The following is a 72,089-nucleotide window of genomic DNA, read 5'->3' as shown; positions in this document are numbered from 1 at the left end:
ACGACTAGACCCTAAAATGCAAGTTATATATTTACACGATGTAATACCTTGGTTGGTGTTGTAATGGTCTGGAATACGTGTTTGATATTCTATGTCGTATTGAACATAATAACTACCTCCAGATTAAAACGTGTTTGCCAATCGGCATGTTTACTTCTATATTCTCCCACTAGAATGAAAGTTCCAAAATCAGCGCTAAAATGTATGATTTTTGCGACAACCGCACCGGCTCTACTGGGGGAATTTCCTCGCCTGGCTGTGAAAGTCCGAAGAGGAGATATATTTCTAAGGTAAGTCAGTATGCACTCTCTCCATGCATCTGGTTGGTTTTTTTGGTCAATTCCTTTGTGGTCCAAGTGTGACTTGTGGGTGTTGAATTCTGTATGTCATGCTCCGCGCTCAGCCGAACCGCACTGTCCCGCGTAGCTGCACTGGCCACACCCTTGTTTTAGTGTGTTAAAGGAGCCATGAAGAGAAAATACAACTTCATTTAATTTGAAAGAACTGGGATTCAGTATCTCACTCAGCTCCATTACAGCCACAAAAGATTTTTTTTAACAAAAAAAAGCAAGAAGTATTTAAAAACTTTCACATTTTGCGCCACAGTGACGTGTTATGAGCAAGAATGACGTCACACGGGCCAACAATAAAAAATAATTTTCAGTGCGATAACGGCACGTTCGCATTCAAGTGATGCGGTCAAATGGAAGTAGAGGCCCCATTACAGACGTCCAGTCATGTGTCGTCGCAATAGGTCAGTTAGGCGGCCGCCAATTGCACAAACAAGGTTCCGTGACGTCATAGAAAAGTTGCGGGAAATTGGCTAGGGGGTCGCGACTGCTTCACACGTTTTCTTTAATATCTCCGCTATTTGTTCGAAGATTGTGATGATATTGGTATCATTGTTATCGGGACTAAGCAGTCATTCTAATAAACCCAACTTATATTTTGTCTTCATGGCTCCTTTAAGCAACCTTACACCCCTTTTAGGATGTTCGCAATAGCACCCTTTTGTCATCCTTACTCCCTTTTGAATCAGTTCGCCATGGCACAAGATTTTTACACCCTTTTCTGGGGAAAAGGGTTAAAGAATTCAGTGCACGGGTAGGAACGTTCCGTGCTTGTCTTTGGCATGGGTCACGGCTCATCACTAGGGTTAAAAGTTGTCTGTGGTTGCAAGCAAAGAAATTATTATTTTAGAAGATATTTTAAAATTCTTCCTTTTATGACTCTTCCAAGTATACACCTACATTAAATTGATACCTACCGAGCATTTTACACTAACTGCGGAGTGAGCACGCGCATTGCTTTGTCAACGTGACCCGACAGACGCAAGTTTGGTCAGAACCTTTATAGCGCAAGACATGCACGCTGTAAAAATCACTTCATTGTCCCTTCAACGTACTGTTGTCCCGTATAGATAGGGAGTCTAGGTGAGTGTGTGGGATTAATTCATTAACGGCTCAAACCCGCCGAACAGCCACTGAAATTGTGGTGCACTGAGTGCATATAAATGGCAAGAATTAGCACGATGGGGCAGCAACGAAGTTACCTAGTCCGACGCCGATACCCCTCCTTCCCAATGCTTACGCAGCCGGCGGAGTAGGCAAGGAACATTTCGTCGAGAAGCGGGCAGGTGTTACGCTTATCGCGAGCAAGCACCACACGCTGCACGCGCGTCTCTGCTTTTTATCGGCACACCTGGACCGTTTCTTGCATCGGCGCCGAGAGGCCAGCACTCGAGAGAGCTGAAAAGGACGCCGTTCTTGTAGTCTCCGTGTCACCGGCGATCGTCGGGGTGTCCACTTCACTTCGAAGCATCTGCTCCCATTCAATGCTCTGGATGCTTAGGAGTCTTCGGGTATGAAGATTCCAAGTTAGCGCCGTCGGCGAAGCTTTCCCACTTTCACTTTCAGTCCATGCGTGGCAGGTGTCTGACTTCGCGATAGGCGAAGACATTACAAATAGCCACTCCCGTTGTAAAGCCCAGCGCTCTATGCCTCAAAGACGGCGTCGCTCGTCTGATGAAAACCCACTACAGGGAAGCCAAGCTTATTCAACGGGTTTCACAAAACTGTGAAGATGATGGTAATCGAACGCACATCAAGCGCCTAAAAAGAAAAAAAAACGCGTTCTCGTTGTCGGAGTTAAACCTGGGTTACCCACATTATGAAGGCGAGGTATATCTAATTGCACCATTCGGATATGGTCGAAATAGTTCGCCTTTTAGATTTTGACTTTGACTCAATTTTCATAGGAGAAAGCATCGTGTTTAACCCATCTTTATCTTCCGAAAGGTGACTTGATTTTTTCCCCCGTTCTTTTGGCTGCTGCGTGCTGCTTCTTTTCGGGATTGTGGTGGATCTAGTCGCTTCGAGACTGCACAATGAATAAAATCTGCAGACCGTGAAACGGCGAGCACTCGATCCCCGGTAGGCAAGTCAAGGTAACCGGCAAAGTGTGGAGCGTGCGGGTGTGCTATCCCAGAACGGCACCAAAATATAAGATGGCCGCAACAAAGCTCCCCCGCCAGAAAAAATAAGAAACGGAATGCACTTAGACCTAGCATTTTGCCAAGGGTATTAGTTATCGCCCTCAAAACCATCGAAAGAATTCTCTGAGTAGTTCGACCGAAATATTTCGCAGCACTTCCACTGGAATTCCGCCCCAGTCTTCTGGCGCCACGGCTCCAACATCTGTCAATCCATCATGCCGGACCATGCCACAGTATTTCCGGCTACAGCAACCCAAGCCCCTTCAACAAAATCGACACATGCTGCCGTCAACAGAAACCGACACCGACGAAAGGAAAACGGAAAAATTGGCCGCGTATCTGCTCCTTTCGTTGCAAACGTCGTCAAAAGACGATGGTCTTTATCGACTTTTGCGAAGTAAATGCCTCCCTTCGCTTTCCCGCTCACCTCTCATGTTGTTCCTCTTGCGTCGCGCTCCTCCCAAGGTAAACAAGCCAAAGGTTTGCTTAAATCATTTTAAATTTCCCACGTTCTACTGCTCCAAACCGGGTGTCTCAATGCCAACGCGGCCGTACGGCGAAGACGCGCGTGAATCGAGGCGGCCTACTTCAACGTTGATAGAACCGCGTTTCCCTACTCCACGTGCGTTGCAAGCAGAACGTGGAACCTATCTAGTGGAACTTTTCGTAACTGTTGCCGGTTGATTTCTTAAAATGGCGCCAGAAGCTATAGTGGCGCGGGCGCAAGCAGGCGACAGAGGAGTGAATTTTTTTCCGGAGTTGATGAAGTATTTAATTTCGCAAAAGTCAAGCATGTATGGTTTTTTTATAAAGGAACACTGCAAATATCACTTCTGTATTAATTTCTTGTCTTATATTTGCGTAATGTCTGGTTCTTCTTCAACAACGTTGACAAGTATGAACATTACACCGGACTTAGACGGGTAAATTTAGCTGTGACTGTATAAGACTATTGCTCATGAGTTGTTTTTGCTGGGTGGCTGAATCGAGTCACATATATACAGATAGACAGACAGACAGTCATACAGACCGACAGACAGACAGACCAAAATTACTGGGTTTAAGTAGCCCAAGAAAGACGATCGTCTTTAAAAATCACGCGTAGAGGTCGGGCTATATATATCCTATCGGGTTGCTAACCAGGATTGGATTGATTTGGATTATGCACGGGCCGTGGCACGCCAGTGTTGCCTGGGAGCGGTGGATCTCTGGGCGCGGAAGGAAGGGAAATGGAGAGGCACTTTCCGGGAACGGCGCGGAAATTTGAAATTAACGGTGGATTTACCGGCACGCGGGGGGGGGGGGGGGGGGGGGAAGGAGGTTAAGGGGGTGCTTACACGGGTGATGTTGCTGGTTCTGAATTTTACAGTAGGTACGCGAGATCCCATCGCCCCTTCACACACAGCAGCACTGTTCTCGCTGATCCAGATGCGGCTGCTTTACTCCGTTTGGCTGCTGCTCGAAGTGCCAAGCTGCTTAGCGCATGTATCGTCGTCGCTCTTTAACTATGTAGTAAGTGAAACGAAGTGGACGCTGTTAAGCCTTAATCCCGTCCGGAGAAGATTTGAAAAAAGCTTCAGTGTAGACCTCTTAAAAGGAACGCAAGTTGGTTCGTTCTGTAATTATTTATTCGTGGCTTTTAAAGGACACAAAAAAGAAAAGATAGCAACTGTCGGCTTGAGCAAATTTAACAACAGCCTTTCCATGTCTGGGAAAAATGACCGCCTTAAGCGGTCCTAAGTTACTAATGCCAAAGTATTGAATGGTCTATTGAGTCAGAAGTCAGTCGCCGCCATCGCGATGTCGGTGTCGGTGGAGGAGTGCCCTATATTCGCATACATTCCCTATATCCTACATTCACATGTCATGACGCGCACCGAAGAAATGAAGATCCGAGAAAAGGCGCTCGCGGGCATGCGCAGAGTATAGATTTTCATACTAATGTACACTAGACGGAAACCGGACGTCAGTGTTAGGCGAGCCGTGCTTCAACGAGCGTGCCTTATATACCGGGTAGGACCGTTCCACCTGTTCTTGGCATGGCTCATCGACAGGCTGAAACGTTTCCTATGGCTGCAAAACAAAATACGGTATATTATAAAATATAACTTTAAGTTGTTTCATTAACACAAAAGCGTAGATAGAGACAGAGAGCTCTTTATTAGAAGAGAGCAGAGAGGTCTGCTGGCAAGTATTCGCCTACATGGTACTGGACGGCCGCTAGGGGGCTACCGAGTTCGAACGCTCTTCACATCGGTTCCCCGATATTTCGCCTTCAACGTCGGACCAGCTGGTTCCTCCGCCTTCATCCTGGCTCCAGCAGAACCGGCAAGTTCCCCGACACGTGTGGATGCCACATTTTAGCTATTTACCTCGTCTGGACATTACCTATGATGATAAATTCTGCGACCACGTTAAAAGTGTCTGCTAGGCCTACTCAGGCCTAGCAACCCGAAGTGAGCGCACGCCGCGCGCCCAGCCAGCCAGCAACATCTCACATGTAGAGCACCGTTGAAGGTGTCGACAACTACCCAGCGGAGCTACAGCAACCGGGATGGGCTAATATACGACGCAAGCAACAAGCTCGAGCCGGCCCAGGCGGAATCACCAACGGCAGTTACGCGGCGGCCACTTCCACCGAAGACAAGCCACAGCGCAAGCGCCGCAAGCAAAGACCAAGTAAGCCCCCTATTAGTCCGCTGCCGGACTCAGACATTAAGATCGTGCTTAGGCCACGAGGCGGGCTAACCCTAGTATCGGTTTCAATCGCCACGCTTGCGGACTTGATTACGAAGTTTGCAGGCCTGAACGCCAACGATCAGGATCAAGTACGCATCCACCCTAGGGCAAACTTCATCGTCGTCAGCACTCCCGATGAAGATCGAGCCAAGAAATACACCAGTATTTCCTACCTGGAGCTCAACGGGCAGCAATACCCAGTGGCAACTCATGTTTCCGCACCGGCGAATACCGCACTCGGAGTGATATTCGATGTCCCCAGCACTGACACAGCAGAACAGATTGTGCACAGCCTAACGCATTACAACCCAGACCTTGGAATACTAGACGCGAGGAGGCTCAACACATCTAATATCGTGCAGATCCTGTTTGACGGAACAAGAGTGTCATTTTGGGTTCGCAACCGAGCGGCAACGTACCGCTTCAAACCGTTCAAAAGGAAGACAGAAGCTTGCACCAAATGCTGGCGCCCCGGCCATCGCCAGGACGTCTGCCCAACAACGCAAGCGCCTCCACGATGCGCGCTGTGCGGACTACCGAATCCAACGGACAATCACCCATGAGTCCCTAAATGCATAGTATGCGAGGGTGGCCACAACACCGGATCACCGGAATGCCCGCGCCGCTTCCAGCCTCAACGCAAGCCCCTCAGCTATGCCCAAGCAACCATCAATGCTGCGCTCTCCTCGGTTGGCAGTCTCCTCGGAAAACGATACAATTCGACGCCACCCTTCCACAACTTAGAGGAGCCAGGCAAGCACAGCGTCCAAAAGACAAAGCAAGATCAAGAACAGCGACCTGTCAACCAAACAGCCAAGGTGAGCTCCCCATGCTTCTCCTCAAACTGCTCGTTGCAAACACCCACTTCTTCCCCAACACGAATAGTCCCAGACTCCTTCTTGCGAGAGCTGCAAACTATACGTAGAGAGCTGTCCCAGTTACGCCCAGAAAACGAAAAACTTAGACAGGAGAACAAGGCTCTTAAGCAAGCTACGCATCAGTCATCGGAACCCTCCCTACTCTCGCTTCCCAGCCATCCTCCCCTGCTCCCAAACGTAGGGCCATTCAGACAGCAGTGCCGTCGGACGAGGGACCAGAGCCCACAGAGGACAGACTGGTCGCGGTTGAAAGAGCATGTCAAAGCGCTCTAGCCGAGCAAAAGGGCGAATACATTCACCTTCATCAGACACTTCTGACGAACCAGGCCACCATGCAGGCCACGATAGAGTCGATACGTGCTGAATTGCACAAAACCATCGCGGACCTGGCAACAGCCTTGGGCGTCTCGGTAGCCCCTGAAGCAATACCACAACCCATGTTTGATTTAACGCATGACCCAAACCAAAGCCAATAATACGCTACGTGTGTGGCAGTGGAACTGCCGGGGATACAAGCGCAAGCGAGATGCCCTAATGCTACATATTCAATGTCAAACTAGAGCTCCCGACATAATCGTCATACAAGAAGTGGGGACAGAAGTTAAATTGCCAAGCTATAAAGGCCTTCAGGGCTCTAAATCATCCCCTACAGCCATGCTCGTGCAACGGAATCTTACGGCAGAGCTTATCCAGCTCGATGAACTTGAGATCCCACACGATCTGGTTAGGATATTTCCCCGCTGCAAGACAGACCCCAGTTATTTCATCCTAAATATCTACAGCAGCCCGCGAGCCCATCATCACAGATTCGGTTCTCTTTTTGCAGCAGTTAAAAGGAACGCAAACGGCAATCCAATAATTGTAGTAGGTGACTTCAATGCCCCCCATACTGCCTGGGGATACTCGTACACTACAAAAATGGGCAGACTGCTGTGGGAACAAATTCAAAAGTGCCACTTCACAACTGAATCCGACCCATACACGGCCACTAGAATAGGACTAGTGTTCAGCGTGACACTACACCAGATCTCACGCTTACAGCCGGGATCACACACGCACACTGGTTATGCACGGAGCACACATTAGGCAGTGATCACTTCATCATTCAGACCGAGATTACTACCGCGCAGCAGCTAGTAACACCACCCAAACACACCTACATTACAGACTGGGATAAATTCCGCAAAATTAGAACACAGCAAGCTAACGATGATGTGTCCTCAGCAGCAAACCTAGAGACTTGGACCCAAAAGATAATCCAAGACACCCATGCAGCCAGCAACAGAGTAGACCCAGAAATACCATCCTGCCGGGTTGATTCACGACTCCAGCACCTCTGGCAAGCCTACCGCAGCATGCAAAAACGGTGGAGGCGAAACAAGGACAACAGAACCCTTCGCCGAAAGATTGCGGATTTACAAATCACGATACAGCAATACACGAAGCAACTAGGTCGAGAACAATGGCATGATATCTGTGATAAACTAAAAGGAGCACTCAGTATGAAGAAAACATGGATTCTTCTTCGACACCTTCTTAATCCTCTACAAAATAAGAGAGATCAATTTCATCACATCCAGAAGCTCATTCACAAAACTGAAGGCTCCGTGACAAATATCATTATTAAGCTTCGTAAAATTTATATTCAGGAGGGCGAACAAACAACTTTCCCAGACTATCGAGGCCCAGAAAATCCATCACTAGATGAGGACATCACCCAGGCAGAAGTTAGGAATGCTATCCAGAACATCAGACGTGGCTCAGCACCGGGCCCGGATTCCATAACTAACAAGATGCTCCGCAATCTGGATGATTCATCTATCGCAGATTCAACAGCTTACTACAATTACTATTGGCGTAAGGGTGAACACCTAAGGAATGGAAATCAGCAAAAATCTCTTTTATCCCGAAGCCAGGCAAGCCCATCGCCTTAGAAAACCTTAGACCGATTTCATTAACGTCCTGTGTTGGCAAAGTGCTCGATCATATCATATTGTCACGAGAACACGAAGAACACGCTTTTACTCTCCTTACTGGAGCTCATCGCTACATAAGTGGTGGAGGAGCTGGGTACATGATACCCCATCCGTCAAGGACGCACAGCTTCTGAAGTCGCCAAATTCTTCGTTGAACACATTGTTCTACGCCACGGCGCGCCGACGATTGTAATAACAGACAGGGGCACCGCTTTTACTGCCACCTTCCTACAGGACATCTTCAAGCTAACCAATAGCACTCACCGGAAATCCACTGCCTACCACCCTCAAACCAACGGCCTTACCGAACGCCTTAATAGAACCCTAACTGACATGCTATCCATGTACGTGGACCTGCAGCACAAAAACTGGGACGAAATTCTTCCCTACGCAACGTTTGCCTACAACACTGCTATGCAAGAAACAACGCGACGTGCACCGTTTGAACTTGTTTACGGACGCTCTGTAACGACAACCTTACATGCAATGTTGCCTGTCGATTCAACTGACGTGACCAGCACTGATGCCGAGGCTTTTACCCAATGGGCGGAGGAAGCACGCCAGCTAGCCCGCGTTCGCATTCGACATCAACAAGAAATCGACGCCGAGAAATACAACAAGGGACGCCGTAACGTCGACTATCGACCAGGCGACCTTGTGTGGGTGTGGACGCCGATTCGCCGCAGAGGACTTTCGGAGAAGCTGCTTCGGCGATACTTTGGGCCTTACCGCGTTCTTCGCCGTCTGTCCGACGTTACCTACGAGGTCGTACCCGAGGACACAACAGCCCGTTCTTCACGACGGAGGTCCGATCCAGAAGCTGTCCATGTGGTACGCATCAAGCCGTACTACACCCGGTCTTGCGTACCCGAAGCATGATGCTATGCGAGCTTACGTACCCTGACTCTCGCCCATCACTGAACACATCTACGTGCCTATTTTGGGTTTTGCTACCCTGGCATCGGGCCGATGCCAACTTGGAGGGGGGAGCAATGCCGCGACTTTATTATTGTGGGAGCAATCCCCGACCGGCTAACGGGGCTGTTCCTAGTAATGGGTATGTGCTGACTGGTGGACGGAGGAGAAAGAAGTCCAAGCTCGCTTGCTCTAGCTTGCTTGTGGATCGCCAGTGTTTGCCGGCACAAGTTCGCCCTGTTAATAAACGCTTTTACTCTCCTTACTGGAGCTCATCGCTACAATATTAGCTCGCATTACTCAACATATAAATTAAACCAATGCGCTGCCGTGTGAAATGGTAGGGTTTCGCCCAAAACTGTCCACTCAAGATATCTTGCTGCAGTTATCGAACGAGGTCATCCAGTCGACTAGCAAGGTAGACACTACAGCACTGCTTGCCTTAGACGTAAAAAAGGCCTTCGACACAGTGACACACGTTGATATCCTTATTGGATATCAACGGATATCAATATCCTTATTGGATATTGGAAATGTTGGCACGTCATTAATCCACCCACTGATGATGACATTGGTCTTTAGGACACCTGCTACTATCCTGTGCCTTTCCTGGGTGCCTATCTTAAACGACACCTTTGTAAAAGACTTTTCTAACACTACTGTGGATAAGCTTCCGGTCGTGCAACATTTAGGATATATTGTCACGTCTCAAGTGATTGTAGATTTTCTTGGCATTTCCAAATTAACTGACGGTTTACAGAATCATTCATTCCCAGGCTTTTAGCTAATTAATGAAAAGTTGTTGAAACATACAAATGATTGTTTTTCTGTACTACTAACTACAATTTTCGAGCCACCATGGTTATATTTGCGCCCCCCGCTGCATGGAAAATCGGGAAGGTGGTTCCTCTGTTCAAAGCTGGAAGTAAATGTGATTCCGCCAATTACAGCCCAATATCACTCATCATCACAAGCCTATCTACGCCCACTGCAGGGCAAAGGCCTCTCCCATTAATCTGGAGTTACCCCGGTCATCTGCTAACTGCGACCAATTTATCCTCGCAAACTTCTTGATCTCATCCGCCCATCTAACTTTCTGCCGCCCCCTGCAGCGCTTGCCTTCTTCTTAATTTCTACTAATATGTACTTAATCCGCGTTTGTTCCCTGACCCACTGGGCTCTCTTCTTGTCCCTTAATGTTACACCTATCATCTTCCGTTCCATTCCCGCTGAGTCGTTCTCAATATAAGTTGAACCCTCTTGGTGAGCCTCCAAGTTTCTGCCCCGTAGGTAAGTACCGGTAAGATGCAGCTGTCACACACTTTCTTTTTTCAGGGACAATGGTAGGCTGCACTTCAGATGTATGCACTTAAGGATAAGCAAGGCAATGTCATCACAAATAGGGATAAAATAGTCACAGTGGCCGAGGAGTTCTATAGGGATCTGTACAGTAGCCGGGATATACAGGATAATGCCGAACGAGAGAGTAGTTCAGAGGAGATAGACATCCCACCAGTAACGACCGAAGAAGTAAGGAAGGCCTTGAAAGAAATGAAAGGGGGCAAAGCACCTGGTGAGGATCTGATAACAGCAGACCTCTTGAAGGATGGCGGAGAAATTGTACTTGAAAAACTGGCAAACCTGTATACGCAATGCCTAATGACCGCGAGTGTACCGGAATCTTGGAAGAACGCGAACATCATCCTACTCCATAAGAAAGGCGACATGAAGGACTTGAAAAATTACAGGCCGATCAGCTTACTGTCAGTCGTCTACAAGGTATTTACCAAGGTAATCGCTAACCGAATCTCTGCAACCTTAGATTTCAGTCAACCTAAATAACAAGCAGGGTTCCGTAAAGGTTATTCAACAATGGACCACATTCACACGATCAATCAGGTGATAGAGAAGTACGCTGAGTATACTGAACCCCTATATATAGCCTTCATAGATTATGAGAAAGCATTTGACTCGGTCGAAACCCTAGCAGTCATTCAGGCACTACGGAACCAGGGGGTAGATGAGCATTATGTAAGAATATTAGAGGATATCTATAATGGGTCTACAGCTACCATCATCCTCCATAGGGAGAGCAGTAAAATACCTATAAGGAAGGGTGTCAGACAAGGAGACACAATCTCTCCGATGTTATTCACAGCATGCTTACAAGAAGTATTCAGAACGTTGGATTGGGAACAGGTGGGAGTAAGGGTTAATGGAGAATACCTCAGTAACCTCAGATTTGCTGATGACCTTGCCTTGCTAAGTAACTCGGGGGACGAATTGCAAAGCATGCTTTCCGCACTGGGCGAACAGAGTAGAACCGTGGGCCTGAAAATTAATATGCAGAAAACTAAAGTAATGATCAATAACCTCGGGACAGCACAGCAGTTTGAGATAGGTGGCGAGGCAGTGGATGTGGTAAGCGAATATATCTACTTTGCCAAGTTGTCACCCCAGATCCCAACCATGAGGCAGAGATAATTAGAAGGATCAGATTGGGGTGGGGTGCATATGGCAGACATTCTCAGATAATGAATAGCAGCCTACCATTGTCGCTGAAGAAGAAAGTGTATGACAGCTGCATCTTACCGGTAATCACCTACGGGGCAGAAACTTGGAGGCTCACTAAGAGGGCTCAACTTAAATTGAGAACGACTCAGCGGGTAATGGAGCGGAAAATGATAGGTGTGACATTAAGGGACAAGAAGAGAGCGGAGTGGGTCAGGGAGCAAACTGGTGTTAAAGTCATATTAGTAGAAATTAAGAAGAAGAAATGGACGTGGGCAGGGCATGTAATTCGAAGGCAAGATAACCGCTGGTCATTAAGGGTAACAGAGTGGATCCCTAGAGAAGGCAAGCGTTGCAGGGGGCGGCAGAAAGTTAGATGGGCAGATGAGATCAAGAAGTTTGCGGGGATAAATTGGTCACAGTTGGCACAGGACCGAGGTAATTGGAGAATAATGGGAGAGGCCTTTGCCCTGCAGTGGGCGTAGATAGGGTGGTGATGATGATGATGATGGTAGGCTGCCATTCATTATCTGAGAATGTCTGCCCTATGCACTCCACCCCATCCTTATCCTTCTAATTGTCTCTGCTTCGTGGTTGGGGTCCGGGGCCCCAACTTGGCCTAAGTAGATATATTCGCTTACCACTTCCACTGCCTCGCCACCTATCTCAAACCGCTGTGCCGACCCGGGGTTATTGATCAATACTTTGGTTTTCTGCCTATTAATTTTCAGGCCCATGGTTCTACTCTGTTTGTCCATTGCAAAAAGCATGCTTTGCAATTAGTCCCCCGAGTTACTTAGCAAGGCAACGTCATCCGCAAATCTGAGGTTGCTGAGGTATTCTCCATTAGCCCTTGCTCCCACCTGTTCCCAATCCCACGTTCTGAATACTTCTTGTAAACATGCTGTGAGTAACATTGGAGAGATTGTGTCTCCTTGTGTGACGCCCTTTCTTATAGGTATTTTACTGCTCTCCTTACGAAGGATGATAGTAGCTGTGAACCCATTGTAGATATCCTCTAGTATTCTTACATAATCCTCATCTACCCCCTGGTTACGTAATGCTTTCTCATAATCTATGAAAACTATATATAGGAGTTCCGTATACTCAGCGCACTTCTCTATCACCTGATTGATCGCGTGAATATGGTCCATTGTTGAATAGCCTTTACGGTACCCTGCTTGTTCTTTAGGTTGACTGAAATCTAAGGTTACAGAAATTCTGTTAGGGATTAACTTGGTAAGTACCTTCTATACGACTGACAGTAAGCTGATCGGCCTGTAATTTTTCAAGTCCTTCATCTCACCTTTCTAATAGATTAGGATGATGTTCGCGTTCTTCCAAGATTCCGGTACACAGGCGGTCATTACGCATTTCGTAAACAGGTTTGCCAGTTTTTCAAGTACAATTTCTCCGCCATCCTTCAAGAGGTCTGCTGTTATCTGATCCTCACCAGGTGCTTTGCCCCCTTTCATTTCTTTCAAAGCCTTCCTTAATTCTTCGGTCGGTACTGGTGGGATGTCTATCTCCTCTGAACTACTGTCTCGTTCGACATTATCCTGTATGTCCCGGCTACTGTACAGATGCCTATAGAACTCCTCGGCTACTGTAACTATTTTATCCCTATTTGTGACGCCATTGCCTTGCCACGCCATGACGCCTCTTTACTGCTTTCAGGCTACCTCCGTTCTTTTGAGCGTATTGGATCATCTCCATACTATACTTCCGTATGTCAGCTGTCTTACGCTTATTGATTAACTTCGAAAGCTGCGCTAGTTGTATTGTTTCAACTGGGGTGGAGATCGTCATGGTTTGCCATTTCCTAATAAGATCTTTCGTCTCCTGGGAAAGTTTTCCAGTATGCTGTCTAGCCATCGTGCCCCTGACTTCTACTGCACACTCCGTGATAATGCATGTAATGTTATCGGTGGCTACCTGTGTCGTAACCTCTGCTTCCTCGGTAAGAGCTGAATATCGGTTCTGCAACGCGATCCTGAACTCTTCTACTTTACGCTCATTAATATGCTTCTTTCGCACTAGCTTGTTACGGACCCTCCTCAAATCTAGCCTAATTCGAGATCTTACCATATGGTGGTCACTACATCTTACCCTTCAGAGCACTTCCAAACCCTTCTCGACGCCAGGGTTATCGCATAATATGAAGCCTATTTCATTTTTATGCTCCTCATTCGGGCTCCTCCACGTCCACTTCCGGCTCTCCCGTTTGCAGAAGGTATTCATTACGCGTAGGTTATTCCGTTCTGCGAACTCGACTAGTAGGTCCCCCCTGCTATTTCTACAGCCCCGTCCATAGTTCCCTACTTCGTTGTCTCCAGCCTTATTCTTGCCTAGTTTAGCATTGAAGTCCCCCATAACTACGGCATACTGTGTTTTTACTTGAGCCATTGCCGATACCAGATCTGCATAGAAGCGTTCCACTACCTGGTCGTCGTGGCTGGATGTTGGTGCGTAGCCGTGTATCACCTCGAGTTTTTTACCTCTTATTGAGCCTAATTACAAGACCTGCTGCCCTTTCGTTAATGCTATAGTATTCTTCTGTTGCCAGCTATGCTTTTATTGACTAGAAATCCCACTCCCAGTTTTCTTCTGTCCGCTAGAACACGGTAACATAGTACGTGTCCATTTTTCAGGACCGTAAAGGCTTCATTTGTCCGTAAGCCCTATGACATCCCATTTAATGCCCTTTAATTGCTCGAACAACACCTCTAGACTTGCTTCACTAGATAAGGTTCTCGTGTTGAACGTTGCCAGGATCAGATTGCAATGGCGGGCTCTCCGGGTCCAGGTATTCTTAGCACCCTCTGCTGCGTCATAGGTGTTACCGCCGCCGTGGTCAGTTGCTTCGCATCCACTGGAGGCTGAGGGCCGTGGGTTAATTGGCGTATTCACGGGAGGTTGTGGCCGTTACTACACCAGGGTGGCGAATCCTGCTCTGGTGATGAGGCCGACCACAGCTAGGAGACCGACATAATAGCAAACAAAGCCACGGCGCCGGGTAAAATGGCACTTATGCCGTGCCATGCCAGCGTAAACCACGCAAGCTGCGCAACAAAATGAGCTTTTTGTATAGATAAAATTAGAAATTCAGCGAAAGTTATATCGCTAGGGTTTTTTCATGTCTGTGAACAAAAGCTCCCGAGGCTGCACGTGCCTTGGAAGCGCGAAACGTCCTATATATAGCGTGAATCGTTGAAAACGAATCTCCACGCGGTCATTAACAACGTCACACACCATCGAATAGCCTATTTGTATCTCCAACTTACGTCTCATCATTTCAATACACATTTTGAGAAGGCTAGTTATTAACAGGCCCCATTTTCAAGTTTTAGGACCTAAACGTGACTTGGTCTTCAAGCATGGACGCCTCACGGCTTGGATGTGCATTTTGAGTAGATTACCTCTCAATAAGCCCCATTTTCAAGGTCTGTGAACGTGTGGGCGTGGATATACAGTCATGGCACATGAAATGTGAACACGGAAATGTGAACGAGGACACGCAATATTGAAAAATACTGTTCGTCGAGGTCCAGTAATGGCACCCTGTTGGCTTATTTATAAAGCCACATTTCTCAACTTCGTTTGTGTAACTAAGCCGCGCGTCATTTTGACTGTTATAGAAAGAAATGGCGCTTTTTGTGTTTTCTGGTCACATATTTTCGGGTTCACATTTCATGTATCCATGCCTGTACGCGTTTTTTTACGTATGACCACTGTCAACGCTTAAGAGAAAATAAGCCCGCTCATACCTTTCTTCCAAATTCTGCGTCATCTCTATGTCGTGAGCTAAAAAGCTTTGCTGGTCATCCACTTTCACAGGATGCAATAGCTTATTATTTTTAATTGATACGTTCGTGATTTTCTCGGTACTTGCTGATCTGTATGTTGGCAATTTGTGTCGTAACTCGAGTAATCAGGCAGCACAATGGGTTCAAGCAAAAATATTTTATTTGACCACGTTCAAAATCACGTCGAAGACTTTCCGTTTCAGTGAGCAACTATCAGGCATGTCACAAAACAATCACAACCTCGGTTCGGGTCAATATGACGCCCTCAAAGGCATCCGTGTATCAAACAATCCCAAGTTCTTGCGTAACAAGTCTGCATCGATTCCTGTACAAGCTGCGGATTTCAAGGTATCCTATAGAGGGGCTGGCACAACGCTTCCTCTTTTTCCTTCAAAACGCTGGGCAACGGCGGAAGCCGTAATTAACCCCAGTGGTGAACTAAACTCGATGTTTTGCTCTCCCGAGTAGACACCATTTTATTATTCCTGTGGTTTTTGTTGCGATTTTCGTAAAAGGAACTGTCGAATGCTTTTCTGCAACTAAAAGAAAGTCGACAAGTCGTGGCGATATTGCTTTTCTGACGTCACGTGAATAAGTCAAGTATTCACGGGCTATCAATAACGCGGGAAAGAGGAAAATTTCCCGAGCGCGCTTACAAGTCTTGAGCGACTTGAGCAAGAATACTATTTGGCAGCGATATGTCGTCACCTTCCGAGGAGAGGACTAGACATGCTTATTAACCATGTTATAAAAACGTTTCAGGTGTCTAAAAAGAAGAAAACAGTTTAAGTAGGCCTTCAGCCCCTGTTCTTAAAGGATACAGGGCGAGAAAATACTTGAAAATGATCTCGACAAATGCCGAAGAAGGATGCTCGAATGAGGAATATTCGCACGAGGACCTGACCCCAATGGGAAACTGGCAGCTAATACTTTTTCATAATACCACGGCACTGCTTAGCGCACTGCTTAGAAAGCCTTCAAAATTCGACGAACCACTACAGAAGACTATCTAGCTTCATTTCATGAGAATTCAAACAACATCCCGAGATCAAACATTCAAACAACATCCCATGAGCACAACTGAAGCGCGATTTGAACGCGCATGTCTAGTAAAAAGGGACCTGTATGCTTTTTAAAACATGAAGTGAATGTACAGGTTTTGCATTGACTGTTTTAGTTGCAGTCATTTCTTTTTTCCTGTCTCTTCTCTTTTCTTTTTATTTTTTATTGTTTGGTAGCATGTAATATTTTAAGTTGCCTTTAAATGAAAATTGTGTTTGAATGTCTGAAATATCTTGTTGTAATCCCCCCCCCCCCCCCTATGTAAAGCACGCAAGGGCCTTAGGGTATCTGAATAAAAAAAATTGTCTTTGCCTGCAAGGATTTTGAGGCCCTTCCCAGGAACGATGGAGACGGCGTCAAGGAGAACCGTGAGCTTTACAGAAACAGGTGTAGTGCACCACGATCCCACTGGGGTGGTTTTGCACGAAAAGGCACAACTTCCGGAAAGCATCGACGGCATCAGCGTGATTAGACCCGCTGTGTCCGTAGAGACTGCACCAAACACTTTTATTTTCCGCTAGAAAGCACGACGCACCGTTTCCCGCACTTGTTTGAATAGCACAGCATCATATGCAAGCGCTTATAAAGTACATCTACATTTTATTGTGTGCTAAACGGCATTTGGCTATCTACGATGTAAAACAAATTACACCCGTAAAGGGAATTATCGCCGTGTATAATCAACACCTTTACAACCTAGCAAATACACAAAAAAGTACCCCTTTAAAGGGTATTTTGTCGGTTATAACACCCTTTCTAACCCGAAATACAATACGTCCTTTGGTGTAGAGAGGGTGTTGTAAAACCTAAACCACCATCTAGAATGGGGTTGTTTTTTTTTTACTAAGTTCCAAATGTGTTATTTTAATCTGTTTAACAGTGTAAAAAGAGTTTGCTTTGCAGTTTTTCGTTTGGGGAAAACTGCAAAGTAAATGGATCTGCTGAGCGCGGATTTTAACAGGGTCTCTCTTTTACTGTTCCAATGTCTGTACCAACAACTGTCGCCAGTACGTCGGCAATGGTTATGCAAAACTATGGTGGCGAACGTTATACACAATTTCTGAATTTAAGTATACACCGCTATGCTCAGGGAATAGTTCTGACGGAAAGCTAGCATCTTTAACATTGGATCCAGGAGTCTCTGCCCATTACGCTTTCAGTTTTTCCCGAAGTATCCAGCGGTCACTTCACGTTCGAAGTATGTAATGTCGACTGTGTTGCAACAATGTAATTTACGGTTGTTTTGAAGTTACCAGCGCCCAACAATGAGTTGTAATGATCTGTATCACAAGCACTTTTTATTCACCGACGGTACTCAATTGACGTATAGCAAACTAGGTCGCTAACTATGAGTTCACCGAAGATTATGTCATGTAACAATAAGTCATGAAAATTAGCGACACACCAGTCAAGAGTGAATACTACACTTACTACGCTAAGCTAGTACTGTTTCAACAGGGATAATGGACGCTAACAGTCCCCGCATTTTACTTGCCTTGTTTTTTGCCAAAGGCGCATGTTAACAACATTCAGCTGCACAAAAATAGGTGACATTCCGCTAAGCGGCCAGCATTCGACGTGGGTGGCAGTGCGAGCTTGTATCACAGTTAAAAGCGACGAGCAACTTATTTAAAAAGTGGACGTTTGTGCTGTTGAAAGTTGTGGTTTGTAGTCCATGTATACGTGCTTTCTGTTTGCATGCTAAGCACACTTATCAGTTGCTAAAGACACATGCTAAAGACACTTATCATGACTCAAAACGCTTGCTTGGGTTTTCAGGAGCAGTTATACATAAACGCACAGAAAACCTGCACTTATCATTTATGGGCGACAAGGAGCTCCTCAATGAGATCGAGTTTCTTGCCATTCCGTGAGCAACCCAGCCGACTTGAACATTTCTTTCTTCGCCGCTGAGACACGAAGCAGATACAGCGATTAGAAATTCTTCGGATTTCTGCTAGTACGGAGTCAATACTTCAAGCGAACAAAACTACGAAACATGGCGCCTCTTCAGTAACTGCTGTTTTAAAAGATACCCCTAAATTGTTACGTAATTTCCTTAAACGAATACAGCTACTACAATTAGTGGGCTGATTACAGGAAAGCATGCCTTCATCTTACAGCCTGAAGTTTTCGTTTCGATTCGCCATTTAAAAATCGAGAAAAGTATTTCTGAGGATACACGTATGAAAGTTTGCATTGAGGGCAAGAATGAATTCGGACGAAGTTTTTCTACGAATAATGTTTTTCTCTTCGCAGTAGTTTGCAATTAAAGAAAGTTTACAACAAACTAGAACTATTGTTGCAAAAAAATATGAAACCCGGTGAAACCGTACCAGGTCACAGCTCGCTAGCAGCAGGGAAAGCTAGCTGAAGAAAAAGTAAATACGGAGTAAGATTGACAAAGCAGTTCATGGACACAAAGCTAATCTATCAAGTGTGGCTTGCGACTCGCCAGGAGCCAGCACCTTCAGAACCCTGACCGGAAATGGTCAAGCCGGAAATGCACGCCTTGCTTCTACGACAAATCTTTGTATGCTTGGATTGTGCCGCAACTTTGATCGATTCTGTGCGGGCATCGGCTGCGAAAAAAGGAAAAAAAAAGGAGGGGGGGGCGAAGGAAGAAGGCGGGAGGTGGAACTTCTTTCATCTGCCGGTGTGAAAAAAATCGGCAGTAGGTTTATGGCACGTATGACAAAAATATGCGCTTTGAACTTGGAATGCCCATTCGCTGTTTAACATACTTTCACAATAACACACAAAATATGCCCCGCGTACAGAATAGCGAGTCCGCAATATCCAGAAATGAGCGGATGTGAGTCTGTGGGTCTGCCGTATGTCTCAAAAGAAAACATCAAGCTGGATTATGCGCACCTCCGCCCAAAATATATTCGCAAACTTTACATTTTCCCCACTAAACCCAATAAACCTGGTGACCCTAATGCACTTCTTAAATATAAAATGTGCCTTTCCAAATAAAAAACGACAAATAAGCGCAAGTGTTCATCTACTTCTCTGCCTGGCCCGTCCTGGCGCGCTCCCGCTTCCTTTCAAAGTTGTGTACCATGCAGCCCAAGTTTTAGATCTTCTAATGGTCTTCCTGCCTCTCTGTTAACAAAGCCACTACGCAAAGAGTTGCCTCTGCTTTAATTCTTTTAATCCCTGAAGCCTCACAATAAGCCTTAACTTCGTCATGATAGCTTTTGAATGCATTATATCTATGCTAGCTAAATAAAGCTTGAAACAGAGGGCCAGGTGCTGGTCAAGCCCACTCACAATGAGTGTTAACCCACAGGAATGGTGGAAAGAGCATGTGGAGAAGCTAAAAGGTGGAATGGCAGCGGTAATCATCATCACCATCATCATCGTCATCAGTCTGCTTCGGCCCACTGCAGGACGAAGGCCTCTCCCACTGACCTCCAACCGTTTCTGCCCTGCGGCACTCGAGCCCACAAATCACCCCCGAAGTTCACTAAATACCATAAATACCTCCCGTTTTTCAAGGGGGGCCGAAGTATCACGAGCTCACAAATGCCCCTCTATTCCAGAGAAGCTGAACCAACTGATTCCGTAGTCCTTATGCAATTTGATTAGCTTCAATCAACCCACACTGAATATTTCAGTGTATACGCCTCACTCGGTTCTTATAGTTGGTTGGAAACGACGAATGAGGGATAAAATATAGTGCTAGAAATGCCTTCGATGTTCGCAACAAATTTTCAATACACAGTATATTCAAATAAATAATGCCCTTGCCCACGGTCATCTCACCAGGTATTTGCATAGTTTCGAGTTTAGACACATACTTTTTGTGTAGAGGCCATGCCGAAACCATTTACTGCGGATTGGCACACCAGCTGCAAAAAGGCATCTCGATTTAAATTTTATCACCACTGATATGAGCCCTAGCGGAAGGAACGGCTCTGAAGTAGAAAAAAATTGAATACCATTCCCAAGCTTAAACGAAAACCTTTTCTCAGAAAACATGCATGCATAAATGCGAACACAAGAATTTCAGAACACAAGAACACTTTGCAATGCCCGCTAAATTCAAAGCACAATGGCGCTTTGCAATGGCACGTAAAATGAAGCACTTCGTAAGAAATATTTGTACTGGGGACTATAATTTATGCCATGGCAATGTCAAAAATGCCCCGAAAACCGATACCCCCTACCATGACTGTCCGGCAGAAACCAATTGCCAGGTATCCCATCGTACTAAATGGCGTTTCACGCCTTTGTATGAGCAATTAGGCAGAGGAAATAAATCAGCAAGAACTTATTACTTGAAGGAGGCGTGAGTCTTGCTTCGCCTCGTAGCTTCTCGCCCTATGGCTTTTCCCAAAAACGTGTAAGTAAATCGGATACCAGCTCTGCCACAGTCAAATTTTTGGGCGAATGGAACTATTGAGTTTTTGATTTGTGGCGTTTGGTACACAGCAAAATATTTGCAGGTCGTTTTCATAGAAGAAAATATTCCGCTAAAGGTTACTTTATCGTATTGGCCAACCGGGAAAATTCGTGCCTTCTAAGCCATGTCATCAAAAATAGCTTCTTCGGACTCGTCAGGGGTGTGCAATCGAAACGGGAAACGGCGACGGCAGCCCGACCCGTTTTCACATTTGCTCTCAAAGAATAAATTCACGCGATGCACAGGAGCAACATACGCTGGTTGCATTTCCAAGTTCTTACAGAACCCCCGAATCTGCAGAGCAGTTTTTTTACACATCAGTATTTTAACATGTAACACATTTTTCTCACAATAAGCGGTAACAAATACATGAAAATTCTTGCAGCTATACATGCAATGCCACGTTCACACATAGTTCGGGGCAAAAAAGATGCGTGGCAGCATTGTTTTGGCAAATTGGTACGGTAATGCTTTGGTATATACAGACAACAGTAACGAATGACATAACTTAGAGACAAACACAACATAGTCTGGTGTGGAGGGTGAACACAATCATTTGCTGGTCAGTCCGGGAAGCGTAGCATAGCACCACCAGTCTTGTATGGCGTTCACGGATTGCGTTAACCACACACGCCGCGAGTATCCATGGTCACAGCACTCCACAAATTCTGCTTGAAGACTCCTGGAACATCGGCTATCCTGCAGAGCTCCTGCAAGAAAAAGAATGTGAGATTCAACAGGTTAGTTAATAAAAGTGAGCCAAGCATGAAAACTTAATATGAGTGAATATTTTTAGTATGCGAAAGTTCGACGGATTTGGTACTTTCTGTGAAGCAAATAAAAACAAGCATCTTTTTTTTTATTTTTGAGCACGAAGCAGCGCTTTAGGAGTCTCCAATTCCATATCACGTTTATGAAAGCAGGAAGAGGGGGGTAAAAACGTTTATCGGAGCAGATATTGCGGACTAGAAACGAAGAGATATTAAAGGCAAAGGTAAAAAAATCCTCCACCCAAATGTCAAAATAAAAACTAAGAAGTGAACAGCTCGAAACGAAATGCACTTACAACTCAGTTTTTTTTCATATGCGAATTAGCTATTACCAAGTTCTTGATTAACACCGGTCGAAACGACACCATATTTCAAGCAAGCCCATTTAGCTCTACATCGACCCCCGTAAAAGAACGCATGAGCTATCAGATCCCCTTATGAAGTTGTTTACAGCTCGCGACCCATGCTCTGAATCAGTGCACAAGATCGAACACTCTACCCACCAGCGAGGCTACGCACCCAGAGATATAGATAAGGAAAACCGATATTATTATGTTTACAGTTCAAAACTATCAATAACCAACATCACATCCTTTGGGAGTGCCCCCAATACATCAAAATTACAAGAGCATACACGAGAGTGTGGGTGATTTTACCTAGAAGGGAAGAGAAGCAACACGACATGATTGACGTCATTGAGGAAGCCGTCAACGGTAGATTGAGCAGAGGTTCTGAACCTCTACACGCTCCTTACGTTCCCTTCCCCCCTCTCATCTCTCAATAAGATATTTTCAGTTGCCCCGTGCACTTTTTTTTCACCCGAGACGCGTGTTGAAAAGGGCGGATTCCTTTAACAATTTTCAGCTCGAGATTTAGTGTCAAAGGCGGGCACAATACGACCAAGCGCAGCATATTTCAATCGGGCATGAACGGTAAAAAAGCCTATAATAGCCACGTAATAAGCCAATAGTAGGAGAGCGAACTTTGCCACCTCGTGTGATTTGATCCCCGGTAGCAGATTAGGCGGCTGAGCAGTTGTGCTTGGCGTTTTCTATTCGCTACTGACAGTCACATACAATTTCACTACGTGGTACAATAAAACTCCTCGTCCTTGCCCTTTTCTTAACCTCCCTCCCTCTCTCCGCCGCTACGTCAAATTTGAAATGGGTTTCCAGAACTAAGACATGCAATGCTTCCCTAAAATGACGAATAAAAAAATTTACGACTCACTGGCCCACCTCGCAACCACAACAAGATTATTTGCTATATATTGGTGGGATGCTTCCTCAGATCTGGCACCCGTTTTCAAGAAAGCGTTTTCCTTCGAAGAAAGTATTATTTGTGTTTCGCAGAAACGCTTAATATAAACCATTAATATAAATATAATATATAAAGCCATTCGCGAACTGGCAGTGTACTTAAATGGTTGTTGACGATCCAAAACTACGTCTTCATTATGAGCGCGCCTTTTTGGGGTGCTACTAATTAATACAGACCATCCGGATATCTATAACCTGTGCCGATTCTGAGCACACCTAATGGTGAAGGCGTCTTACAGCTACGCCTTCCGTCGCTGCTTCGAAGTAGTTTCGTGAGGAGTCATTCAACGCCACAAGTATGTTATCTCCAAAGTCAAAGACATGTTGGTTTTAAATCAAGCTCTGAAACGTATTCAAGCCTACAAGATAAACAAAGTGGGAAAGACAGATGTACGGAAATAGACTATTCATTGAACCATTCGCGAACTGCAGAAATTCTTCTCTCGCAGTTCAGGAAAAACAAGCCTGTAACGTGGATTTCAAAAATTAGCTATTGCATAGTCTTATTGAACGAATCTCTGTACGCCGCAGGCTGAAATCATTGCAAACATTTTGCAGGACCTTTTACTTTGCGGCAGAGTTTTATTTATGATGTACACCTTTTGTCAAAATTTTGTGGGCCAATTTTAAGCCTTCTTGACCACAAAGAATTGAAAGAATGGGCTTTGCCTTTAAATATGTCAAAATTATTTTATGACAGCAAGAAAGAGAAGTCTTTTCTCTAGCTTTCCTGCATAAAAAAATCACGCCATATCCACGGAATGAATGATGATAAGTGGGGCGAAGCTCGAGAGGGGGAGATCATCGGTAACCGTAACTCTCCCGTGAAAGTTCGCCCATTACATCATTAAGAAAGACGTAAGACTGTGTGCGTACATTGTACAAATCAACTTTTATTTTGTTCTTTTATTTTGTTCTCGTTCGTTTTTTGTTTCGTTTCTTCGTTTGTTCTTATCATTTCGTCGTTGTCATGACTGGATTGCGAGGTCCCTTCATTACGACGGCTTTATGATCTGTGAAATGAAGCGAGAGAGGTTCTTGTACTGGCTGCAAGGGAAGTTTGCAAACACTAAGTCTATACACGTTCCTCGGATCGTGGTAGGGTTCAGATGGATACATCTGAGTGCGTATTTGAAGAAATAACTTTTATTTAGGGCGAACTTGTGCCCGAACAAGACGAGAGGAAACGAGCAAAGGTCCTTGCGTCTCGTTCGATCTCCGAGAACGACTGCCTGCGTTCGTGGCGTGATCTCTTGCGTGATCTCCCCCTCGCAGTGCACGTGCGCTCGCGCCTCCGTTGGCGAACACAGACAAGCTCGCGCTCCCGGTGCCGAGTTTGCGCTGCCGGTTGCAGCCGGTTCTTGCGCGTGCAACGCGGCCCACTTTGCGACATCTCCGAAAGCATGCGGCGGCCACGTACCACGAGACACAAGGGATGAACAGACCCATGGCTTTAGGATCTTCGCCCCTAAAAGTTTCAGCCTCGCTCGGGACGTAAGCTTGTACATGGAAAATTTTCGTCGGTCTGTATGTATGTCTGTCTGTCTGCCTGCCACTCGATTCAGCCAGCCGGCCAAAGTGAAATAGAAGCTGCGCAATAGCCTTGTATACCCACAGCCAAATCTAAACGTCCAAGTCCGGCGGCAACGTTCACACTTGTCGACATTGTTGAACAATAACAAGACATTACGCAAATATAAAGCAGCAAATCAAGTGATATTTGCACTGGTCCTTTATGAAAAATTTTTTGAATGCTTGGTTTTTGCGATAGCAACGGAAATACTTCGTCAACTACACGAAGCTGTCGCCTGCTGTTGCCAGCGCTACTGGCGGCATTCAAGAAATCGAACAGCAACAGTAATGAAAGGTTCCACTAGATAGGTTCCACGTCCCACTTTCAAAGCACGTGGAATAGGGCAACGTGGTTCTATAAACGTTGCAGTAGGGTACCTTGATTCACGCGCGTCTCCGCCGTACGGCAGCGCTGCCATCGAGGCACCCTCCTTGGAGCAGTGGAACGTGGTTTATTTAAATTGACTTGAGTGAACATCTAGCGTGTTATCTTAAGGAGAAACGATACAGGAGAGGAACAGCATGAGAGGTGAGCGGGAAACAGAAGGGAGGCATTTACTTGGCTGGGGCGCCAGTCGAGTGTTGTCAATTGTTTCTGTGCCGGTTTGCCGGCCGCGCTTTCTTGAAACAGTTTTCATATCTTCGCGACCCTATCCGGTTGCGAAAAACTGTTAAACTATGCCAGAATAGTTTAAGTGCACTTAACCCCACAACCTTCCGTCATCGATCTCAGCATTATAAAAGCAAAGGAAACCTTTGGCTACTTTTGTGGCGGTGTTTATTTAGTCACGGCGCGTATATAGCGTCTTCCGAGTGAGTAAATTTTCTCTTGAGTGGCGCATGCAGAATCGTTTTGTAATTATCTACATCCAAGCACACGCTTTTACGGATATGTTTGAAGCCCGCTGGTGAGGAATGACGCGAGCCTCCACACATATTGCGGGCCTTATTCCATCACGTATCCCTTTTAAACCAATCTCCGAAACATTTGCGGGAACAGAAAGATAGAAACTGCGACATGCCCTACGCTGTGCGCTGAACCAGCTCGATCGTGTACGCAAACCAGACTACGCTGGCTGACTCCAAAGCCTCCGGCGCTTTCACAAATGGAAGAACATTGTAACAACAAAAAAATGGCTGCGGCTTGGCTCAGCTAACCTTGTATATGCAAAGCAAAAGCTTTACTTAGTCTGGTTGAGTCTTGGTTTCGCTTGGTTAACCTTTGATTTAGCTGTATTGCCGACCAAGTCTCAAAGCCGTTCGGTTCCGCGCAACGCTCACAGGAGGAAGCCGGGCGAACGCGGCTTTCGCCGGGGCGAATGCGGCGAACGCGCCGTTCATTCATGGCGAACGCACCGTTCCTCTTCGCCGAGCGCAAGACGAGTCACGTTGCCCGAAACGACCCAGCACCGCATGCATGAGAGGCTGTGGGGGTGGTTGGCTGCCTCAGCCTTCGCGGCGGCGGCGACCGCTGTTGGCGCCCGCAGGCGCCGATAGGGGGCCCGGCAAATCACGCAATGAGCTTCAAGGGGCGTGTCGCCGGGGGTGTGTCTCCGGTCAAAAGGTCATTTGCGCATCCCCCACGAAGCCACTCGACGAAGGCAGTAAAGCTGTGCTTTAAAAATGAAGAAGCTCACACTAACACGTAAGACTTGAAGGTGACCTGCCACGGTGGCTCAGTGGCTAAGGCGTTGCGCTGCTGATCACGAGGTCGCGGGTTCGATTCCCGGCCACGGCCGCCGCTTTTCCGATGGAGGCGAAAAGCAAAAACGCCCGTGTGTACAGATTTCGGCGCACGTTAAAGGTCCCAAGGTGGTCAAAATTGATCCGTAGCCCTCCACTACGCCGCGCCTCAAGCGCTGGACACATGTACGACACGCGATTCGCATGCGACTGATCGTTACGATTGATCGTTAGGACCCGTTTTGGCGTCGATCGATGGTCGGAGTAGGCTCACGACATGCGACTGGCAAGCCAGATGCAGTCGTGCCATCGTTGAGATCGTCGTGAGGCCACAGCCAATGAGAGCCCGCTGAGCCCGCAACCGGCTTGCGGTTGCTCGGGCGCTCCGGCCGGCTCGGGTGATGGGAACTTTAGGCTTAGCATCCTGGCGTATATTTGATCGCCGCTATCTGTGCAGCTGCGAATGACAATCCGTAACACAACTTTTCACCACACTATTATTCCCTTTCTGGCATGTGGGACTTTATTTAAGCTATAACTGCACACTCACTACCATTCCCTCTGCGAATGCCCCGCAGACCCGTACCCCCCCGTTCCCTCCCCTCACCACTGGGAGCAGATGTTGCGTGACCCGGGGGAGTCAGGCCAAGTCCTGACCACCTCCCGGGCCCTGGCGGTCGCGGCGGCCCTGTGGGCCTCCTCCACCCCCAACACCTGATCCCGATGGACGAAAAAACGTATTCCTTCCTTCCTTCCTTCCTTCCTTCCTTCCTTCCTTCCTTTCGTTTCAGTGATCGGTGACCAAGACAGCTGCGTGGCCTGTTTCGATGCTTCCGCGCAGGTATTGCCATCTCTCGGCCGTTCGGCGCACCGCGCGCCGCACGCCGCGGCGACCGGTCAGCGTAGGCTTGCATCGCGGCAGATATCTGATCGCCGATTTTAAAATAAGCCCTGACAACAATCCCTAGCACAATTTTTCACCACACTAACACCTACTTTCTCGCATGTGGAACTTCTTTTTAGCGATCAGATTGATTCAGAAGAGCAGCGACAAGCGCGGTTGCTACCGTGGTCTGCGGCGGTTCGAGCCGCTGAGTGTGCCGAGCTGGCAGGCGCGGCCGGCGTGTGCGCGGACTGTTTCCGAAGGCAGAAAACGCTTCACGATTGCCTGCTTTATCCATTTCTTGCGAACAAACGCGCGGAATCTACAAATTCAGCTCAGCGATCATCCTAGTTGACCATGGAACAAAAACAGTGGGCGGAGCGACGCCGACGACGCATCTCATGCGCGCATCGGGCCGTCTCAAATTCACGCGTACGACTAGTCGTGGCGGCAGTCGTAACGATCAGTCGCATGTGAATCGCGTGTACCAATCGTACATGTGTCCAGCGCTTCAATCAAAAACTGAAGGTAGCGAAGCTGTACGCAACCTTCACGCAACCAAAAGCTAAAGGATTCTTTAACAAGAAGTTTATATAGCTTAAAGATTCCCGAACCACTAAACCTGGAAGCGTATACTTCTTACCAACATTTTTGAGCAAAAAGAAAACTTTTGGCATATTTGAGGCAGAACGTGAATTCACGAGTGGTACTCGACGTGTTCTCACATTTGAAAATAAATGTGTGCTTCATAGTTGCGACAGCAAATAAAAATATGAGGCTTGAAAACAATATTTCTACCTAAAAATGCAAAAAACAGCTCGCTCGCGCCCAGACCTGGTGGAAGTATTCCCCGCTCAAAAGTAATAAAAGGTGCCAGTAGATGGAGCGAGCATTGGAAACGGGAAAAATTGAATTTCCTTCAGTAAACTCGCTGAGTGTTTATTGCGGGAAAATCAAAAGGGAGTGGAAGAGCATGCGAAGTTGCTAGGGGAGAGCAGAGGGGCATTTACGCCGCAGAGGTGGCAGAACACTCTCGTCCTCCGGAAAGATTTGCAACGAAGCGAACAGATTAGCGGCCAACTTCTTGTTTTAATTGAAAGATCACGTGTTTCGGCGGGAGCCTCTTTTAGAGGGCGAGAGTAGGGAAAATGTACGAGGCTGTTAATTATGATAATGTACCAATAAAAACTACCGATAAGTCTCTTTTTTTTTTTTGTTCGCAAGCTACCCAGTAAGCTTACGTGCCTTCGTTGTCTGCTGTTACTGTGGCAATCAGCCAGTTTGCCATGACCCCCCCCCCCCCCCCCACACCACACACACACACACACACACAACAAAAACAAGACTATCGCAAGGTCGTTTAAGGTCCGCTGATGACATCCCAGTGTTTTTTTTTAATTTGGAAATGATTCCTTCTTTACAGTAAATATTTCACTTGGATGGATGTTGTTTTTAAGTTTTCGCTTTTGGCATTAGGATGGCATCACGCTTTTTTTCATTTTAAAATGATTTCTCTTTATACTGTTTCTTCTAACTTCTTTGTTTCCTTTACTTTGTTCATGCCCTCTCTCTAGGTCTTTGTTTGGGGTGTAGATAAGACTCCCTCAAAAATAATATCCTAGGTGCATCACCGGCATTATATCAAAGGGCGCTCACTTTTCGGATTGATAAGTTTAAGTAAAGGTGCACTTTCAGGGTCAGCTTTGTGCTTGAATCGAGTTAAGGCGCCGAAATGTTAAGAGGTGCTTAAAAAATTGAATGATTTGTCACCCACTCACTCACTCTCTCTCTCTCACTCACTCACTCACTCACTCTCATTCACCCACCCACCCACCCATTAACCAACTCACTCACTCACTCACTCACTCACTCACTCACTCACTCACTCACTCACTCACTCACTCACTCACTCACTCACTCGCTAGCTCGCTCGCTGACTCACTCACTCACTCGCTCACTCACTCACTCACTCACTCACTCACTCACTCACTCACTCACTCACTCACTCACTCACTCACTCACTCTTTTCCTACGTTCGTTCACACTCGACGCATATGTGCACACATGCGCACTGCCACTCCGGGGGACTGCGCCGCGCGCACCGCCCGACCGCAGCCCCGAAATTACCCCATTGCGACCCCGGCCGCCCTCGTAATGGGCGCTCGTAGAGAGGGCATAAACTGGTCGCTAATCGATTCGCGCTGGCGCAACGGAGACAATCACGGACACTCCGTCGTCGTCTATTGCGCATCGCAGCCGGAAGCTGCACCGGAAACGGGGGAGGGGGAACACCACGCGGGGGAAACAAGGAGAAGAAAACAAAGCAGCAGAGGCTCCGAGGCAGGCCGGCGAGATTCACGACTGGTCAGCAACACGGCGGGCGCAAGTACGGAAACATTAGCGCTAGGCAACGCCACCGTGTTGAACAGGCCTGCGAGCTGCGTCCCACGCAGCGGTCGTACACACGCTGCTACATAAGATAGTTTTAGTATAGCGTTTTAGCTGTGGCGTTAACGTTTGCGCGCCGCAATCGCAAACGGATAGCGCCTCGTTACGGGACGCTATGGGCGCGCTAAAGTGGTGTTTTCCGCTATACTAAAACTCTCTACAGGCTCTCTATAAGAGAGCCTAAAACTCTCTATAAGACAGTTCGCGCTGCAGGCGCCCAGTTCGTGAGGTCGGTCGCCGCGCGTTCTAACTTCTAGCGTGTGCTGAGGCGCCCCACTTTGGGAGACATGTGAAAGCTTGAGGACAAAATGATCCGGGGCTATCAGTCATGCTCTAGGAAGACGACGATATCGACATGACGATGACGATGAGTATGCATATGACAATGACTACTACTAGCACAGTGCAAAGCAATGACGGAGCTTGTAAATAAGCAATCTCAGACTTGTACAAATGCGTGGTTATGTGTCCTTTAGTGCTCACGTATGAAGAAATCTATGGTCCAATCCTTGGGCGACTTAGCGCAAGCTTCGCCAGTTTTTTTGCTTCGTCTATCGATCGTCCTGTGTGCACCCTTCTTCGTCCCAGTTTTTTTTTTTTTTTTTCGCCGAAATACTCGCCCACTACAGGAACGAGCGTCGCAAATACCCATTCCCCCACCCGAACCTCTCTCGCGATGAAGCTACTACCTTCCGGCGCCTACAGACAAACTCCTACCCACATAACACCCTGCTACATGCCATGTATCCCACCCAATACCCTGCCACATGCAACTCCTGCCCCCATCCAGGCACCCTGTACCACATTGTATGGGAGTGCCAGCAATCCCCTTCCCTCACCCCTTACCCCAACCCTACTTATGAGAGTGGGTGGAGCTGCTGACCAGCTCCGACCTTCCACACCAGCGACGATTGGTGGAGAGGGCACGGATGGCCAGCATAGCCCAAGGCATCCCGAACTAAGGAAACCTCCCACCGGGCGGGTGCCCTAACATCAGCACCTGGTCTCCAATAAAGTTTATTCATCATCATCATTTCTTTTTCGCTAGTGAGTTGTGTTGCAGTAATCACCAGCTAGTCCCACTTTCATATTTAACAACGAAGTTGCGTTCGCCTGACACCAGCTTCTCGCTGGCGCTTTCTCTGAATGAGTCCTCCCAACGCTGCCCATTCGGGGACGTGCGTGGTCATCGCGCGGGGGGCGTCGGAGGAAGCGTGGGAAACGGGGTTAGCGGACAGCGCCCCAGTGTCGCGCGACCGGTGGCCCGTGAAGATGCGCCCTCGCGACCCGCCGAGCGTGACGGTGGGCGTTGGTGCGCCGCGTGTAATTGCCCCTCCGCGAGATTGTTGCGGCCGCTCCTCACGGCGCTCCCCCGGAGATCGTCTGTCACGGGGCGATCTGCAGTGGACGAAGCTGGAGCTGCGCGCCCGAGTCCCGGAATGCTGTATAAGTCGGAAGCGCTGTGGGAAGGACGGACTGGGGAGGACACGTACACGTGACGTGCGCTTTTACAGTCCACCTTTGCGTTATACCCAGCGCAATCCTACAATCGATGCTGAATTAACTATAGGCCGACAAAAAGTCGGAGGCGGATATTCCAGTTCTGGCATAAGCTGCTGTGCGACAGCAAAGAATAGAATATAGTCCTTGCTTATAGCATTTGCCGAGCTTAATCGATGTGTTTTGACGGACTTGAAAGTCCATCTTTGGGATGGTGGTTGTGGAAACCATTATTGAGCTATTCAGTGAGAGTGGTCCCTCCGTCCAGGGATCCATTAGACCACCGGGCAGTTTCTGCTCTCGACGTCAAAAGAAGCTGGACTCTAATTAGTTATCCGCTGGTCTTTAGGTTGTCGCACAACTCAGAGAGAGGGAGGAGGGGGAGAATAAATAAATAAATAAATAAATAAATAAATAAATAAATAAATAAATAAATAAATAAATAAATAAATGTTAACGTTTTGCGCACCCCATAGGGTGCCTGGTTGACAGCAATATTGGCATTTGGCAGAGTATCGCTCCAAGAGCATAGTTTACCGCCAGGTTGGGTGAGGGAAAGTGTTGGCTTGAAGGAGGCGCGAGGTTGTTTCGTCATCTCTGGGACGGTTTGGATAGGGGCTACGGTAATATTTCCCTGTCAATCTATATTACCCTGCATGTTGTGTAGAATAGAGTTCCCCACACGTGAGACGAGAGTTTTGGAAGAATCGCTGTGAGTGCAGCACTTGCCATCGGCATGACCTTACAGCAGTGTTGTACGGAACGGCGTTCCTGGAAGTAGTTTCTTTTTGGAGGAATGGAGTAACGCCACCGTTCCAGTAAGGGTCGGTGGAACTGTAACGCTAACTCGTTAGGTTTCTGAAGGAACGGCAGGAACGGCGTTCCTTCTGCAAACGTTACATCGCTACGGTTTGCCTGTTTTTTAATGCCGAGGCTCGAGTACAAAAATCCACAAGTCCCTACTGTGTTTCTCTTCCTATAAGCTGGCCAATTTTCCCACCCTTCAGCAGAACGGGCTTCCTCGAAGGTCAAAGACAGAAGAATAACAACGCAGCGGGCCGCAGCTTGTGCTTGCTTTCATGCCGGTTGAGCTTACGCGGCGTTCGACGGGTGAAAAGCGCAGCGGCGAGGATGATTTTCACCTTTCATCGTTTGTCTGGGAAGGCCAGGATGCGCGTCTGGCCGATAGAGCTGTTCCCTGCCTGGGACAGATTTCCTAAGCCCGAGGGGCGCTGCAGGTGCCTTGGGAAACCTCCGTATCGGTATATTGAACGGGGTAATTACCGCATTAGTGCGCGCGAGGCGTGGGTGCGTTGTTGTCGGGTGAGTTGCACGCGCTCACCAAAGGCTCACCAACTATCAATAGAGTTGAGCGCGCCGCAGTGTCTTGGGATGTTGTACTGCATGAAGTTACAGAGTACGTGCGCACTTCCTCACGCCGAGGTATGTCGCCGATCTGGCGGAAATCGGTCCACGGGAGTGCCAGGTCCTTTTGTATTGAACGCGACGTGTTCACAAAGGACAGGAATTCCGTCATTGTTGGGCCTGATTTCGTCGCGCGCCGTATGGAAAATAGGTGAGAGAGGCCGCCCGAAGGTCGACGGCCAGCGTTCAAATGTGCTCATCGAAGAGCGTTTCTGACAATCCTCGCCACACGTTCTTGCAGATTCTTTTTTCTCGCGCGTGCGTAATGATATGCCCGTCTGTATTTATGTGTGTTTCTGGCTTGAATTATAGTTAGTTGCAAGTGTGCACCGGTCCTTGTGTACTTCTCTCTGTGTGTCTTCGTTAGCGCAGCTTACACCTTTTGATAATGTGCACCAATTCGCCGAACAACAAGGCCGTCTAAAGTACTTACTTGCCTGGTCTTTTGATGTGAATGTCCCCTAAAATAGAGATACACGTTTTCTTTAAAGGGTAATTTGGTTTTATTTAAAACAGTCGAAGGTTAAAGATCTTCTGGGCGCATTTACGTGGCTATCTTGCAATCCTGCGAGTTTTTTAATTGCTACCGCTATCATTATCGAAAGGCATTTTTTCGCCATGTGGCCCCGCATGGCCATAGCGAATGTCACTTATAGCTAATCTCATTCGGGTTGAATGATATTTAAGACCTGTGTATTGTTCCTTTCGACGTGGGTTCTTATGCCAGATATTATGTCCTGCGCTAACTTTCTATTTGCTCATCTGAAGCGCTGTAACCGTACTGCGTATTTGTACGACCGAAGTGGAAAGTGCCATACGTGTTGCACCTATAATAGACGTACACCAAAGTCGCAATTAGTCCTGTCTGTAGTTTTTCCAGTGCTCCCTGAAAAAAGATCGTCTTGGAGCGTTTCCTTGGATTTTGTTTGCCTCCAGATAATCTTCTGCCGGTGGTGTTAATATTCGTATGATATACGTAGTTAGATGTGAGTTTTAAATTTCTCACTTTATTTCGCCTCACGATTATCCGACACCATATTTTAATTTTATAAAGTACCGTTAATGTAACGACACGTTCCCATGCTCGAAGTGTAACGGGAACTCATTTCAAAATTGGGAAGGAACGAGGAACGAGCTTTCGTTCCTGTTTTAAAGGAACGTACACAGCACTGCCTTACAGACCTACTAGTTGCTTCTCCTGCTTTCCCTCCTTTCGCATCTTAATATTTCTAGTTTTTTTTTTTCTGGCTTTTCTTATGTACGTGTAGCCCCTCATTTACAATAAATTAGCTTCCAGTGCGAAGTATTCACGTTAAGTGTGCGTTTTCTTCTGTCAAATTCGTCTCTATGTCTACACCCGATCGCAATTCTTCAATCTATATATATAGTTCCAACGAGGGCGCCGCCATCTTGCGGGCGCGGCGCCCTTTGTTAGCTGGTCGTTTTGCTGGCTTGGGCGTTTGCTCCGCAACGTATGGGCGCCAGCGGCATCTCGGCGCATTTTAGATGCGACTGCATCTGATTCACTCGATTGTCCCTCCATACGGCGTTGTTGTTGTCCGTCCACACCCCTCCCCCATTCTCCTCACCATTCTCCTCACCTCACCGCGACAGGTACTCAAAATTCTTTTTTTTTACAGCGAAGCTATGTATGACTGCGGTCCCGCGGTCTCGCCCCGGCGGCAGCAATTTAACCAGCGGTGTCTGCTAGCAGTACGAAAAGAAAAGAAAACCCTAAAAAACAACAGGGCATCCGCACCTCAATATTGTGATGTAAAATGGCTTATAGCGCCCCTAGAAAAGTGTCTTCCCAGCAAGGTGTTTAGGCGAGAAGCCCACTGCAGTCAAAGCTTTGTTTCTGTAAGCTGGTTTTCCCACATATCGTGTTGCGCAGTGAAGCACGGCCACCTGCAGAGGGAGAGTAGTGACAGCCCCACTTCGCCGTCCTCTCCAACATCGCTGCCTCTTTCTGGAGTCGTGTGAATACCTCGTCACGCGCGTCGGCGTCTCTCTCTCCATGCCGCGCGCTCTCCGGCGCCTGCCTGTGCGGCGCACTCGAGGCGTCTTCGTCTATACCCGCAAATAGTGTGCGTCCTTAGTCTGTGACGTAAAGATGCGCCACTGTCCTCATAATTCAACATAGCAAATCCACAATATTGCTAAACCACAACATAGCCATCCCACCAGAGCGCCAACCTTGCTGGACGTCCCTCTTCACAACCCGCCGCGGTGGCTCAGTGGCTAAGGCGTTGTGCTGCTGAGCACGAGGTCCGGGTTCGATTCCCGGCCGCGGCGGCCATTTTTCTGGTGGAGGCGAAAAGCAAAAACGCCCACGTGTTCGAGATTTCGGCGCACGTTAAAGATCCCCAGGAGGTCAAAATTAATCCGGAGCCCTCCACTACGGCGCGCCTCATCGCCTGCGTTGCATCGGCGCGTTAAACCCCACAATCAATCAATTCCCTCTCCACAGGGTGGAAGGACTCTGACCCCCCTTTTTCGCTGTACTTTTTGGAGCGAAAATAAAACTGATTGATTGATTGATTGATTGATTGATTGATTGATTGATTGATTGATTGATTGATTGATTGATTGATTGATTGATTGATTGATTGGTTGACTGACTGACTGACTGATTTATTTATTTATTTATTGACTGATGTTTTTTCCATGATCAGTAGGCAGGCAGTAACCGGATGATTGCTGTTGAGCTATGTTTACCGTGAGCAATATTATGTCGGTAGAAATCGTATTTCTTTGCCCTCAGGGACATCAGTTTATTTTTCCTATGCGAGACAGCCAGATAACCCTGCATGTGGCTGAGATGTCCCTCTTCTCAATTTTATTATCTCAAATTTATTCCCTTTCTCTCTCCTCGCCTCAATGCACAGCGTATCCGTGGTTAATGCGCTGTCTTTCATCTGAGTGTGAGCCCGCCAGTTAGATTCTCAGCCACGCCCGGCATTTTCTGTATGCAGGCAAAAAAAAAAAAAAAAAGCACGAGCGCGTGTGAGCTTTCAGTGCCTGGTGAAAATATCCAGGTACCTCTATTGATTTTAAGCCCTTGTGCGTCACGGCTCAGGTGCTGATTCTGAGCTTCATTTCGCAAGTGAACTTAAGACACTTCCTGAAGCTTTCTTCTCAAATGCCTCGTCGCGCTAGCTTTCTCTCAGGAAACCCTTGCGCGAATAGCCTCATTCACAGCCGGAACGCGGGTGCACGCGTACCACTATCGCCACACGCTGACGGGGCCCTGACCCATTCTGCCTTCTGAAAAAGTGTTAGAAATAACGCAGCAAGTAGGAATTTTATATTTTTTGTCCGCATTAACAGGCTATTGCACACCGGATGTTAAATCCTTGTGACGAGAGCGAAGACTGAATCCCGTGTCACAAACAAAGCTGAACGTTTTCCAGTTTACGTGACTTAGATAATCTAACCCCGGATAAATGGCTCAACGTCCGGTAGCATATTCAATAAATTTGCAAGCTGCTGCCTTAGCGGGTTTGAACAGCGAGAGATCTCACAAGTTTGGCCTATGTGGCTCGTATCTGCTTTGCTCAGTCATCTGTACCTTCGCGCCTGACCAATTACGGGGACAATTACGGGCGGGGGGGGGGGGGGGGGGGGAAACGCTGTCAGAAAATATACCTATTATACCTGGTCGGGCATCTCTAGAGGCAGTGCGTCCTATATGGCTAAAGTTAAGCCATTCATAAGCGAATTGATTGCATTAGAGACGACACAGCACGGCGAATGGGTGGGTGATGATTGCAGCTGGTTGTTTGGCGCATTTCGTTTTTTTTCCTTTTTTGTAGTGACGGAGACAACGTATTCTCGGAAGCCAGCAAATTAACTTCTCACTGAGGCGTCAATTGGCTGAGGCGTCAATTGAGACGTCACGCAGTTCAATTGGCTGAGATGTGAAATGACCCCATTTTTTAAAGTTATTACGACAGTTGGGGCAACAGTCTAAACCCGGCCTTATTTTGTTTTTGGTAGTCACAGAAAGCGAAAAATCCCTAAGGTCTGAATAACTTGCCAGTGCAGTCTGTGATGCAATGGTGACAAATGGTTTCTTGCGACAAAAATTACCGGCCGTAAGGCCCTCGCCGGCCAAGAGAGATTGAAAAAATAACTCTCGTAAACATAAAACTGGAGCATACGGCTTGGGTCAAGGACACGGCCTTCACTCAAGCATGTATACGTGCACACGCCAGTTCGCTCCGGAACAGTTGTTGCCCACACAAGCAGAAACGGAATCCCATTGAACAGTCGTTGCCAGAATCATTTTCCCGCCTTTTTACAACCTGATGGGAGGGGTCTCAATGCCACACATATGGCCATTTCCACAGCACCCATTGACCCCTTTCTTGAAACGGAAGCACGCGAGTACGCAGAAAAGTTATAAAAAGTGGCTTCGTTCTAACGGGATGACAGACAACAAAGTGAGATTTGTTTGATGAAAATAACCGGAAACTACCGCTAGCCGCAAAAGTTAGGGTTAGGCGACGCGCGCTAGCTCCCCTGCCATGCCGTAGCTAAGCCTAAAATTTCGGTTGGGGACCCGGGACGCATAAGCGCGCGCCAACCGCAGGCCGAACAAAGCTCTCCTTTCATTCTACCTGCGAAATACGCTCGTTGCCGTTTGTTCATCCGCTCGATTCGAATGCTCAGATATCTCCCGCTCTCTGCCCGTCGCAAGAAAGAAAAAGTGCACAAGGGGTGCAGGGGGGGGGTTGCAGTTCGATGTCGAAACATACAATGTACGTATACGCCAATATACTGAAGCCGGGGTTTGGTGGAGAGACAGCGCGTATTCAAAACGGAAGAACCGCATTCGAAACGGTGAAGTGAGCAACAAGGGCTGTTTGTGATTTCTTCTCAACTCTAAAAAGAAGAAAAAGAGAATAGTGTACATAAAATACAAGGCCGTAAGGCGTGGTTCAGGGGGTATGATATACCAAATCTCTCGCAAGGACGCCCAGACGGCGAGTGCGGTGGGTGCGAGGAGATTCTACTCTAGGGAGGACGCCTTCACGATCCCAACTCCTTCCCGGTGAGTTTCCCTGTCTGAAAATCTAAGAAAGTACACGAAGCAAACTCGAGTTGGTGCTCTTCTGGCGACGAGAGTTGTACTATCGCCGAAGTGAACGTAGGCCTCCCTCTCTCCTCACTCTCTCTCTCTCTACATGGCTGCTCTTCGCTTTTTCACAAAGGCTCTTCAAATACATACAACCCGCACGCCGCACAATCAACGCCGCAATCGGCACGGCATCTCAGACAAACGCAAGCCGCAAGTCTTGGATACCCACACCCGCTCCCCGCGGTACTCGCTTCAGTCTTTTACCGCGTCTTTTGCTTCTTCTTCCTTGGGCAAGCTACAAGGTTCCTCACCGCTCGAGGTCCGACACAATGGATGTCGCGCCGGAATCCATGAATGAAAACCAATCCGAAACCGAACCGAACAGTCGGTCGGGAGGAGCGCCATTATTCGAACCTCGATTCCCGATCGCACCCGACTCCGAGACGCTTTTTTTTTTTCTATCACTGCTGGCATTCTCCCTGCTCTCGCTAAGCCCCTAAGTCGTGGAGCTCAATCGCTCCCGGCGTGAGCAGAGGCGGAGCGCAGAGGTATCGGAAAGGAATCGTACAAGGTTGCGCTTTTTCTCTTCTGCTGTTCCCCCTCGCTGGAAAAGCGGTCACAAGCGCACACCGGAACACAGGGCCGACCCTCGCGGATTGGCTGTGGAGTTGGCTACGGATTCGGAGAGAGGAGTCCGCTCAGATACGCTCACTGCGTCTACTTCGTGTAGAGAAAAAAAGGAAAGAAATACCCGGCTTCAACAGACTTCCGCAGCTTCGTTGGTGTTGATTAAGCGCATCGAACGAAGTCTGTGGCGGTTGGGCAGCGAGTGCAAAAAAGTTACAAGGGGATTCGCAGCGGCTTAGAATCGAGAGAAAAAAGAAAGCAAGACAAAGCGCGAATGCAACTAAAAAGAAAGACGGAAGGGAGGCAAGAGGAGCCAGTAGCAGAGGTGGGATGTTTAAAAAACGGGAGAGTGGGCTCCTTAAAATGGAAAACCAGGCAATGGAAGCCACTTCGGTTTGCTGAGAAAAGGCGGGAACTGATGGAGCGGCCGATAGTCTGCGGCGTGAAGGCGAAACAGACGAACAGGCCGCGAGAAACAGAGCGAGCGCGTGCTGCTGTTGTGTGGGGGCCGCGGACAGAACAAGACGAAGCCTGAGCTACAACCGGGCGCAAAGGTCAAATGGGGCGTAAAGAAAGCCGTGTGAATGAGCCTCGCGATAGCATCGGCAGAAAAAAGGGGCAGCGGCTCCCCGATCCCGCCTCACGCAGGAGGAAAGAATAGAGTGGTCACAACGGGCCCTTCTCGAAAACGGCCGCGGCAAAACGTTGGCGCTCGGTCATTGGTTGTTTTTGGTTCTCTCTTTTTTTCCCGCGCTGATCACTGACGTTCGATTGCGCGTGGACAATGCGCTGTGGGGCGGGTTCCAAGCGCGCGCTTGTTGCAGTAGAGTTTTGCGAAGATTCTTGCGACTTAAGATGTCTACTTTAGCCTGACGAACGCGGGAACAAAAAAACAACAAACATACGTGATGGACCTGCGGTGGTTGCTTTGTAGGCTGTGGTTGTTTGGGTGGTTGTTTAACGCTCAAAGGAAAGATTGCTACGAGAGGCCCCTGGTCGTCATCGTCGTCATCATCATCATCATCAGCCTATCTACGCCCACTGCAGGCCAAATGCTTCTCCCACGGATCTCCAATTATCCCGGTCATGTGCTGACGCATTGACGCGGAAGCGTAGCTGAACTTCGAAATAAGACGATTTTTTTAGCACTCTTGGTGGCGACGTTTTGGAGAAGACGAAGTTCACTAAAACAACCGCAAAAGGCGAAACATCGTGTTACCCGTCGTGTTAAATTTTTCGGATTTGGCTACCGCTGGCAGGCGACGGCAGCCGCTGAAGCCACTTTTCGAATGGCTGAGACCATTTTTAAGAAAACACTATTTCTCACAACGTCACAAAAGAACATTTTAAACCCTTGTAAGACGTTTTCCTGAACGTTAAAGACTCTAAAACGAGTTGATTTCTTTTTTTGGTCATTATCACCATCTTGCCTAACACATTTAATGCCTTTGCATTTTGGCGTGTAGCACGGCCCGCCCAATTAATGTCGTTCGGTATCTTAAGGCCTTCAACACTAAATGTTATTTTTCGTGCACGTGTGGCACAGGTATAAGTGCGAAAAGTCCCGCAGACGGCACGTGTCACGTTTAAAATAGTCGCAGTAACGCACTCTTTACGTCTCGCGGAAGGAAACAACCGGTTGCTGTGAAGAGGCGCAGGGCCAGCAAAACTTCACCATCCCTTCCCAAAGAGTGTTGAGAGAAGCGCCAAAGCGTTCTAACATCAAAACTGCGTCGAAATCGCTCAGTACCTTCGCTCAAAGTGCGTCCGATCGATCCTCAAACTTTCAAAGAGTCAAATCGCAAAAGATGAGCGAACCCATGCGACGATTTTTCGCGCGCTAAGTGAACGCATCTAAATCTAAATGTATACCGATGCGTGGATTAGGAGATAAAAGGATACCATTCCACGCCTTCCTTATGATTGATGCGTGTAATCTACAGAGCCGCTCCTTCTTCGCGATTTTCAAATAACCGCTTTGACACAATAGAAGCGCGGTTTCCCGCACGCGCTGTGGGTCCAGAGATCTTGTAAGACCTTTTAGGTCGACCAACCAGTCTACGGGGAAATGCATTCCTTTTTTGGCAGGAAGCCATCGGTCCCAGCGAGAACGCTTTCGGTTCAAAATGCAAATGAGGAGTGGAGAGAAAGACTGGGACGCGCCGCCTCTTGGCAGTTGATGATGATGATGGCTTGGTGGCTGCCCCTTTGTATCGGGGGGACACTCCTGAGGGCATATAATCCCCCGGCGCCCTAGCCTCAAGAGTTTTGTTCGTCGCCTCCTTTCCTCATGCTAACGGGCGCAACGGGCTCGTCTTCGCCATTCCTCCAGTCGGCGCCTCGTAGTGCTGACCGGATTCGGCACCACGTCACCAGTCACGAGCCCCGGTGGCGCTGCACTCGCATCCGTGGTGTCGCCCGTGCCCAGTGTGTCTCGTGGCGGGGGATGCGCAACGAAGCCAAGCGCCTTATGCGCGCAATGTTGCCAACTTTGGCGTTTGTACAGGTTCGCTTTATGGGCGAATCCCCTCAGGAGGTGGGGCTATCGGCGTCTCATGTCGTCGTCGTAAGCGTAGTCTCATGTAGTCACGGCACTAAAACACCTGGAAACTCGTTTAGGCCCAGCGCTATAACGTAACGCGTATTTAAAAAAAAAAACACCGTGATACTCGTTTACGCCTCGCACTAGACAGCTTCGTGCTTCAACGACAAGAGACTTTTACCGCAAAGCTGTACACCTCTACCCCCGAACGGTTTCATCTCCGCTGGCAAAAACGCCAAGGCGCCAAGGATACAATTACGCACTGCATGCTTCGCTCCTCCAGAGGTTTCAGGTTAATGGAGACGGCCCGGGATTTTATCAGTGGAGGTTTCCCTTCCTCCAGAAGCGTTGGGCGCTAAATAGACTATGCTGCTAGCCAGCACAGAAGCTTCGTGACCGACGAATAAAGACTTTATGACGCGTTGCTCCTCTGACGTAACTGTAGTGTACGTGACAGCGTACGGTTTGGTTTTTCCTAATTCCTGAATTTACAGCGCGACATACACGGACAGGTCCCGTGTTCCCTCTCGTCATTGTTTGTAGCGCTGTGAATTCGGGAATATGATTTGTTAATTTATTCGAAGTGAAAATCATGTAACAGCTGTTACGTTTCGAGGGAAACCTGTCATTCATTTTGAGTTGACTTTGACGAGGGGGTGGGACGTGAAGAAGGGCGCACGGCAGGAGGCGTCAAAGAAATCAGGCTGGAATGGTCGGTACGTTTAAGAATAGAGCGGTTGACGCTAGAAAGCGGTAGTTGGAGGTCGCAGGAGTGGGCGGCTGTGAACATCAGGTGGCTGATTCAACTGAACCATCCAGAAAAGTCCAATGAACAAAAAAAAGGGTGATTCTTACGTTATACGCGAGATGGATCATGATTTCGAACGTTAGTAAATGACTGGAACGGCGACATTATATAGTTATGCACTAGAGGTGGTAGTCCTGAAAGTAAGGAAAAAAGGAATGTTTGGTGAAAAAAAAATGGCCGCGTATCTGCTCCTTTAGTTGCAAATGTCGACAAAAGACGACAGTCTTTGTCAACATTTGCCATGTAAATGCGTCCCTTCTGTTTACCGCTCACCTCTCATGCTGTTCCTATTCCGTCGCGCTCCTCCCAAGGTAAACACACTAAAGGTTTGTTCAAGTCAATTTAAGTCTACCGCGTTCCACTGCTACAGGCCGGGTTCCTCAATGCCAGCGCCGCAGTAAGGCAAAGGCGCGCGCTCGTGAATCGGGGCGCCCTACATCAACTTTTATAGAATCACGTTGCCTTACTGAGAACCTGGAACCTATCTAGTGGAACCTTTTGCTGCTGTTGCCATATGGTTTCTCAAATGCCGCCAGGAGCGCGGGCAACAGCAGCCGACGGTTTTCTGCAGCAGATGTAGTATACCAGTTGCTACCGGAAAAACCAAGCATCGATCATTTTTTTTAATAAAGGAACACTGCAGATATCACTTATGTATTGATGTTCTACCTTATGTTTGCGCAATGTCTTGCTCTTGTTGACGAGTATGAACATGGACACCGGACGTAGACGTTTAGATTTTGGCTGTGAGTATTTCAGACTATTGCAAAGATTCAGTTACCCTTTGGCCAGGTGGCCGAAACTTGTCACACACACACACAGACAGAAAGACATACAGGCAGACCAATTTCTGGGTTTAAGTAGCCCAAGAAAGACTATCGTCTTTAAAAAAGCGAGTGCGAGCACGTTCGAGGAGTAACTTGCAGCAAAAAGTCGCATATCGTGTTTCCCTATGTGCGCGTTCCCGACTCGGGCTGTTTAGGCGCAGCCCTTCTATCATACCAGTTTGCTGCTCACATGTCACGTGGCTTCGCGCATTTACATCGAGCTCTGTTGACCGTCGAGAACCACTCGAGGTTGTGTTTGCAAATCAATGTAGCGCTCGTACGATAGCGGGGCAGATTCGCATTGCTAACGAGAAAAAAATGAGCTTTGTCAATCTCCTCGTAATTCAAAACTAATATTAAATGTAACTTTACCCCTGTATCTCAGACATTGAGCGAACGGGATTGCGCTTCGTTTCGGGCTCACGTGTTTGTTTCGTTAAGTAACTATAGTTGCCCTTACAGCCGATTACTTTGCCAAAATGCTCAGGCTTTTTTTTTTTTTTTGCTGACTTCTTTTTAAAAATCAGTCCCAACTAATGAGTGTACGGAGAGGGGGCTCTTTATTGTGAACTGGTGAAGTCAGCCCTGCTATAGTGACAGGGGTGCTACGCCACATGCGGGAAGAAAACAGAGAGAGAGAGAGAGAGAGAGAGAGAGAGAGAGAGAGAGAGAGAGAGAGAGAGAGAGAGAGAGAGAGAGAGAGAGAGAGAGAGAGAGAGAGAGAGAGAGGGGCGGGGGAGAGAGAGCTCTTTATTAGAAGAAAGCAGAGAAGTCTGCAGGCATGTATTCGCCTACATGCTACTCTGCGGGGATCATGAAAACAGTGATGTGGGATGAATGTTAGATATTGCGGGAAAAACAGCGAAAGGCAGACAAGATACGTCGAAAACGAGGTACAAGGAAGTGATGCTAGCTAAGTTGGGAGAGAAATTAAGTTTGAAAAGCAACTCGTTATGGCAAACTCTGAACCAAAATACAAAGTAAGCGGTGTAAAGAAAGCTACGTTTCTATCCTCAAGTATTGTTTTATGAAAGCATTGAAATCGCTCGTTTGAGAGTATCCTAAAGCAGCTGTCGGTGTCCAGGTAGCGCCTAAAGTATTCCGTGCAAAACTAGTCAGCCTTTTGTGAAGGCGAGGCGACGGCCAGAGCAGATTACTTTTATTGGTTGGGCTTGGCCTTCCCGGTGCGGGGGGGACAATTTTAATCTCAATACACAATGACGCGATAGAGGAATTCCTAAACAAACACATCAGCTTGTAGCTCAAGCTGCTCTCTCTAGAATAACCTTTTTTCCATCTCTCTCTGACCACTTCTGCGTTTTTACCACCGCTTTAGATGCCCCAGATAACCAAAAACACTACAAAAAAAAAAAGGACAGACTCCACCATTCCACATTCTTCAAATGTCGTTTCATCGTGAATTTACGTCAAGACTGTTGTTGTTGTCTTAGTATACGGAGTGCCGGCAACTTCTCCATCCGATCAGTACTTCTTTAACACGATGCACAGGAAACCACTAAGAATCAAAGAAGCGAGAACGTGTTTGTTTCTTGGCAACTACAGAGCAAAGACGAGTTATTCCGCTCAGAAACCGGAAAACTTATCCTCCTACGCGACCTTCCTCTTACGTACACGCTCCCTCAATCACTTTTAGGCAAGTTTACGCCCTGTACCCGCGACCACGTATACTGTATCCCACCGCCAGGCTTCTTCCTCTGAGACTGCTAACGCCGCGAGTCTACCTTGATGATCATTGGCGTCGACTTCCTGCCACAAAAAGCGCATTTCGGCGCGTGGGCCGCAAAGCTTGGATGCAGAACCCGCGTCCTCCGCCCATCGTCCACCGACAACTTGCGACGGGGCCGTTAATGAGACAAGGTCAGCGCGTTCAAGGCCAACACGCCGACGTTATGTCGCTGCTGCTAGTTGCGCGCGCGGAACACAGCCGCAAACTGTGCCATTATGTTTTTCGCGGTCGCCGCCATCCGAGAACCCTGCCTAACGACATTTGCCGCCAACGCCTGGACAACGCCACACCACGTACACTCGAAGGCCTGGAAGGTATACGTGGTCATCAGAAACGCGACCCCACAAAGCTCGCGCTTTTGTGCGAGCTGTGACGATCGAGACGTAAGCGTTTGAATGCTGGTCGAGCCAGTGTCTTCGCGAGGAAGACAGGAAGAAGACAGAAGCGATCTCAGGCTTTCTAATCAAGATTGTGTCAGGGCGGCGCCCGCTCTCCGACAATGGAATAACCAAACGGAGAGTGCGCGAAGAAGAATAAATACTGCCGAGATTTACGGCGCTTCGTGCGGGCAGTAATGGCAGCGACTTGCGAAGGAACTCATCATAATTGGCTCCGCGGCGGGCATTGAGAGTGTTGGCGCGGCCAAATTCACGTGACCAGTTCAAAACAAAGGGGTTGTCTTTAAGGCACCAGCGACGTCAAAATGGGTGCCAGCTTTTGTCCGCCGTGAAAAACAAGTTTGGTCAGCATTAAAACAACCTTAATGATTTGAAAGGACATCTTTCTCCGAAGAATAGGTAACAGAGGTGGCTGGTGGGTTATCGCCGGCGGCCGCTTGTATCCAAAGCTCCTCAGGTAATTACGTATGCTTGACGACACCCAACCAGAGCTACAAGGCACTTGCTATACATTTTTAAACAATTTTAAAACAAAACAAATAAATAGCGGCACTGACTCGACTGTCCGGATTCGCAGAAACATTTTAGCGATCTCCCACCGAGGTATGTCGTCCTTTGATCTTGAGCTGTTCGCAAACACCAACGGCGAAATTACCCGAGTGCTCGTCCAGACTCAGTGCGTATACGCGCCCTGTCTTCACCCCTTTCATTACACGCACCCGACGAGCGCACCTCTTAAAATGCTCTTCGCCTCGCTGACGCTCTTAATGGGTGCATCCGGCTTCACTCGGAGTTAGCGTACGAGGAGACTGAAATTTCTTCAGAGGCCGTATTACGCCGCAGTTTACCTAAACATTCGCCGTGTTTATGTTCGTGCTCTTCCTTGTAAACTATTACCAGCGGCTTTAACGGCCTCCGAGAAGTCACCAGGACTAAGCCTCGCGTATATAAAACTCGCACTATCGGCGAATGCTCATTTTTCGCAGGCCATATTTCTTGAAATATGCATCCCTTTGGAGGTCTCCTTTTTGTAGCTGAGCAGAATGTAGGGAGGCAGACGAATGTGTGGTTCGGCATGTTAGGACTCTACTGTGGAGCCCATTACAGCGCGCAGGTAGGCGAAGAGAGAGCGCGGGACAATCGCCCTCTATGAACTGTTTCCCCACCCGAAAAGTTTTTGGATGCCGGCGGTTATACCAGATGGTCGGTGTGCAGTTTTGCTCGGTTTACCTTTAGCATGACATGACGATGCGAAATGGCCATCCCTAGACGTATGCATAGATGGGTAAACACTTAGGAGCAGAGATATTTCTCTCTAAACGATGTACTGCTAAACAGAACTATCTGCGGAAAAAAAAAAAAAAAGCCGCTCACTAGTAGGAAAGACAAGCTCAAAACGTGCGTTCTAGTGTGCGTATCTATATTACCTTGCTTGTGTAGCGCGTGGATTTTTCGTAGGGAGAATAGGTCAGCGCTGACGTCACTCCGCAGCGCGGTTCAATGGTTTCGAGAATAGAGAGTCACAGCCGCGCGCAGAAACAGTCCCAGTACGGTACCCGGTAGGCGACCGCCGCTACTGCGCGCGTGCAGGTGGAGCGGGTAGCGTATATGCGCTTCCTAGTACTACACTACGAGAGCAAGCGGTTCTGAGCGGTTAAATTGAGGGCCACAAGCACATGGACATAGTCTCAAACATGCCCGTAGATGGCGCCACGCGTCGCTTGGCTGTGCTGACTAGGAAACGCCTATACGCTACCGGGTACCTTACAGGGACCTTTTCTCCGCTACGCTGTGACGGTAATATGCATAAAACAGGTTTCAAGAATACGCATAACACTTAGGATTTGTCGCATCTCACAGTGTTCAAGTGCACGCCTGTTATAATCCAAGGCGAGTATGCTCTGTTCTAGAAGAGTAGCGTTAGAATCCCCTTTGCACAGCAGGCCTCAGTGCGTAAACCACGCCAGGCTCCGCCAGTCCCCTTCAAACTATCATTTAAGTAGACCATGAAGACAAAATACAATAATGTCCAACTTGAAAGAACTAGCCTTGGCAAACTTGGCTTCGTTCCAGCCACGATAGCTGCTTTAGGACGGCGCGCCTTGCACGTTAGTACCTCGCTTTGCCCGGGGCTTGGCGTCCGTGTACACAGTGTTGCGCATGCGCGAGGAGCATTGGATTGGGTTGGAGTTTGATTGGATTGAAATGGATTGAATTGAATTGGATTGGATTGGAATTGTATATACAGTACACACGCGTTGTCACTGAGTTACATGCGCAAGTGGGCAATGCCACGGGTGGTTTACGGGACGAACGATCCCCAGTGCTTCGCCCATACGTCATGATTCACTTCGTGGAGATGCGTGAATTTTTTTACTGCGAAGAAAAGCAGGAAACAGTGGAACACTTGAACTCTCGCTCTACAGCGACGAAATACTACAGGTGTGACGTAAAGCACGTTAGCAGTAACGTGATACGATCGAAGCGAACTATACAGGCTCGCCCAGACATGTTTCCCGGCGGTGGACCAGGTAGGCGGCCTACCGCACAAACAAGATTCTATGACGTCATAGAGAGACCGCCGGAAAGTGGCTGGCCAGTCTCTTCATCGGCCTTCTTTAATATATCGCCCATTTGCTTGAAGCTTGGGATAATATTGGTATCATTGTTATGTGGAAAGAGGAATTCTTTTAACGAACCAAACTCGCGTTTTGTCATGGCCTGCAACGGTTTGTCCTGTCTTTTCTTACATTATAGTCCTCGTCGATGTGATCAGTTAAGCACTTCAAGATGCCCCTTTAAGGAGGTTAGAAACGAGTGCGCTATCTCTTTCAAGGCTTTCAGGCTCAATACAAGGCGTTCCCTCTGGAGACGGCCAAATTTCAGCCGCGTCCTTCCAAGCCAATCAAGCCGAAAACTCGTCAGACGGATTTTATTCCTCCACGTTCAGATTCTCTCGTGAGCCTGTGACCTGATCTCAAGCGCGGCTTTTGCTATGGGAGCAGAGAGGCGACAACACACTATCACGGGGCAACACGAAGCTGCAGCATGTTTAGGCTTTCTCCACAGCGCGCCGAGCTTATGGTGCAAAACGTTCCGCAATTCAGCCGTGGCTGTCGGAGCTTTAAGTGAGAATCAAGCAATCGGATCGAGAGTTGGACTTTATGGAAGGATGGCTTCTTGCATTTTTTTCCCGCAATTTTGCTTTTCATGTCAAACTAGAAATAAGTCTCGTGACTATTATGATGATGGTGAAATGGCTCTGAACATGGTCAACGTACAGCCGCGGAACTCGGCCTAATCTCACTGTAATCAGGGGTGGTCCCATCGTGATGGTCAAAACCACGTGCACCTGCAGACAAACCGAATGGGGCGGAATGCCGTGAAAGAATTTCAATATCAAGATACAGAAGGTGCGCACTGTTTCAGGTGTTACAAAACACGACGCCTCCACCAGACACATTTATCCAAAAGACTGGTTGAACGAGACTTCACGATTAGAACACAAACCCTGAGAAACTTGCCTGCATTTATTCAACAAGGTCAAACTACCTTGGGCAAAAAAAAATTTCCTCAGTCCCACTTTTTTGTTTGAGAGCCTTCTTCTAAACGTTTATGGGATCGTCTCAATAAATTTACTGGAGGTCATTCCTGTTGACGCGATAGAGACTGCGGGATTGGCTGGGCGACATACCTTTGCTGGCGAACTAAATATACTTTGCCAACTCCCGTCGGGCCCGCAGCCACCTGGGAACTGTGTCCCCCCGTACACTTCCGTTTTGGCTTCCCACAACACGCATACGTATAGCATTAACGGGGCTAATCTTGCAACTGTGTGTGAACATAAATACCTTGGTGTGTACTTGACCTCTCAACTAAGCTGGAACCGTCATGTCGACTATAATTGGTAAGGCGTGTAGAGTCCTTGGGATGTTACGTAGAAATGCGAAGTGTTTTTCTATAGAAACAAGACTACAAGACTAACAAGACTAACATAAGACTAACATAAGACTAACATAAGACTAACAAGACTAACATAAGGCCAATACTAGAATATGCTTGTACCATATGGGCCCCTGGACTGTGACAGACATAACAAAACTAGAGAGAGTACACAGCTTAGCAGCCCGTTTTGTAGTTCAAAATTATACACGGTATTTTACGCATTACAAAGGAAAACTTGGGCTGGAATACCCTACAAAATCATAGAAAGACACTCAGACTAAAATTTTTACACAAAATATACCATAGCTAAAACTGGCCTCATCGTGATACCTACATAAAAGCACCCCACTACACTCTGCAAGGAGTACTTAAGCACTTAAGATTGAAGAGTATAGATGTAAAACTGAGTTTTTTTAACATGTCCTTTTATCCTAAGACGGTCAGTGAGTGGAACAAATTGCCCCGTGATGTCATATTGTTATCTTCAAGTGATACCTTTGCTTCGGCCGTTTGATATTTGTTTTTGCTCTCGAGAACCGCTCTGTGTTCCTTGACGCATGTTTTTGTCATGCTCTTCGGTTGTGTCAGATCTTTGCCCTGAACTGTAATTGTCGTCTACACGTGTGCTGTACTCACTGCTTTCATTTATCAATGAAATATGCACTTTTCGCCCCCCCCCCCCCCGTAATGTCAAACTGGCGCTGTGGGTACTGTGATAAATAAATAGATAAATAAAAAAATACAACTACGTCCGGTTTTTGAGAAATGACAATACGGCTGCCGCCGCAGTAAAACACTATCGCAGTTTCTTGCCCTCCGACACCACCGTCAACAAGCCGTAAATATGGAGGCCCTTGGGCCTGCCGCAACAAAGCATGCGGACACCTCCGGAGGTGATAATGTAACTCGACCTCTTTGAAGTTGTCGCCACTTCGGGTGAAGATTGTCGCCACTTCGTTTTGGAAAACGCTGCAAGCTAAGTAAGTAGTCAGTAATTTCGCTTTAGAATGGGTGTCCAAATAAAGCAAATCACTATGTTTAGCAGACGACTCCCTGGCCGCGGACACACAAATAAGAAAGCTAAGCCGTATATCGAAGAGAACAGATTTGCTTTCTATTGTTGCGCACTCGTCCGATTTAAATGTCTAATGAGCGAAATGAATGAAACAATATTCTCGGTGTGTTTTACACTCCGCAACGGCTTTCCTGACTTTCACGGCACAAAATGAAAGCGGAATTATGGCGAGAACCTTACCTCTCATTGGTCACTCCGTAGCCTGGCATCTCCTAGCAGGAACACAGTCTAACAAAGCGGCAGAGAAAAGTCGTTGCTGCCCAAACGATGAACACAACCTCTTTGGAAACGACAAAACAGAACGGCGTATCGGTGCCCCAACAGCACTCGAAGCGTCCGCTTCTCCGCAAGGCTTCGGCGCTAAGAGGCGTAGCCGAACCAGTGAGCCAGCTCGAGGAAGTGGTTGTTCTCGTCTCCACCGGCGTCGCTCGAACGTTCCAGTTCATCCGCGAGGCTGATGGGTGACACCGATCTGCCGCCTCCGTTGGGGCCGTCACCGCCGGCACAGCCAGCACAGTGACCCGTGACACTCGAGTCCGGACTCGGGCTCGGGCCCGGGTCAGAAGGCGCCGGGGACATGTCGGTCAGCGACGACGGAGGCCTGAGGTTCTCTCTCGCCGCCTCGCCGAGCAGCTGCTGCAACTTGGTGATATACTCCACGGCCGACCGCAACGTCTCCACCTTGCTAAGTTTCTTGGAGGCCACGGGCCAATCGGGCAGGTGAGAGCGGAGAGACGCGAAGCCCATGTTGACCAGGTGGACGCGCTTGCGCTCGCGTTCGTTGCGCCTGGCCACGGCAGCCGAGTACGGCGGCTGCGGAGACGGGGAGTGGAGCGCGAGCTTGCGCGCCGCCGCAGCCTTGCAACGGTGGTGGTGAGTGGCCACCGAGTTCTGCGACCGGTGGTGCTGGAACACTGCGGCGTCCATCGGAGGCGACGCCATCCTGGAGTCGCGTCTTCCAAGGCGTCTTCAGTCTCTCGCTGTGGGGATGCGGAGCCAAAAATGCCGATCAGTTCGGGGATGTCCCTAAGAACGCAACGTGCTCCGCCGATCCTGACGTCTCCAGCGCGTCACTCCTCCCTTCTCGGCGTCCGCTACCAACGGTCGGTCGGCCCCACGGCGAACGCGCGCGCCCAACCGCTCCGGTTCGGTTCCGATACGCGAATGCCCCCGCTGTGCCGTGCCCTGCGTTCTCGTCAAAGACCAGGTGAGGGGGCTGACGACGTGGAAAGGACGGCTCTGAAAGAGAGAGCGACAACGGCCCCACTCTCCCGTTCTACTCAGCCCAGCGTAGTCGTGCCCTTACTCGGCGCCCGTTGTGGGCGCCACTCTCTCGCTCTCCCCGACGCCTCTTCCTTCCGTTGTGCTCTGCTTTTCTGCTTCCCCCCGTGCGTAGAGGGCGAGATTTCCTTACTACACGAATCGGTGAATGGGACGGCGCTGGCGTCGAACTTTGGCGACGGTCTCGAGGGCGGCGCTCCCGTTCCAGAGCCGGCCCGGCAGCCGACCGGGAGGCTTATGCCCGGAGCAGTGGACGGCATCTGCTCATCTACTCGTTCGTGTGTTATCCCCATCAGGGGCTGCTCCCTTTAACCTCAGTGTGAAACCAACCCGCCCTCACTGATGCGCTTTTTCAGGTCATGTCACGCTCTGTGGTTCCTTCATTTTATCCTTCTTTTAACTGTCCTTCTCCATGTACTACCTTGCTCACCGGTGCAAGCTGCCGAGTCCGTTTTCTGTTTTGATCGACCAATGCCATCTTCACTCATGTTAAGGGACACTGAAGTTATTTGTAAACATTGCCGGATTACAAGCGCATATTGTAGACCGGAGTCCATAGGCCATGTTTCGACCACTCTGAGTGCGTATACGCAAATTTATTTAGTAGAAAAATCAATTCGAAAACGCTGTCCTCCTCTTTGCATACTCGCCCATTTTCTGTGGCGTTTTCGTGTGACGTCAGGACGAGATGACTTGGCTTGACTGCGCTACTGCACGACTCGCCGACCTTCGGACAGTCGGCCCAGCGTTTATGGTACAGCGTTTAGTCCGCCGGCCGCCGACGGGCCTAGCATTCGTTCGCTCAGTTAAAACTAAGTCACGGCACGTTCGTGAATGGAAGATTGTGCGTTTCTTTAGTTTGTTAGTTTGTACACTGCATCAAGCTCCCAGTCCAGGTCGGTCCACACAAACGCTGCGCAAGCGCACATGCGACGCTTCGCTGACTGGTACGCTAGTACGAAAATCTAAGGCCACTTGAATGCGGGAGAATCAGCGAAGCCAATATAGATACTAAGGAAATAAAATCATCTGAAACTTGTACCGTACAGCGTAAAACTAGGGAGTAGGAAGCACTTTTTTGCACTGGGTGAACAAGCACATCGGTCAGCAGCACGACTACGCATTTGCGAACGCTTTTCCGTCTAAGAAATTCAATTGCTAGACGTGAGATATTGCGGAAATTTGGGGGACGCTTACTGCACGAGCGCCATACAAAAATAGTCACCTAAGCTGCTTGAAACGCTAAAACTAAATAAAAGTGTTAACTGGTTATATATTATATACCTCATATTTCCCTCCCGACCGCGATGTAATGATAGGCAGCATTATTAGGAGACTTTAATTACGTATTAGCCGCACGAGACAAGGTAATCAGCAGGCCTTTTAAGGATGCGAGCACTGAGTTGTTGTGTAGGCAGATCACGGAATTCGGGTTACAGGATGTAGCGGAATGCATGGAAGGCGGAAGAAGTGTGCAATACACTCACTTTCCAGGCACAAGCCATGCCCGACTGGACAGAATATACTTATCGTTAGACATGATGCCAAAATGCCGCAACTACATGGTTTTGCCACTGTCCTTTACTGATCATTTTCTTGTAGCATGTAGAATAGGGTACAAAAACGGCGTAACACATTTACATGGGAGTTGTGGAAGCTAAACGCAACCATTGCTAATGACGAAAATTTCAGCGATGGAATAAAGAACCAGCTTAGCAAAATAGAAAAAGGGTGCCACAATGACGTTTTCAGAAATATGGGAGCTCGGTAAGCAAGCAATCAAAATTAAAGCGAGCCAGTTGCATAAAGTACGAGCAATGCATGAATGAAACGACGTTACGAGCAACATTGTACAAGCTGACGGAGCGAGAAAGCTCAGCACCAGGTGTGTTCAAAGCGACATTAGGCAAATTAAACAAAAATTGGAGGTTACTGACGAGGACCACTATCACGGAGCACTGGTGCGGGCAAGAGTTGATCGAACGACAGTCGATGAAAGGCCTACTAAGAGGGCCTTGGGGCTCGAAAAAGCACATGCTAGGCGAAATCATACACCCGAAATAGAATGAAACGGCATAACATCTGGCGAAAACAAGCACATCGAACGGGCTTTCTTCGAGTATTATCAAACGCTCTTTTCTTTTTGGCCTGTGAACATTGAAACATTTAAGAATGAATTTCTAGACAACAAGCCGAGGCTCGACAATGAGACGAAGGAATGATTGGAGCATGCAATAACATCAAAAGAAGTAGAAGAAGCAATCGACAATCTAAAGCCAGGGAAGTCTCCCGGCCCAGATGGTTTCAGTGCGGCATTCTACAAGGCCTTTAAAAGTGAAATAGCGCCGTTGTTAGCGGCGGTTTTCAACGAGGCTTATGATATGAACTCACTGTCAATGTCCTGTGGATCAGCTCACAGAGTTTTAATTCCAGAAATAGAAGATACAGGAAAACTTAAGCAAGTCACAGCATATACACCTATCTCGCTTACCAATGTCGAGAATAAAATATTTATGAAAATTCTCGCCAAAAGGCTTCAAGGTGTGATTCATGAAATAGTAGGCCCTCAACAAACATGCGGCATACGAAGACGGTCCATACGCACTAACATTCATAAGGCTAGCTGCGTGCTTGAGTGTAGCGACGCCACGCGGTGCCTATCGCTATGCTTCAGCTCGACCTTGAAAAGGCATTTGACTGCGTGTCACATGAATTGTTGTTCAATATTCTGGATCATATTAATGTCGGTTCTGTTATCAGGGAGGGGGTGGCACTCGCGTACCGGAATTGCAGTACGCGGTTCATTGTGAACAAGACATTTGGAGCGCCCATTAACGTGCAACGCTCTGTGCGCCAGGGCTGCCGCTCAGTCCACTATTGTTCTGCATTTACATTAATACGTTATGTTTGCTTGTTTTAAGAAGATGTTGATATACGTCGGTTCCGCCTTCACGAGTCAGAAGTCAAGCTTTTGGCGCATGCAGACGACATTGCTGTTCTCTGCGAAGACAAGTTCAGTATTATGTGAGTAGTGGACATAATAAAGCTATTTAGTGTAGTTACCGGGAGCTCGGTTCTGGCATGGCGAATGGCAGTCAACCCCCGGCACTTTTTCCAACGTCAGCTGGGTAACGACAGCAGTGAAGTACCTCGGTGCCCCTTTGCAGCTCTATAGGGACAGTGAGCCGTATTGCCGTGAACAAACATGCACTTATACGCTTTTTTAAGTTCGTCTACCTCATCCGTTCAGATATTTGCGGCCAGCCAGCTGCAACGTCCTGGTTCTGGTAGGGTATTGGTGTCGACTTAGAGCGCCCGTTCTACCGTCACTGTAATGTAGAAGCTGAATAGAACGAGCTGAATGTAGAACGAGCTGAACAATATTTTCAATTTCTCTCGGCTATTTGGTGACTGTCGAAATCTTCGCGTGGTCAGTAACGAAGCGATGCTCCCTTTGTTCGAGGCAACGCATAGCCCAAGTGCATCTTCAGAGCACGGAATACCAAATAAAATCCCCCCCCCCCCAAAAAAAAAAGAGTTCAAATGTTCACTGCCTGCTTCAAACAGCTGCTGGCCCTCCATACACTGTTTCTTATTTCTTTTGCAGGGTATTTTTTCGACATTGCGTTTTAATGCTATCTTCTCCTAAAAAGTTTATGCGATAATGTTTGCCCTGTAACTTGAATAACGTTTCAGACCTGATACACTTCCGAATTGACAGCCGATTCGATTATCAAGCTTGCCTTTCCCGCTATTAAATTTTCTCTGTAGTAATATGCTTTCCTGACCCGAGATTTAAAGGGGCCGCGAAGAAAAAATACAACTTTGGTTCCTTAAGAAGAATACTTTGCCCAGATAACAATGCTATAATTTGACGCAAACTTCGAAGAAGCAATGTAAATATTAAAGAAAGCATGTGAATCAGTGGCGACTCCGTAGACACTTTCCGGCAATTTTATAATGACGTCACATAATCTTGACTGAACGATTCACGTTCGTCGACCTAAACCACGGCTGACAGACATGACTGGGCGACTGTAGCGAGGTCTATAGTTTCGTCTGATCGCATCACTTGATTCTTAACGGGCAGTTAAATTAACACACTGGTAAAAATGTTTCCGGTGCTGGCCCATATGACGCCACCTCTGCGCACGCACTGAATTAACGCATTCTAACAGACTAACCCAAACGCTACGGACGGGAAGTTTCAGAACTCCGTCAACTGAGCCGACAGAACGCTGCCCAGAAGGCACCTTTTCACGGCCCATATAAACTTTTGCAACAATTATTGGCTTTGTTTAAAAGTTTGAGAGCGCAAAACTGAAACATCTACTAAGTTATGTCCTAGTACATACATACATACATACATACATACATACATACATACATACATACATACATACATACATACATACATACATACATACATACACACAGAGTAAGGGTTGGCAGTCAAGAAAACCTCGCAAAGCAAAGTCATAGAAACAGATGAAGAATTTTTTGAGTCAGAAAGAAAGTGGTGAAAAAATGCCCACCCGGTGGGATCCGAACCCACGACCTACAGAAACCGGTCTGGTGCGATGACCACTACGCTACCGGCGGGACTGTTTCCCTACCATTTTCTCGGGTTTTTATGTTGAAGTATTTTAAATGCGGAGCATTTCTTAGGCTCGCCTGATCCTCGGTCGTTGATGGCGGCCTCACCGTAACACAACAGCACTTGCGTGCCTTTGCCACCGGTGTGGACCCGGACGCGGAATTCCCTCTGGCGCTAGTAAAAACCAGATCACTCAACATAACGGCAACACAATGGAACCACACGGAACGGCCACGATGCTTCGCATCCTCATCAGGGTTCCCCACGGGAAGATGGTGTAATTTTTTTTTGTTTCCTGCACTTGGGGGTGGTAGCCAGCGCCACCCGGACATGCATACATAAATACATACATACACACATACATACATACATACATACATACACACATACATACATACATACATACATACATACATGCATGCATGCATGCATACACACATACATACATACATACATACATACATACATACATACATGCGTACGTACATACATACATACATACACATACATACATACATACATACATACATACATACATACATACATACATACATACATACATACATACATACATTAGATGCATACATTCATATGTAGGAAGCAGACTCGGCTGGTGTGCAGTGGCCTCCTACATTTTATTGGAAATCGTAGGCCCGGCCCGGAATGGGAGCGGTGCGGACATGCGGCCGCCCCAGGCGCTCGGTCGTGTTCCATCTGTCGTCCTCTCGCGTGGCGCGTGGCTCTGCTGACGCAGCCGGGCAAGCACCGCTGCTGATGATGATTGTGGGATGCAATGGTGATGATGATAGTGGCGCTGTTAGCGGGTGAAGCTGCCGCCACTACACATACATGCATACATACATACATACATACATACATACATACATACATACATACATACATACATACATACATACATACATACATACATACACACATACATACATTTTATGTGATCTTCAAGACAAACAGATACAACGGCAAGCCCACATAAGCAAACTCTGCTGTTATGCGGGACAGGGCAGTCGGTTCGAGGAAAAAAGAAGATAATAAAGGCACAATACATTCCGCTATCGAATCGAATTAATGCCAAACCCGTATAGTAGCTGTTCAAATGCCGACTAATAAGCGCTGTGTACATCCGCAGTTATATGGAGCATCTCCACCACTGCGTTCATTAAGTTAAACATGCCTAAAAATACGGGCATGTAGCGCCATCTGGGACCCACTGTAAGAACTGCGGGCGAAACATACCTATTGCTATGCAGACCATGTTCCAGCATAAATTTGCGTCCGTTTTGGAATAGTATTTTTGCATCCGGTGGTTCGCTTACTTTTTCCTTCTTTTCTTTTCCACCTTTTCTACTCCCCAGAAGCTGCCCCCTCGGCTTCAAGGCTTTTCTGTATAGCGCATTTTCGGGAGCGCGGAGGGAGAATCTTGAGGCTTCCCGACGCTTTTTTTTTTTTTTTGTAACGTCAAACAAGACTGGTCGCCCTCCCTACTCTTCAAAAGGCACCAGTTTGAAAAGGAAACAAGAAGTTCGGGCGGGTGAAAAAAAAAGTACTAAGCTGGCTGCGGTTCAGAGGGAATTCGTTGAGAAAACAAAATACTATACCCTCAGCACTCGCATACAAACCGTTCTTTCACGATGTGGCACTTCTGTTCTCTTTTTACTCCCTTTAAACCGGCTTGAGTGAAAGTGGCGCAGTGTAGTAAGCAAGAAAAAAGGACCTTCGCGCATTGGAGCTTAACTGCGTAGCAGCCACCCGGCTCGTGTGGGCCTAAAAAAGAATTCGGCACTGGCAGAAAAAAAGAAAAGACGCTGGAGCGACAGGAGAGCACACAATGGCGTCACAACCTTGCAATACTGAATGGCGTCGCTTTTAGGAAGGCAAACACACGTTAAAGACTTATTTTCCGGAACTAAGGAAACCCTGGCTGACTGGGCGTTGCTTTATTATTTTCTTTTTGCTTTCTCCTGTATCTGCTTTTATTGTTCCGCATTGAAAGCACCTTCGCCGTAATGCAAAGAAGGAAGCAAGCTTTTCTATGGGTCCATGTCGCTGCCCCCCGGGTGGCCACGCAAACTTTCAGTGAGAGGTTGTGACCCCCGGCCCTCGCGGGGTCAGAGTTCACGACTTCTCACTTTCACTTCCAGGGGCGCTTGATCTTTGGTGCTCATTCCGAATGAAAAGAAAGAAAGAAAGAAAGAAAGAAAGAAAGAAAGAAAGAAAGAAAGAAAGAAAGAAACAAGGAAAGAAGGAAAGTAAGAAAGAGAGAAAGAAAGAAAGAAAGAGAGAAAGTAAGAAAGACAGAAAGAAAGAAAGAAAGAAAGAAAGAACGAAAGAAAGAAAGAAAGAAAGAAAGAAAGAAAGAAAGAAAGAAAGAAAGAAATAAAGAAAGAAGTGAGCCAGGTGGAACAGCGCTAAGAAGGACACAGTAATTCAGTAAAAGCTCGTTAATTCGTACTTGAAGGGAACCATAAAATTGTTCGAACTAAGCGGATTTCGAATTAGCGGGCGGGCGCTGTAATTAAGGGGAATCGCGTCACACTGCGCGGGCAGAACACAAAGAAGTCAACACTGGACTCGTTATCGTGAATTTGGCGATACACGTTTGTGGCTGGTGATTTCGTAAATAATGTTTCTTAAATAATAATGGCATCCGCCGGAGCATTGGTGCCGGTTGCGGGGCGCCGTTTGTAGAAGTAAAATAAGCTGTAGCAGAAGCGTACAGTGCGCACCACGCTGTTATTTTTCTGTTTCGTTGTTTTGTATCTCTAGGAAATTTCGTTTTTTTTTTTTTGCTCTGCAAAACATTGTAATCACTCTGGGCCGACTTCTGCGAGGAGCGATGGAAACCAGGGGATCCCATTTTGAATTAACCGTTATGGATACCGACATGTTCGAATTATTTGGAGTTTGCTCTCATCGAAATATACAGGGCTGTGCCGGGACAAGGACGTGATTTCAAATTAACAGGAAGTTCGAATTAACCGGATATGAATTAGCGAGCTTTTACTGTGTAAGAGACACGGTCACTGTCTGTCTTTTCTACAGACAAAAGAAAAGACAGCGTCCACGTCTGTCTTTTCTTACTGTGTCCTGTTTTAGCGCTGTTCCACCGCGACATGTACCAGCTCGCCCAAGTTCAAACTCTTCTGCAAAGGAAAAATATCTCTCAGAGGGTTTCCCCAAAGATAACAAATATATATTAGCTCAATAGCGTGCAACGTCTGGCCGTGATTGGCGGGTAATCTCACCACAAACATACCTCGCTCTGCGTAGATCGCGTTCACGGGCTCGAATTCCTGCCACGGATGCTGCGAATGGAAAGCATTAACGAGAGCCACCCCACATGGGGCATTTCCTGGCCCGCCAGAACCCCTTTGGGGGGGGGGGGGGGGGGGGAGAGGAAGGGGGAGGGGGTTTATATTACTCCTTATCTCTCCATGAGTGAGCGCACATAATTCACGTGCAGCGGCGGCGGGCAAAACATCATTGTTGAGCTCTAACTTTTGGGGTCACAACCGTATGAGTATGGGGCGCATACAGGCATCAGCCCTAGGGACATGCACTCTGCTCCATGCGAGTATGTGTGAGCGAACTTTGACTGCTGTTGTTTCATACTGGGAGAAAAATTCCCACTTCTACGTTCAGAAATTCCCTATTTTTAGCATTCCCCCATATGTCTGCACAATTCCCTGCAAATTTCCCTGCATCCTCTGTCTGCAGCTGATAGATGTTTGCGTATTTTCCTTTTAGGTTTTGGGCGTACCCCGAAACCACCTGTGACCACTTTACGTAGCCTTCTGCATGCAGACGCCGTTCAGAGAATCAGAGTTTCAGCGTGAACTAACTTCCCCGATATCTGTAACTCCGCAGTACTTGACAATGTATTTCACGTTTTGTACCAAACAGCATGTTTATTTGTACGCTAAAGGCCAAAGCTAAAACTGCTCGTATAAAGAAGAACAAGTCATTGTTGGGTAAGAAGAACTGCGAGTTTGGCTTATTGGTTGGGGTTGGGCACGATGGGGACAGCGCAAAACACGACTTGGACAAAAAATACCACGGGACAAAGCGCTACTAGCAACTGAAACGCTTAATTGTAAGAACACATACACATATATACACGGAATCGAAGCCACCGTCATCCCACCTTGTACAAGGTGTAATTGACGGTGGCTTCGATTGTGTGTATATATGTGTATGTGTTTTTACGATGTGTTTTATTCCAATATAGGCACTATTCAAGGCAATATTGAGTCATGTCGCGCCGAAATGCAGTCAACCATCCCCGAACTATTCGCTGCAGTAAACGCTCTTGTTCCCGCCCGCACACCTCTCCCGGATTCCGATGCACTTACTGACGAAGTGTAAAACGGATACTCTACGGGTCTGGCAGTGGAACTGTAGGGGGTATCGTAACAAGCGACGCGTCTTACAGACCTTCGTACAGGGCCAAGAAACTCCCCCTATTGTAATTAATCTTCAGGAAGCAGGTACAAAAGTCTTGCTTGCCGGCTACAAGGCCTATGAAGGAACGCGCGACTTTACCACTGCCGTTTTGGTGCACCGTAACGTGTCGGCAGAGCGTATACAATTTGGCAGCATCGCGATCCCTCATGATTTAGTGGTGGGATAGCCTCCGTAACGTGGTGACATCAAACTGTACGTACTAAACCTTTATAGCTCTCCCAGATCAGTCAACTACTCATTCGACCAATTACTCTCCTTAGCAAAACGTCAGGCCGGTCCCCACGCACTCCTTGTCACGGGGGATTTCAATGCGCAACATACCGCTTGGAGTATCACCACAGCACCCGCTGAGGTCAGCGCCTCTGGGATCATATACAGGCACTCCGCTTTGTGATTGAATCGGATCCGCTGACCCCAATGCGAGTTGGTAACAGCGTTCAGGACTCCTCCCCGGACCTCAGGCTCACCTTAAACGCCCCTCAGACAGCCTGGGCCAACCAGACCGACACACTAGGCAGCGATCCTTTCATCATTCAAACCACGCTGTCCTTAAGCAAACACTCTCATACTCGTCTCCGAAGGCCCTACTTACCCAACTGGGACAAATTCCGAGGATTGCGCCGTGGTCATGACGCCCCAGAAATCTCACCGCTAGGTCTCAAGCGCTGGGTCCAGCAAATGGTACCTGATGTCCGACAAACCAGTACTCCCCTTGATCCATGCATACCGGCGCAAACTCTCGACCCACACCTCCAGCATCTTTGGGCAGCGTACTGCGGCATACAGCGCCGACGGCGGAAGCAAAATCATAACAGGAAACTTCGGCTTAGGGTAGCTTATCTCGAAGAGGAAATTCTCAGATACTCTGCTGGGGTTACCGGTAACCGATGGTTTGAGATCTGTGACGGCATTAAAGGCACCCTATGAAACGCAATTGGTCCATTTTAAGGCACCTTCAAGATCTGACTGGCTCTAAGACGGAGCAACGCAACCGCCTCACAGTTATATTACAGAAATTCTCGGAGGATAACAAACAACGAAATGAGCACGCATTACATCCCCACTGGTCCTTCGATTCCACTCGCGTCATACCGCGGCTCGCCTAACAAAACACTGGACGCACCTATCACGGAAGGAGAAGTGAGAAGCACCCCCTACTGATTCGGCCAGGATCCGCACCCGGTGCAGATGGCGTGACCAACAATCTTCTTCACAACCAACATAGACGATCCTTCTATTGCGGCCCTAACTGCTTACTTCATTATTGTTGGACTCAAGGCACCCTTCCCCCAGCGTAAAAATAATCATCCATAACATTAATTCCTAAGCCAGACAAACCTCTCACCATGGAACACCTTCGCCCCATATCTCTCACTTCGTGTATGAGCAAGGTACTAGAACATGTAATCCTTCACAGACTAACAACTCACATCACCAGCCCAGATGCCTTTCCCCCCACATTTCTAGGGTTTAGACCTAAACTGTTCACCCAGGATGACCTCCTGCAGCTACACCAAGAGATAATTTCCCACCACCTAAACGCGACGCAACGGCGATCCTTGCGCTAGATTTGACAAAAGCATTCGACAGAGTCTCCCATAGTGCCATCCTCAGAGGCCTAGAGTCTATCCACCCAGGAGAGCACACTTACAACTACGTACGTGATTTTCTCACCACACGTACTGCCGCACTCCAGGTAGGCGAGCTCCGTTCTGATCGCATCCGACTTTCTTCCAAAGGTATACCACAGGGTTCAGTATTGTCTCCTCTTTTGTTCAATTTGATAATCCTGAACATCCCCAAAAAGTTAGATTCGGTACGTGGCCTCCGATAGTCTATATGCTGACGACATTACGATGTGGGTACCTGGAGGTAGCGATGCTCAGATAGAAACCATACTTCAACAGGATGCCCACGGAGACAGAGACAGAGGCGAAACTCGCTGGGTTATCCTGTTCTCCAGAAAAATCTGTGCTATGAATTCTCCCTGCCCGGTCTTGCCGTGATTCGCCGAACATGCAGGTTTCCATCGGCAACCGAATCATCCCAGAAGTGCAAACCCTTAAGGTGCTAGGCCTAATTATACAGCGCAATCGAGGTAACGCGAAATTCCTTTCCCTACTTAACTCTCAAGTCAATCAAACAATTGACCTAATTCGACGAATCGCTAGCCGTCACCACGGGCTCAAGCAGAAAGAATGAATCCGTCTAGTTCAGGCTTTCATCATCATTCGGATCACGTACTCTCTCCCCTACCTTAAGCTTACCACCTCCGACATACACAAAATTGACTGCCTCATCCGACAGGCATAGAAGGCAGCATTACAAATCCCCCTCCACTCGTCCACTGCCAGACTCGCCTCGTTGAGAGTATACAATACTGCCCACGAGCTACTAGAGGCCCATCGAATTAATCAGTTGCGCCGCCTCTCTAGCACATACACAGGGCGGCATTTTCTTCACCGCTTACGAATTGGCATCCAGGCAATGGTAGAGAACGAAGCTTTGTTGCGTCGAGACATCCGAGAGTGCCTCCGCATAGTCCTCTCCCGCGCAACATGCACCCACTACATCACGCGGAGCGCATGTGCCAGCGCGTCCGTGCGCTTATATAAATACCCCATCTCACCCAACACCATGTATGTAGGCGCCGCGGGGTACCGACACGCGAAAGGATTTGCTCTCGCAGTGGTCACTCCCCCCAACTCTCCACCCGTCACTTCTCTCACCGTACGGACATCTTACCCCACAACGGCGGAAGAGGCGGCAATAGCCCTGGCCCTTATCACACATTATAATCACTGATTCGAAGACGGCCGTTCAAAACTCCATTCGTGGTACCATTTCGGCTACGGCACTCGAAATTACCCTCCAAAATCCCCCTACTCAACCAGTCGACATCGTCTGGGTGGGAGGCAACGAGGCGGCCCACAAAGCAGCACGAGAACTCATTAGCCGTGCTGGGCTCGCTAATGTTCCCTACCACGGTGCTCGCCCGCGATCGACTGCTCTCGTACCAAGAAGTCACGGAGCATTACCGCCTCTACCGCCACCACTATACCCTGCCCACACATCTTTCACCAACGGTCAGGAGCGCCTATGGCGACTCCTTCAGGCTAACTCCCTCGCCAGTCGTTCCCTCCTCCACAAGATCTATCCCTGTGAGTTCCGTTCACCCAGCTGTACCCTCTGTGACTCCCTGGACACACTAACCCACGCCATGTGGGCTTGTCCCCTTAACCCATCCCCCCCCCCCCCTCCAGAGTCGAGCAGTGAGAGGACGCGCTAGGCAGTTCGCAACCGGGGGTGCAGCCACTTCTGGTTGACCGAGCCGCCACCGTCGCCGCCAGCCTAGGGCCGGCAGCCACCACGCGTGCCTAGCCAACTTGCTTGGAAAATAAACTGATCTCTCTCTCTCTCTCTCCTCTGACCTAACCACTGAAAGAGCACAAAATAAAAAAAGTGAAAAAACCTCGCACTAACGCGTAAGACTTGAAGGTAGCGAAGCTGTACGAAACCTTCACGACCATCATGAACGTTTAAGTCCACGATTTCAGCCGATTCGCTTCTTCTTCGCTGCCGCAACGACCTTTACTCCATCATTGTTCTTATAGGTGTGAGCTTGTTTTGTTTTTCCGGAAGGGATAATAATTCGCGTTCGTCGTAATCCTCGCAACACTTGCTCGGATTGCGGCGGACGCTGCAGTTTTTTTCTCAAACTTGGCCAATCTCACTAAGTGGGTATGCTTGGCTTCACAAACGTCCGTACTGGACGCTGGGCGGTCGTCGCGAGACGCGCACACACCAGCGCTAAGCATTTTCTTGGTTTTTTCAACTACCGGGCGGTCGCCTCTAGGCCCGCGCTCACGCGCGCGCTGTCACGTGCGCGCGCCGGGCAACTTCTAGGTATTTTCATCTGCGGACCCAAAAAATTACGATTTTCTAAACAGCTTCGCTGTTGAAACATCTTAAGGTCTTGAAACATCTTTTCTGCGACGAATTCATTTATCGAGATACCCATATGACACAGGCTGTGCTGTCGTGGGGTCACACCTAATCGATCGATTGATTGATTGATTGATTGATTGATTGATTGATTGATTGATTGATTGATTGATTGATTGATTGATTGATTGATTGAAGGCATGGCTTGCGGCAATATCTCAAATAATTTTTGGTAGTTCGCGATAAAAATGGTATTGTTATCGAGAAACAGCAGTCTTTTTAATTGACCAAACTTGTTTTTTTCCCCATGGCCCCGTTAAGGTTTATTGGTTTTATTGCTGCCCTCTGCTTTACTTGTCTTGCTTTGCAGCCCCTCCCACACTTCGTATTCTCGGCCATGTATCAAATAAACTCCTCTCTTTTTCGTGATTTAAAGCTCGGAGCCTCTTAAGGGCCCGGAAGGACGTCCATTCAATGTCGTTGGGCGTCACGCAAGTCAAATGTCGCATACCCCCTAGGCCGTTCATCACGATCAACATCATCAACAGCAAACTTGTGCCCACTGCAGGGCGAGGGTCTCTCCCGTTGAGCTTCAACCACTCCTGTCCATCCCAGCACGAGTCCGCTCTTCCCCCCGAATTTTCTTATTTCGTCTCTCCACGGAGTAACTGCCTCCTTCGAAGCCCTTCTTCTGCACCCACCTCTTGGTACCCACTCTGTTGCCCCAATGGTCCACCGGTTTTCTGTTCGTCTCACTACATGGCCAGACCAAGTCCACTTCTTTTTCTTTATTTGAACTACTCTACTCCAGTCTGTTCTCTGTTCCAGGTAGCTCGTGTCCAGACCCTGCGTGTTATGCCTAATATTATTCGTTCCATAGGCCGTTGAGCCGACCTAAGTTCGCTTTTAAGTTGTTGAGTTAAGCTCCAGGTTTCCACTGCGTACGTCATTACCGGAAGAATGCACTGGTTGTAGATTTATCTTTTGAGTGACAGAGGTGGCTCACTTAATGTGGGAGTGCTTGCCGAGTGCTTCTTCTGCGCCGCCATATTTCTCTCTCGTGGTTGGGGTCAGCACCGACAACCTTTCAGAGTTGGTTATATTCTTCCAGCGTTTCGCTGCCTATGCTGAAGAGGGCCCATTTCGGCATGTTTATGTATTATTAGTATACATTTATTCGTACACATTTTTAGCCCGTCGACCATGCTTTCTCACTGTAGTTCCTCAAACATTTTTCGCAGGTGGTGTGAAGGTGTTTTGGAGGTGTTCCAGACAATGTCGTCTGCAAACGTCAGGTGGCTCAAGTATTTTTCGTTTATTCGTAGTCCCGTGTTTTCCCCGCCAAGCTCCCTGAATACCCTTATAGACATGCTGTGAACAGAGGGATTAGCCAAGAAGCATTTGTTATAGTAGTAAGAACAAATTAAGAAAAACAAACTACGGGAGCAGAAGAAATGATTTAGTTGGTAACGTCGAGAGCGAGAAAAAAAGAAAGAGGAATGGCAAAACAAAATAAAGGTCAACCTGATCGGAACAGTTCTAGCACGGCAGTCGAGCCGTCTCTGCAACGAATAAGGGGACGGCGTGACGCATCCCTATGGCAGTGTCCCAGCTTCTTTGTGCTCCCGAAAGACAAAAGCGCTGCAAGAGACAAGGACAGTGGTACTAAGCGTCGCAGGCGAGTCTCCAGCAGCCTTCTCCGATAGTTGCTCCTCGCCTCGCGGCGCATACCCGTGCGCGAGTCTGGCCAGAAATCGGGCAGTTTAAAAAGGGATGAAAAAGAAAACACGAAAAGAGCAAATAAAAACACAGAAAAACAAAAACAACACACCAGTAAACACAAGATAAACACAAAGTACTCACAATAATATCACAAGGAAAACACAGGCGCATCTCTTCTCCGCACTTCTGAATGTTTTCACGTTCACTGGAACTTATTTTTTCAGTTCTGGAGGCGGTCGTTCGTATTTTCTATAATGGCCGGCCGCTGTTCCGAGTTTCCGAGCCGTAGTGTTGCGCTTGAAGAACATACTTTCAAAATTCCCGGTATAGTTTATGCGAAAGAAAATCACGGTATGTCGGCGTAAATTCAAGCAAAAGCATGCAATCATGAAAGTATCACGCAAATCATGCAAAATAACCGACATCTGGGCAATTTGGTGTCAGTTTAACATAGTCAATGGCAGCGTAGTACACGAACACAGGAGAAAAATTGTGGCTCCAATCCACGCTGCCAAGCTGGTTGGAAAGCAAAGGTGCAAACGACACCCACAACGATTACCCATGCCACGTCACTTGAACTCTCACACGTGGCTCCACAGAGAGTGAAACCAGAGAAGGTGAAATGTACTTAAACACACTTTCTATGAATGCACAACGACATTCACGACTGCTTTATGTTATTCTTCTTCTTCTTCTGGCTCTTCTCCTGGCGTCTTTACTTTCTGTGGTCTACCCAAGGTTGTCTGGAATGAACTGAAGGAAATGTTACAACGGTGTCTCTTTTTATATATGAAAGCGTGGTGACGTCACTGCGTGATTTCTATGCTGTTGGGTACTTTTTCACTCGGAGTAGCTTTCGTAACCGCAGTCTTTACCTGTATGGCCAGTCCCCCTGGGTAGGTATGGGCCTGGCTTCTTAATGACGGTGTTTTTCTGCTGACATCGCCACGGAAATTTGCTTGGACGGTAGAGGTATACTGCTTCGCATTAAAAAAAGATGACAGGATGGCGCTCTCATGTGAGTGACGCGAAAGTCATTTCATGTAATGCGTCTCAGCTTTGCATTCGGGATCTCCTAAAGAAACCTGTAGTCGCCACTCCAGAGGAAACACACTCAGAACGGTGAGCGCCACCGAATCCACTTTCACTGCGTTTCGGAAACGACCTTGGCTCCGCCAAAATCGCTATGCTCCAGCGCATAATAAGAAGGGCCTGACCGCAAAGCAAGAACTAGAAGACCCACTACGGGGCTATCGATCGTGCATCGTTATACCGCTCCTGACAAATTTCTCCGTGTCGTGCGCGCTTGCGTGCGCGAACCATGCGCAGCCGGCTTCTTCGCGCAACTTTATCTCTCAGCCAGTCGCGCACAACAGAGTCGGCGGTGCGCGCACTCGGGCGAAAGTTGCGATGGTGGCCCCGATGGGCATCCGGCACACCTCCGCGGCTTCGCCGCAGTCGATCAGCGGCGGACGTGAGTGAATACACAAACCAGCAGCTGAGACAGGAGAAGAAGGCGGCCGGGCAATCAGGGCGGCGGACGCCAAGTCGTGATTTGTGGCCTCGCAGCTGAAGTCAGCGGCAGCCGCGGTCTCTTATCTGATGGATTCGTGGTCGCCACTGACGAGCAGCCAGATTGGGCGCAAGCGCACGCCGCCGGTGAGCGAGAAGCTCGTGTCGGGGAAACGCGCGTGCCCGCTGGATCCACTCTACCCTGGGGCCCAACTCTCGACTCCGTGAATTCTACAACAAGGTTTCTACGGTGAAGTTGAAAGTTGAAAGTTTATTGCGACAACATGTACAGGAGTGACTACAGAGTTGTCGAGGGGAACGGTCAAAAAAGGCTAAAAAAAGCCTGGCAAGGTAACGTCCCCCTTCCCCCTCCCATTTTGGCACGATTCTGCGGGAAATGCAACATTTTTTTGTGACTTTACAAAATAACAAAAAAATGCACGCAATTATACACGCAGAAAATCAGCTCTCAGTTTTCAGAAAGAAACAATAATTGCAATAAAAACTTCACGAGAAACAAAAATACATCAGCTCTCTGATTTAAGGAAACAAAAAGTAAAATGTAAGATTTCAGAGTAAGAAAGAAAAATCGGTTCTCAGTTTTTAGAAAGGAACAAATTACAACACAAGATTTCAAAAAGCAAAAAATAAAATTACCGCTAACTTTTCAGAAAGAAACAAACACTTACAATACACATTTTTTTACGGTTCTAAAAAGTACATGTCTAATTTCTTTTTGAATGCCTCTTCCGAATTAGCATATTTTGTCATGGTTAAAATTTCGGGGTGATTGTTTAAAAATTCGGGAATCTGGCAGTTCAATTTCTGGTGACCGTAATTTGGGCGAGTTTTTGGTTTTGTGTATATTATCTGCCCAGACTCGTATTCATGTTTTCTTGACGGGTATTTTCCGTAAAAGTCATTAGGGTCAGTCCTTATTTGGTGATAAATAGCTAAGGAGAGTTTTTTATTTAGAATATTTATAATTGTCAATACCTGAAGTTTCTTAAATAATGGAGAACTGCGACTGATGTAGGGTGAGTTAAGCTGGGCAAGTTGGCAAGGGTGCATGGTGAAACGAAGCGCGAAACAACGACTCTGCAGAGAAATAATTCCGGTGTCCTGGGGCGGTATTCCCGTGTTTGTCCGTTTGGAAAACGTCCGTTTTGCGTCCGCTTTATTGTGACGTACTTCTAGTTGTAGGTAGACTTTGGGTGGACTTTTGCGCAACTGTTCTTGTAAACACCATTTTACACGACTAAACTATTTTAAGCCATCCTTTATGTGTATCTTGTTCCGACAGTGAACCAACAACAAGGCGACGAAAAAGCGCCGCTCCAAATCATCTGCTCCGAAAAGCCGCGGCTCAACGCAGTAGCCTTGCCGCGCTTGCATGGCGCAACATTCAGGTGTTCGCTTTTAGCCAATCAGGGATTGCTCAAAAGGGACACTTTTGAAACGGACACAAAACGGACAAACCAGGAGAATACCGCCCCTGTTGTAATTGTTCCTCTCCGTTGTCATTGTTTCTTTCGCGCTTTGTTTCCCTGCGCGAAGTTCCGATTGTCAGCTTCGTAAATTTTCGCGACATCGCAATCGAGGACCCTGTCCTCGACATGGTGATTTTGGAACTGATAATACTACGCTCCAGCTGTAACGATCTACCCCCGCCAAGCGCGTTTGTCGGACGCGCCTTCTAGCGGATTAGCCCCTTCTACGTGAATGTGGTGTGTTAAAAAAGACCAGACTTGGCAGTGATTAAATTACACTAATTATATTACAGCAATAAATCATTTTTTGCTGTAATGAGTAATGTAATGAAGTACATTTGAATGTTGGTAATTTAGTAATGTAATCAATTACTTCAGGCATGTAATTTTATGGAAATTACTCATTACTTTCCAAATTACTTTTGACTACGATATAGCCTTTCCGCTTCTCTTACGGCATAAAAAGTTGAGCAAGAAAAGTTTACCAAGCAGAGTTCTCTGGGCCTCGGAACTCTACGAACGCGAAGGAAGCAACGCTTCGATGAGAGCTCTGCCTGCTTTCTCGTGCCTCTTCGTCCCCTTTTCATGCGTTCCGGAAAAGCCCCGGCGACAGTCAGCCGTGTTAAACAAAAACGTGCAGAATGTGTTCAAGGCATCATTACACTGGTCACTGGTGTAAGCCCGCTGTTAGGAAGGCGCGTTTTTTCATCTGGCGGGGATAAGCACGGAAGCACGTGAACCGTTTGTCGAGTGATGAATTTTTGCTAAAGTAATTGCAAAGTAATTTCCTTACTTTCGAAGGGTAATAGTAATGTTGTGTGAATACTTTCGGCCACATGTAATTTCTAATGTAATTTAATTACATTTTAGAAAATTCTTGGAAAGTAACGAGTAATGTAATTTAATTACTTTTTAGAAGTAATTTTGCCGTCTCTGTAAAAGAACACATAAAAGGCCTTAACAGTGACACTATTTCAAGGTTCTGGTATTGTGTGTAGGCAGATTTACACTTTAGTTGGCTATAACACGTTTCGACTACCTCTACCAAAGGCCATTTCATTTATGGCCATTGAAAGTTCAGCTTAAAGGTATGCTGCTATGTGTTCTGTCGTTACCACTTCAGTGCAGTCCTCCCAGCTGTTGCCCTCTGTTGTCAGCTGTCAGCTGTCAGCTGTTGCCCCAGCTGATGCCTCACTGTTCGTGAAGTGCATCTCCCCTGGCACCTGCTGGAACAAAAGGGGTTCATTTATCTCTAGATGCAGAAAAGCGGTCTCGAAGAAGTTTCGTCGTACACTCTAAGCTGGGTAACCCTTAATAGAGATGCAGATTTTCGAATTTTTGTAAGCGATAATTTATAAGTTACGAAAGTAGTCTATATCACGGTAACGTTTATATACGTATACATGTAAGGCTTACTTAGTTATAGGTTACTTTGCTGCTTTCAACATGTATACCTTTATATAGGTGACATCTACCACCATCCAAGGCCACACACCTGGATGTCATGTTGCGTGCCACGCGCGCTTTTGACGGCGCCGCTGTGGGAGCCCCGATGGCGCGTTTCTGGCGGGTTAAAGAAACAGTGCGTCAGTGGAAGACGATGTGTGCGACCACGCTCTCTGTTGCACTGCCTGAACTGGGAAAGAGTCCGGTATCTTTTGTTCATCTCCTGAATAAACTGTAGGCCACACGGCTGCCTCCAAAACAGAAAGACATGATAATTTCTAAAATTGCGGTGCCACAAATCTTGAAAATGTTCTCTTAATATGTATACATTGCCTGACAAGTTCAAAAATCGGTACCCAGGTTATTACTGTGCCACCCACAGTTCAAGGTCGTCAGCATACAGAGCATGATGGACCGTGGGGATTGCGCTAAGTAATGGTGGCAACTCTCGCATCGCTAGGTTGAATAGTAGCGGAGACACCACTGATCCTTGCGGTGTGTCCCCCCCCGGAGCGGAGAGTGAAAGTCGTGGATCGGAGATGCCCGAGGCGGACGGTGGCCGTGCGGTTTTGGAGAAATGCAGTGAAATAGGCGTGCATTCGCGGACCGCAGTTTGTGGTTGCTAGTCCCTTGAGGGTGGCCTCGTGTGTGACGTTATCGAATGCACCTTTAATGTCAAGGGCAAGGATAGATTTCTTGCTCGAGGTGGTGAGGTGATCGATGATGCCTGCTTTGATTTGTAAGAGTATGTCCTGAGTATAAAGGTGCGGGCGGTATCCAAACATGGTAGTGTGGGGGTAACCGTTGTCCTCGATGTAAGGAGTGAGGCGGTTAAGCACCATGTGTTCTAAAAGCTTGCCAACACAGGACGTGAGGGAGATGGGACGAAGGTTTGCGGTGGTAATGGGTTTGTTTGGTTTAGGGACCAGCGTAATGTCCGCATGCCGCCACTGCTGGGGGAGAGTGCCAGCAGCCCAATGGTGGTCATAGTAATCTAAGAGATGGTCAATTTCCGCGTGATCAAGGTTCCGGAGAAGCTTGTTGGGAATTTGGTCATTGCCTGGGGTGGTGTTTCGTGTGAGCTTCAGGAGTGCAGCTTCCAGCTCCTGCAGCGTGAATGGGGAGTCGAGAGAGGGATTAGGGGGTCCCTTGTAGGGCGGGTAGCGGGCTGGGGGTTGCGTCGGGTCTTCCTGGAGGGACTGCTTGAGACTACTCAGCAGCTGGTCTTCCGTACCGGGGTAGGAGTGGATGAGGCGCCTGATGTGATGGTGTGTGGTAGCCTTCGTTTCCGTCTTGCCCATAAGGGAGCGGAGCAGGTGCCAGGTACGGCGGGTGCCCAAGGTACCCTGAAGTCTCACACAGAATTCTGCCCAGTTCAGCCGGCTGAGCTTGCGAGCGTAGTTCTCTGCCTCTTCCGTCAGCTTTGCAATGCGGATCCTAAGCTTACGGTTAGTGCGATTGCGCTTCCACCGTTTGGTGAGGCTGCGGCGAGCTTCCCATATGTGGAGGAGGTGAGAGCCTGCCACAGGGGTTTCTTGCGTTAGGTTGACAGTGGTAGTGTGTTGCCGACAGAGGTCCAGTAATTTAGTTGTCCATGTGTCGATGCAATCAATTTTCCGAGCCGGTGTTTGTTTACGGAACTCTTTCCAATTGGTGATGCGGGCCGTGCCATGAGGGTGCTTTGGGGCGGTAGTGCGATATCGTGAGTTGAATGATGTGATGGTCACTGCCCAGGGTTTCGTCGTGGCGGGACCATACTACATGCGGGACGTTGTGGGTGAGCGTGAGGTCCGGAGTAGTGTCCCTGGTAACGCTTGGGCCAATACGGGTGGGGAGACCTTATATATTGCACAGGTGAAAATGCTGTTGTTGGAGGGCATGGAAAAGACGTTGGCCCTTAGGAGTGTCGTAGCGGTATCCCCACGCCGTGTGGGGGGCATTAAAATCACCAAGAAGAATAAGTCGGTGGCCACGGGTCTGTTGCCGTAGTGTTTGTAGTAGGGCTTGGATGCCATGAAGAGGTTGTCGGGGGGGTGCTGTAGATATTTAGTATGTATAAGCTGGGTTGCGTTTTCTTCGGAGCTAAAAGTTCCACAACGCAAGTAACTCACTTCTCATGCGAAGCGGATATATCCAGATCTCCTCGAGACTCTTCGAAGCACCCATAGCC

At 47.8% G+C, this 72,089-nt stretch overlaps 1 protein-coding gene across 1 annotated transcript; it reads right to left on the bottom strand.

The window, feature by feature from the left end:
* Positions 1-15,461: 15,461 nt before the first annotated feature.
* LOC144141216 (uncharacterized) lies at positions 15,462-50,609 on the bottom strand. Its single transcript, XM_077672778.1, has 2 exons — positions 49,625-50,609; positions 15,462-21,502 (listed from the first exon to the last, which is right to left on the bottom strand). Exon 1 carries the CDS (start codon positions 50,384-50,386, stop codon positions 49,805-49,807), a length of 582 nt encoding a protein of 193 aa, XP_077528904.1. The 5' UTR covers positions 50,387-50,609; the 3' UTR covers positions 15,462-21,502; positions 49,625-49,804.
* Positions 50,610-72,089: the final 21,480 nt, after the last annotated feature.

Source organism: Haemaphysalis longicornis, unplaced genomic scaffold (genome assembly GCF_048455015.1).
Source record: "Haemaphysalis longicornis isolate Haplotype H1 unplaced genomic scaffold, Haemaphysalis longicornis Haplotype H1 scaffold_6, whole genome shotgun sequence".
Lineage (NCBI taxonomy): Eukaryota > Metazoa > Arthropoda > Arachnida > Ixodida > Ixodidae > Haemaphysalis > Haemaphysalis longicornis.
This window is presented reverse-complemented; position numbering and strand designations above follow the sequence as displayed.

Excerpts from the sequence above, each read along its gene's own strand:
- LOC144141216 (XM_077672778.1), bottom strand. The coding sequence starts at position 50,386 with ATGGCGTCGCCTCCGATGGACGCCGCAGTGTTCCAGCACCACCGGTCG.